The 72,089-nt window shown below is 35.6% G+C and overlaps 6 protein-coding genes and 4 pseudogenes across 8 annotated transcripts; 5 read left to right on the top strand and 5 right to left on the bottom strand.

Annotated features, from left to right (window-relative positions):
* Positions 1-11,058: 11,058 nt before the first annotated feature.
* Positions 11,059-11,870, top strand: LOC107618099 (auxin-binding protein ABP19b). Its single transcript, XM_016320033.3, has one exon. The coding sequence runs from the start codon at positions 11,104-11,106 to the stop codon at positions 11,764-11,766; it is 663 nt and encodes a 220-aa protein (XP_016175519.1). The 5' UTR covers positions 11,059-11,103; the 3' UTR covers positions 11,767-11,870.
* Positions 11,871-22,020: 10,150 nt separating this feature from the next.
* On the top strand, positions 22,021-23,934 carry LOC148543877 (uncharacterized). The gene has a single exon (XM_088498754.1). The coding sequence runs from the start codon at positions 22,021-22,023 to the stop codon at positions 23,932-23,934; it is 1,914 nt and encodes a 637-aa protein (XP_088354880.1).
* A 3,410-nt stretch (positions 23,935-27,344) lies between these two features.
* Positions 27,345-27,887, bottom strand: LOC148543876 (uncharacterized). Its single transcript, XM_088498335.1, has one exon. It carries the CDS (start codon positions 27,885-27,887, stop codon positions 27,438-27,440), a length of 450 nt encoding a protein of 149 aa, XP_088354461.1. The 3' UTR covers positions 27,345-27,437.
* A 4,773-nt stretch (positions 27,888-32,660) lies between these two features.
* LOC148543875 (uncharacterized) lies at positions 32,661-39,205 on the top strand (annotated as a pseudogene). Its single transcript, XR_015899578.1, has 9 exons — positions 32,661-32,954; positions 33,535-33,603; positions 33,755-37,297; positions 37,416-37,528; positions 37,630-37,779; positions 37,923-37,948; positions 38,063-38,302; positions 38,461-38,566; positions 39,125-39,205. The product of XR_015899578.1 is annotated as an uncharacterized LOC148543875 (transcript).
* A 3,934-nt stretch (positions 39,206-43,139) lies between these two features.
* LOC107615106 (uncharacterized) lies at positions 43,140-45,771 on the top strand (annotated as a pseudogene). Its single transcript, XR_015899577.1, has 3 exons — positions 43,140-43,287; positions 43,584-44,955; positions 44,992-45,771. The product of XR_015899577.1 is annotated as an uncharacterized LOC107615106 (transcript).
* Positions 45,772-49,590: 3,819 nt separating this feature from the next.
* On the bottom strand, positions 49,591-50,292 carry LOC107615107 (uncharacterized). The gene has a single exon (XM_016317221.1). It carries the CDS (start codon positions 50,290-50,292, stop codon positions 49,591-49,593), a length of 702 nt encoding a protein of 233 aa, XP_016172707.1.
* A 514-nt stretch (positions 50,293-50,806) lies between these two features.
* Positions 50,807-52,176, bottom strand: LOC148543874 (uncharacterized; annotated as a pseudogene).
* Positions 52,177-55,326: 3,150 nt separating this feature from the next.
* LOC148543873 (uncharacterized) lies at positions 55,327-56,640 on the bottom strand. Its single transcript, XM_088498753.1, has one exon. It carries the CDS (start codon positions 56,638-56,640, stop codon positions 55,327-55,329), a length of 1,314 nt encoding a protein of 437 aa, XP_088354879.1.
* A 3,957-nt stretch (positions 56,641-60,597) lies between these two features.
* On the top strand, positions 60,598-65,031 carry LOC107615108 (protein FAR1-RELATED SEQUENCE 5-like; annotated as a pseudogene).
* A 1,566-nt stretch (positions 65,032-66,597) lies between these two features.
* On the bottom strand, positions 66,598-67,769 carry LOC110267215 (uncharacterized). The gene is made up of 6 exons (XM_021112390.2): positions 67,689-67,769; positions 67,431-67,604; positions 67,210-67,347; positions 66,964-67,088; positions 66,808-66,883; positions 66,598-66,726 (listed from the first exon to the last, which is right to left on the bottom strand). Exons 1-6 carry the CDS (start codon positions 67,767-67,769, stop codon positions 66,598-66,600), a joined length of 723 nt encoding a protein of 240 aa, XP_020968049.1.
* Positions 67,770-72,089: the final 4,320 nt, after the last annotated feature.

The following is a 72,089-nucleotide window of genomic DNA, read 5'->3' as shown; positions in this document are numbered from 1 at the left end:
TTAGAAGCTTTCCTCGTGGCTCAAGATGAGATGGAAGAACAACTCACCGAAAAAGAATCACCTATCGTCCAAGCTAATTACACTCAGACGCAATCTGTCATGTTGTCTTCTACATCACCCAATTCTTAAACATCTTTTGCACCTTCTTGTTATTTTGGGCGCGGCACTGGTGGCCGTCGTGGTCATAGCGGACATTATTTTTGTGGAGGATGCAGTTCTTGGCAATCTTCCAATAGGATTCAGTGTCAAATATGTAACCGTCTCGGTCATGGCGTATGGCAATGCTATTTTTGCTTTGATCAGAACTTCAACAATCCCACTTTTTCATCCCAATGAACTACACTACCTCCACCATCTACTTCTTTTCATAACCCTCAGGATCTCATCGCCACCCCATCTTCTATCCAAGACACTGCTTGGTATCCCGACTCTGCCGCTTCTAATCATCTCACACACGATAAACAAAATCTTCTCTCAAGCATAGAGTATTGTGGCACTGATCAACTCTCTATTAGTGATGGCACATGTATTAGGATCCATCACATTGGTAACTCAACTCTAACTTCATCTTCCTTTAACATTCAACTTGCTCTTAACTTATTACATGTGCCTAATATTGCTAAAAATCTCGTTAGTATTGAAAAATTTGCTGAGGATAACGGTGTCTATTTCGAGTTTCATGCTCACCGCTGCTGTGTTTGATCTTCACACGATAATCTTATTCTTTTATATGGAACTGAAACTAATGGCATTTATAAATTTCAACACGTATCTATTCCTGGCTTACCTTCTATGCAAAATCCTCAAGCTCTTTACACCAAAATGGTCTCCTCTGATCTTTGGCATAAGTGCCTTGGACATGCATCGTCCAAGACCATTGCCCTATTTCTCAATCATGCATTTATACCTATTAACTCTTTTCCCTCTGCACCCTCTCTTTGTGATGCTTGTTGTATAGCTAAGAGTCATCAACTCCCTCATCCATCCTCTCCCAACACTTATCCTCACCTTTCTCTTGTAGATGCTTATTCTGGTTTCACATCCATCTTTTTACTCATAAACAAATCTCAACCCATCACTGCCTTTAAGCAATACAATGTCTTTGTTGAAAATCTTATGGGACATTCTATTAAATGTCTTCAAACTAACAATGGAGGCGAATTTGCCTCTTGTTTTCAAAGATTTGCTCCTCACTTCTGGCATCACTCACAGATTGACTTGTCTTTATTCTCATCCCCAAAATAGCAAGGTCGAATGAAAACATCGACATATCACTGGACTCGGATTAGCTATGCTTGCCAATGCCTCTCTTCTTTTAAAATTCTGGCCAGATGCGTTCACTAATGCCACTTATCTCATAAATCACTTACCAACTCCAACCTTAAATAATAAATCTCCTTTTGAGCTTCTTTATCACCAAGTTCTTGATTACACCTTTTTATGAGTCTTTGGTTGTTTGTGTTATCTCTATCTCTGCTGCTACAATCGTTATAAGCTTGACTATTGTTCTAAGCCTTGTGTTTTGATGAGCGGATAATTTATACGCTTTTTGGCATTATTTTTAGTATGTTTTTAGTAGAATCTAGTTACTTTTAGGGATGTTTTTAATAGATTTTGTGTTAAATTCACATTTCTGGACTTTACTATGAGTTTGTGTGTTTTTCTGTGATTTCAGGTATTTTCTGGCTGAAATTGAGGGACTTGAGCAGAAATCAGATTCAGAGGTTGAAAAAGGACTGCTGATGCTGTTGGATTCTGACCTCCCTGCACTCAAAGTGGATTTTCTGGAGCTACAGAACTCGAAATGGCGCGCTTCCAATTGCGTTGGAAAGTAGACATCCAGGGCTTTCCAGAAATATATAATAGTCCATACTTTGGCCAAGAATTGACGACGTAAACTGGCATTCAACGCCAGCTTTCTACCCAAATCTGGCGTCCAGCGCCAGAAAAGGATCCAAAACCAGAGTTGAACGCCCAAACTGGCACAAAAACTGGCGTACAACTCCACAAATGGCCTCTGCACGTGCAACACTTAAGCTCAGCCCAAACACACACCAAGTGGGCCCCGGAAGTGGATTTATACATCAAATGCTTACTCATGTAAACCCTAGTAGCTAGTTTATTATAAATAGGACCTCTTACTATTGTATTAGGCATCCTGGATTGTATTTTGATCCTGTGATCACGCTTTGGGGGCTGGCCATCTCGGCCATGCCTGGACCTTTCACTTATGTATTTTCAACGGTAGAGTTTCTACACTCCATAGATTAAGGTGTGGAGCTCTGCTGTTCCTCAAAGATTAATGCAAAGTACTACTGTTTTCTATTCAATTCTTCTTATTTCGCTTCTAAGATATCCATTCGCACCCAAGAACGTGATGAAGGTGATGATTATGTGTGACGCTCATCACCATCTCCCCTATGAACACGTGCCTGACAAACACTTCCGTTCTACATGAAATAAGCTAGAATGAATATCTCTTAGATCTCCTAACCGGAATCTTCGTGGCGTAAGCTAGAATGATGGCGGCATTCAAGAGAATCCGGAAAGTCTAAACCTTGTCTGTGGTATTCCGAGTAGGATTCAATGATTGAATGACTGTGACGAGCTTCAAACTCGCGATTGTTGGGCGTTAGTGACAGACGCAAAAGGAGGGTGAATCCTATTCCAGCATGATCGAGAACCGACAGATGAATAGCCGTGCCGTGACAGGGTGCGTGAGCATATTATTCACTGAGAGGAGGGGATGTAGCCACTGACAACGGTGATGCCCTTGCATAAAGCCAGCCATGGAAAGGAGTAAGACTGATTGGATGAAGATAGCAGGAAAGCAGAGGTTCAGAGGAACGAAAGCATCTCCATTCGCTTATCTGAAATTCCTACCAATGAATTACATAAGTATTTCTATCCCTATTTTATTATATTAAATTCGAAAACACCATTATCCATTTATATCTGCCTGACTGAGATTTACAAGGTGACCATAGCTTGCTTCATACCAACAATCTCCGTGGGATTCGACCCTTACTCACGTAAAGTATTACTTGGACGACCCAGTGCACTTGCTGGTTAGTTGTATCGAAGTTGTGACAATTATGAATTAAGATCAGAGCACCAAGCTCTGGAGCCATTACCAGGATTTGTTCGAGCCTGGAGATCACAATTTCGTGCACCAAGTTTTTGGCGCCGTTGCCGGGGATTGTTCGAGTTTGGACAACTGACGGTTCATCTTGTTGCTCAGATTAGGTAATTTTTTTTTCTTGTTTTCAAAAAAAAATTTTTCAAAAATCTTTCAAAAATTCTTCCTTTGTTTTCGAAAAAAAAAAATTTTTAAAATAAAAATGTTTTCAAAAATATATTTTCCTTTCAGAATTTTTAAGAATGAATTCTAGTGTTTCATGGAGCATGTTGAAGCCTGGCTGGCTGTAAAGCCATGTCTCAATTCTTATACTCAAGAAAAGAGCTTCTTTATCTTTCTTAGCCAATTGGCTGTTGAATGTAAGGAATGTCAGGCGTGTCATGTCTGAGTTACATACTAAAGCTTGGCTGGCTATTAAGCCATGCCTGACCCTTTGATTGGAGCTTTAGAGCATAAGATTCCTGGAATTCATATTAAAAATTTTGGAATCCTTATTTTCTTTTTCAAAATTATTTTTCGAAAAACATAAAATAAAAATCCAAAAAAAAATTTTAGAAAATCATAAAAATCAAAAATATTTTTTTGTTTCTTGTTTGAGTCTTGAGTCATATCATAAGTTTGGTGTCACTTGCATATGCATCTTGCATTTTTTCGAAAATATCATGCATTCATAGTGTTCTTCATGATCTTCAAGTTGTTCTTGGTAAGTCTTCTTGTTTGATCTTGATGATTTTTTGTTTTGTTTCTTTTCATGTTCATCATATGCATTCTTGAATTCTTAGTGTCTAAGCATTAAAGAATTCTAAGTTTGGTGTCTTGCATGTTTTCTTTGCATTAAAAATTTTTCAAAAATATGTTCTTGATATTCATCATGACATTCATAGTATTCTTGGTGTTCATCTTGACATTCATAGCATTCTTGCATGCATTCATTGTTTTGATCTAAAAATTTCATGCATTGCATCATTTTTCTTGTTTTTCTCTCTCATCATAAAAATTTCAAAAATCAAAAAAATATCTTTCCCTTTTTCTCTCATCAAATTCAAAAATTTGAGTTGACTTTTTCAAAAAATTTTAAAATCAAGTTGTTCCTTATGAGTCAAATCAAATTTTCAATTTGAAAATCTTATCTTTTTTAAAATCTTTTTCAAAAATCAAATCTTTTTCAAAATTCTTAGTTATTTTCGAAAATTAAAAAAAAAATATTTTTCAAAAATCTTTTTCTTATTTTTATATCAAATTTTCGAAAATAATATAATCAATTAATGTTTTGATTCAAAAATTTAAAGTTTGTTACTTGCTTGTTAAGAAAGATTCAAACTTTAAGTTCTAGAATCATATCTTGTGATTTCTTATGAATCAAGTCATTAATTGTGATTTTAAAAATCAAATCTTTTTCAAAACTAATTTCTATCATATCTTTTCAAAAAAATATCTTCTTATCTTATCTTTTTCAAAATTTGATTTCAAAATATCTTCTCTAACTTCCCAACTTCTTATCTTTTCAAATTTGTTTCAACTAACTAACTAACTTTTTGTTTGTTTCTTAACTTTTTCAAAACTACCTAACTAACTCTCTCTCTCTAATTTTCGAAAATATCTTCCCTCTTTTTCAAAAATTTCTTTTTTATTAACTAATTATTTTTATCTTTTATTTAAAAAAAAATTTTCGAAAAAAAAAATACTAACCTTTTTCAAAAACTATTTTCAAAAATCACTAACTCTTTTTCAAAAATTGTTTTAGAGAAACAAAAGATTTGGTATCAATATATAATTTTGTTTTTTATCACTGCACACTAGTTTTATACACACTTCTCTCTCAATAGTAAATCATGAATTTTTATAAAGTTTTATGCAACTTTGTATAAAGGTGATGTACTGGATGCCTCCGGAAGCAGAGCTCCTGAACTATTTGGGCTGACTTTTCTTCCAGATTTTCGGGATGTCGAAATTTTGTGACGATAGTAGCCTCTTCTTTGTTATGGATGGTGCTTGCAATCTTTCTGTGGAGTATGGCTTCTTGGTGTTCAGGGGTATGGTTCTGCGTTCTGGAGTCGTCTTGATGACTGACGGAATGTTCTTCGAATTCGTCTGCCATTCCGACTCAACCGGCATAGTGTCCCCACAGACGGCGCCAATGTACTGGATACTTCCGGTACGTGTTGAGAGATGGATCGGGAACTTACGGATCGAGGCGGATGCCAGATTATTTGACTGGAAGAATGGGGGGAGGTACCTGCAAATAGGGGTGGCAAAGCGGGCTGGCCCGTCCCAACCCGCCCCGCCCCGCCTAGGCCCGCCATATAAACGGGGCGGACCGGCCCGTCCCACCAACTAAAATGGGTTCAAAATGCTAGCCCGCCCCGTTTTATGGCGGATTGGCGGGTTGGCGGGCTAGCCCGCTTGACTCTTTTTTTTTTGAAAAATAAAATTCATTAAAATTAACCAAAAATAATAATTAAAAAATCAAATACAAATAAAAAATAGTCAAATTATAATATAATTTTTTTACTATTTTTTTTTTAATTTTTAACTTCAATAAAATTGTTCAAAATAATATTTGTCAATAGAATCATCTTTATTTTAGAAAATAAGTCACATAATTTGAGCATATATACAAAATTGTAAAATAAAATAAATAAAGTTAATAACTCAAAAGAGAATAAAAACAAAAAAAGAAAAAAAAGTGTTTAAAAATTCTATAATTATTAATTTTATAATAGTAATCACTCTTTTATTTAATTGAAAAAAAGAAAATAAAAATCTTCGGCCCGGCGGACCGGCCCGCCCCGCCCCGCCAAAACCCGCCAATTTGGCGGTGCGGGTTTGGCGGGTTTTTTTAATTTGGCGGGCTTCAATTCCTAGCCCGACCTGCCTTTTTTAGCGGGTTTAGCGGATCGACCCGACGGGTTCGACCCGTTTTGCCACCCCTACCTGCAAAGACACTCCGACGCTCAAGTCAGAATGGATCTAAGAGGTATAAGGTGTGTGGAATGAATGAATACCTGGAGGGACTTGGGTCCTCTATTTATAGGGGATCGTGGCTATCTTATCTTATCTTGTTTGGCTAAGATAAGGAAGATGTTCGAATTCGAAAGTCGGTTGGGAGTTCTAGAGGGCCAGTTTTGGGCCTTCTAGAAGAGTGAGGTGGGGCGGACCCGGGAAGCCGGGTTCGGGTTCGATCTCGGGTCTGGGATCCGTGGGCCGGATCCGTAACAGTTGCCCCGCAGTGGGAGAGCGAGTAAGGTCGGTCTGTCCCTGGGAGATGTGGTTTTGACCGTGAGCCAGGTCGGTTTGTTGCTGGAAGATGTAACTTCGATCGCGAGTTAGGTCGGTTTGATTCTCTTGAGGGGAGGTCGTCGTGTCGGCCCGATTTTTAAGGTCGTGGCGAAGTTTTGCATGGCCGTTTTACGCGACTCTTCTGTATCCAATGTGCCTGTTACGTTTTTCGAAGCGTACTTTTTTTGTTTCTTTTTCCAAGGGGCATTTAATGTGAGGGGACGTTTTGGGTGTCTTTCCGGAATTACCCCTGTGCGTCATTTCACCGCTCGGGGCTATTTGCGTCTTTCTAATGTACTGGATGCCTCCGGTACGTGTTGAGAGATGGATCAGAAACTTACGGGTCGAGGCAGATGCCGGATTATTTGACTGGAAGAATGGGGGAGGTACCTGCAAAGACACTCTGACGCTCAAGTCAGAATGGATCTAAGAGGTATAAGGTGTGTGGAATGAATGAATACCTGGAGGGACTTGGGTCCTCTATTTATAGGGGATGGTGGCTATCTTATCTTATCTTGTTTGGCTAAGATAAGGAAGACATTCGAATTCGAAAGTCGGTTGGGAGTTCTAGAGAGCCTGTTTTGGGCCTTCTAGAAGAGTGAGGTGGGGCGGACCCGGGAAGCCGGGTTCGGATTCGATCTCGGGTCTGGGATTCGTAGGCCGGATCCGTAACAGGTGAAAACTCAAGTACAGTCAACTTCATATAAAGTTGATAGTTGAGAGTCGTTAAATAATTTGACTGATTTGACTAAAGTTTTATCTAACGATTCCCAACTATCAACTTTATATGAAGTTCGCTGCACCTAAGTTTTCACCTTGGATAAATTATGAGCCTTTCTCGAGTTTCATCCAATGCTTTGATAAATCGTGAGAGTTTTTTGTGGGTCATACGTATATCACTCAAAACTTACACAAATTCCATGATTTACTAACACAGAGCACATACTATTTTTACCATATAAATAATAGTAGGTTTTTCTATAGTTTTATATGTTTATTTGTAAGACTTTTAAAATATTTGTGATCTATATTAAAAATTAAAAGATAAAATTATAGTAATTTTACTTTTAGAATAATTTAATAGTTTTGGTATTAATATGATTTATATAAGTAAATTACTTTTAAAAATATCGTGTAATAAACTCATGTTAAAACTTTTTAGCCACGAAGTTTGATATATTTACTAGTCTTTTTCTTGTCTAATAGATAGAATTCATGTAAAAATTGACATTCAATTACAGAGGTTTTATGAGTTAAAAAAAGATAGAACTAAGGATGGCAACGAGTTTTTTTGGGGGCGGGGACATGTCTCCCGTCCCCCATTTCCAAAAAACACTCCTCGTCTCCACGACGGGTAACAGGGACCTGGTACCCGTCGGATATTCGGATATTCGCGAATATCCACAGATTTCAAGAAAAACAAGCAGAACAAATAAAAATTTCAAAAACATGTCAAAATAATCTCAATATATGTCTCAATTTTACAAATTTAAATCCTAAATCAAATTTTACAGTAATAAAATCTAATTTTGAACTTAAATTCATTAACTAACAGGATCAAAACCATAATCCTAAACCCATAAATCAAACCATAAACTCAATTTCTTCAAAGAACAATCAAAATAAACTTAGTATATGTCCCAATTTTACAAATCTAAACCCTAAATTAAATTTTACAACAATAGAATCTAACTATGAATTCAAATTTATCAATTAGCAGAATCAAAATCATAATCCTAAACCCGTAAATCAAACTCTAAACCCAATTTCATCAATAAAAAATTAAAATATTTATTAAAACAAATTTCATCAATCAGCAGAAATCAGCTGTGGAACAGAGTTGTCATCGTCTTCGCTGAGCAGAGGTGACGTTAGAGAATAGTTGTAGTTGACATCGCAAATTTGAGGCGTCGTCACGGAGCAGAGGGCCAGAGGCATCATGGAGTATAGGCATCGTATTGAAGAGGCGTTGTTGGAGCAGAGTTGTTGCTGAGGCGTCGCACAGAGCACAGGTAGAGGTAGCGATGAAACTTTGAGCAGCAGCGACGCAATGAGAGGAAGAAAGTGAGCGGCGGCGGCGACGAAGGAAAGTAAGGGACGATAACGTGAGGGGCTGAGAGGAAGAAGCCGGCGATGCGTGAGAAGGAAGAAGGACTAAAGAAGTTGGTGACTGGTAAGATTGTGAGTGAGAGAGTAGAGAGGCTCTTCTAAGAGAGCGTGAGAGAACGACAAAGAAAAGAAAGACAAATGAGTGAGGAGTGATGGTGTGAAATTAGGGTTTTAATTAATATATATATATATGATTATTTTTGTAATTTTATATATATAGATATTAAACGAATACCCCCGAGACAGGTATTTCTATCTCCGTCCCGTTCTGTTTATTACATGGGTATCCATACCCATTATCTGTAAAAAAAATGTTCTTCAAATCTACTTCTTAACGAATAAATTTTTGCATATACTCGCCCCACTAAAAAGAATTGCCATCCTAGGTAGAACGTAGAATATTATTTTTCAGACTCCAAGACACGCTAAAGAAATGAAAGCAATAGTGCGAAATTCATGTGCACATTTTTTTGGACTTTGGATGGTTTTTGTTGGTGATGGTTTCAGATTATTGGATCAATTATTAGAGACTTGATTACTAAAAAAACACTTACTGTCGTAGCACTATAGAAATATGTATTATTAACCACAAACATTTTTTAATCTTTTCCTTGGGAATGTCAAAAACAAGTTTCAAGAACTCCAACTTTAAAATGAGCAAGCTTCGAAACACCTAAAAATAAATAGTGAGAAAGGTGACGAAACACTGGTTCTGTCAATAAAAGGTGAAGTTATCAGAAGTGATATTTAAGGGCTATGCTTATTAATAAAATTGTGTTGATTCCAGAATATACGAATATGTGCTTGCTATCTTTGTCCCATAAACCCTACTAATTAGTATTAGGTATGAGTTAAGGTGGATACTACAATGAATATTCTATAATTGTCTTCGTGCATATTTGGGCGCCATTATTTTGTTAAAAAAAGATCTTTTTTCATTGAAAAAAGATCTTTTTTTATTTTTTGACGTGTTTGGTAAATTTTTAGTAGTAAAAGTAAAAGCACTAGTAAAATCAAAAAAAGATCTTTTTTGAGAAGCTGTAATTTACATCTTTTTTTAAAGGGAAAGTATGAGGAGTCAATGGAATATTTATACAATGTGTACAATGGAAGTTTAGAGAGTATTAGAGATATAATCATTAGTGTTACCTTTCCCATCAGCTGAAACTTTTGGGATGAATGGTATCATGCATGGTATTAGAGCGCTAGATCCGAAAGGTCAAGAGTTCGAGTCTTGGTGAACACCAAAATTAGTTTAAGTTTTTGAGAAGATGTTTATTATCGCTAGTACTCGGATGGTTATTCTAGATAGTATGGGAGATGTTCATTTTGTAATTCAATAGCCCATTGTACACATTGTACAAATAGTTCATTGTCTTTCTAGCGGAATCCTTTTTTAAAAGATCTTTTTTCCTTAAAAAAAAGATGTTTTTCATGTAATAAATAAACAAAAAAGTACTTTTATATTGTTATACCCAAACGTAATTGATTGATAAAAAGACCTTTTTACATGAGATATCCAAACATAAAATTACTTTTACTTTTCTATAAGATCTTTTAAAAAAAGATAACTCGAAAAAAGATATTTTTTAAAAAGCTCACCCAAACAAGCCCTTCATGTGAATATATTTCTTTTTGACCTGATAGATTGTATGGTTAGATTTTGATATTTATAAAAGTGTTGTTTTTGTTTAAAGTGTGGCTAAATAAATAAACCACACTTTTAACCAAAGCATCTTCATGAGAAGATATTTTTACCATCTTCATTGTAGTATCCACTATGAGTTAATGGTAAGAGATAAGCAAAAAATCAAACCCTGCTCACTGCAGAATTTATAATGATTTAAAATAATGGCTCATCTCATCAAGTTGATTCATAACAATATATTTGTCAAATCAAATAATATACCATCATATCAAAAATTAATCATTAATTTTAATAATTAATATAAAATATATATTAAAAATAAATTAAATTATATATATATTTATAAATAAATATATAATGATTAATTTAGTTGTTAATTTTTTATAAAGAGCTAACATTTTTAAACGAAAAATATTTAAAAAGTTATTAAAATTTATTATTTTTTATTATTAATTAATTATTAATATTTAAAATAAAAATAAAATATATTATTAAATTATTAAATTAAATAAATTAGGAAAAATTTAGGAGGCCAGCAATTTTGTTAAATTCTGGCCAGCATGTAACCAACAAAGAAAAGTGAGTCATTGAATGCTCACACCAATCTCATACCATTAAAACCATCATTAATGGCTATTTGATGGTTACAAATCACAAAAATTGTTAGTCCCTAACATTCCTCAATAAATTAAACTAATAATTAAATAATAATAAAAAATAATAAATTTTGATAATGAATAATATTTTCATTCTTTCAAATAACATATAATATAAGATAAATGGCCACGCTGAACACGAGATTTCCTAAATTAAACAAGTAGTGGGCTTAAAGGGACATCCATTATCCATTATTGTTGTCTATAAATAGCTATGCAATCTCACGTTCCCTTAACATCAAAACACATTCATTGTTTCATTATTCATCTCCATGAAGAGCATGAGGATTCACGTTCTTTTCCTATTCTCATTGCTCTCAACCATTCCCCATTATTCCTATGCTTCTGTGAATGATTTCTGTGTAGCAGACCTGAAGGGACCAGATTCTCCTTCAGGCTATAACTGCAAGCCCGTTAGTGCAGTAACCGCGGATGACTTTGTGTATTCCGGCCTAGTTGCCGGAGACACCAACAACACCTTCAAAGCTGCATTAACCTCCGCATTTGTCACCGATTTTCCGGCCGTTAACGGGCTCGGAGTATCGGCGGCAAGGTTAGACATCGCGAAAGGAGGATCGATACCAATGCATACTCATCCCGGCGCCACGGAGTTACTAATCATGGTGGAAGGGGAGATAACTGCCGGGTTCATGACACCATTCGCACTCTATTCGAAAACCTTGAAACCCGGAGATGTTTTTGTTTTCCCACAAGGGCAGTTGCACTTTCAGGTGAATTCTGGTAAGAAAAAAGCCACTGCTTTTCTTGCTTTCAGTAGTGCAAACCCTGGTGCTCAGCTTCTTGATCTTCTTCTGTTTGGGAATGCCTTATCTTCTGACATTGTGGCACAAACTACCTTCCTCGATATTGACCAAGTGAAGAAGCTCAAGGCTCGTTTTGGTGGAAAAAACTTGAATAACCATATGTCTATGTAGATATATGACTCCACTACTTTCTACTCCTAGTCTTTGTACCAATAATCTTGGATCTTGTTAACGATGAATAAATATTGAAGTTCCCATGCTGTTTACTAATGCAATTTTGCATGCCAATAATGTATTAAATTACTATTTGTTTTATAATTAATTAATTTCGAGATAATTGATTAACTGCATTTGACTTTTACGCGCTCTCAGAAGAATTAATCCAAATATTCGGAAAAAGGGATAAAATAATCAAAACATATACTCACTCCTAGGATTCATACCAGTGATTATGACACATGCAAAGTAGTGAATAAAAAATTACAGGTAAAATACTATTTTAGTCTTAATTTTTAGGTTTTTTGGTTTTAATTTTTGAAATGTTTTATTTTTATTTTAAATATTTTATTTTATTTAATTTTAGTTTTTTTTGTTAAAATTAAACTTTTTTTTAAATATTTTTTTATTATGATTTTCTTTTTAAAGAGTGATAACAATTGTAATTATAGTGGTTACGTTGTAGTAATTTGAAAATAATAATAATAATAATAATAATAATAATAATATATTTAAAAAACATAATTTTGATTAAAAATTAAAATAAGACGAAATAAAATATTTGGATTAAAAATAGAATATTCCAAACATTAAAAAAATTTAGAACTTAGTCTAAATTTTAAGAAATAAATCCATACTTTACTCAAAAATTAATAACTAAAGATTTGCGGACGGCTCATCCATTGATTTTGAAAAAAATATATATCTTGAATAGCTGAAAAAAAAAATTACAAGAAAAAACAATATTTGTAACAAAAAAAAATTGTTATAAAAAATCAGAATTTTAAAACAAAAAAAATTTATAATATGTATTATATATGGGAGTTGAACCAAGGATCTTAAATATGTGCAAAACCTTCTTAACCACTAAACCAAATTTATAAATTTGTAAACTTTACTCATTTATTTTTATAAAAAATATTTCTCATTTAATGAGATATAAATACAATTTTTAACAAATTAGTAGCCTTCATTTTTGTCAATCCGCGGATAGAGTTAGGGTTGGGTATTTCTCAATCCACAGGTAGAGTAAGGTTTAGTGTTGGTTAAAAACTCAACCCGCGGGTAGGGTTAGGGTTGGGTTCAAACCCTACCCTACCCTACCCATTGCCACCCCTAGTCTCATTACAAAAAGTTTTTATAACAAAAAATGAAACTATTACGATTTAAAGTAATATTTTGTAACAAATTTTTTTGATACAAAAACCAAAATTCGTTACAAATGTGATAACAAATTTTGATCTTCAAAATATTTTTGGTAACAAAATATTTTTTTCTATCATAAAATTTTCTTACAAAATATAACTTTATTTTGTAACATTTTTTTTTCTCTAGTTACAAAAGCACAATATTTGTTTTGTAATAATTTTTTATTTTTTAATACAAATTGCATGTATAATTTACTAAATTATTTTTTTTAATTAACTGACATATTAACTACTTTACTGAACAAATCAACATTTATATAATATGTAAAAATATAGATAATTCAAACATGCTTCATTTAACTAAAATTGTTTTAAAATAAAATAATATTAGTGTCTACATTGATTAGTTCTACAAGTTATATTTCTTACACTAGTTCAACCAAAAGTTAAAAGTGTAACATAGATTAGTATCTCTATGAATCAAAATATTCTTAAATCCTTTAGGTATCAAGTTGTCACCATTTTAGCATTCCTGTAAATGAAAAAAAACCGAAACAAAAAATTAGAAACAAGATATAACACCAATTACAACTTTTTTCCATTAACTTTTATCCAAAATTTTTATAAAAATTTTGGCAAAACCTCCCCTAAAACTTGGATATTTTCACCGTCTACGGTTCCATCAAAAACAGCCAATTCATTACTTATTTCTCAGCCAATACACAATATAGTAATTTCAAGGCACAAGTTACTAGAATTGTGAATTTGGGAACAAAACAAAGACCGCGTAGATGAAATTGAACATATGATATCTCACTAGTACCTGGATATAGACATGAAAAAACAAGTAACCATAAAGGTTTTAACTGTTCTTATTTTAGATACAAAGGCTAATTCAACAAGCTTTCTAAATCTAGAATAGACTGAGCAAGCAGCATTTTTCATTTCACAATATAGCCTACTAACAATCAAATAATATGAATTCCAACTGGCAGCTTTATTTTTCATTTGCATACATCCTGCAAAGGTTGTAAGCCACATTTCATAATCATCAACAAATATGCATGATTACTTATTACCTCTTAATCAAACATATATAATCAAAATATTTTCAAAATATTCACTAATTCACTATGCATATATCAACATTCAGAAGAACTTACAAAGAAGTTACATAATTTAAAAGTTATGTAAAAATAAGTCAAAATTTGTTTTAGAAACCAACTAACTTAGTATCTTTCAATTTGTATAACTTTTACTACAAAACTTCAAATAGACTATAAGGCTAAAGTTTGGTTTATAGACTCCTAACTTATCTAGCAACAAGTGTGTCTTGGTTACAACCCGATTGCTATTCAATTCTAAGAGTTACAAGCATTGGAAGTTGTTGCATAACTTACTGAAAACTGATTCTCTCCAACTTTAACCATTAAAATTAAAAAATTTACAACTCCCAATTCTTAACTCCTAAAATTCTGAAGTTTTATGACAATGAACCAAGTTAATCAAAGTTTACAACAAAATTAGTTTCGCCTCAAAACTCAGTTCATAGGAATCGCAGCAAGACAAAAAATTTGCTGTCCTGTTTGAACTTTTCTGCTGCAGGACAGATTTATCGACCTAACTTTAAAAATTCGCCATAAATTTTGTATTTAACAAAAATATCTCAAATTTTTCAGTCCAACTCTATACATTCCCAGGTTTAATCCAGACTTGGTCCCGCGTAATTCCAATCATTACAAAATTAGTTATATCTTTTCAAAGTTTCTGAGTTCGTTTAAAAGTAATGCAGAAAATCTGATGTTACAATACAACTTTGAAAAATCATAACTAATTCTGTAGTTAATACGAATTTACAAAACCTTGAAAATTGAATATTAATAACTATACTTGTTGTAGTTCGCTTAGCTTTTAGTCGCATATCATTCCAATCACTATTAAGATGCCAGTTCACTTTCAAAGTTGCCGCTTCATTCCAAAACTTTAGATTTTTAACAAGTAGTTTAGTATTTCAAAATCAATTCTAAATCAACTACCAACCAAATTCATCACCATCACAATACATCAATAACCAGCTCAACGATAACAATCCAATATAATCATCAAAATTCAGAAATTCTCAACAATTGGTCATCAAACAATTTCCAATCCACATAATCAATCAATATCACTAATCAACAATTCAAATCACAATCTCAACCATTCCAATCACAATCTTATCCACAATTCAACATTCATATAATCAATCAATCACTCACGACTATTATACCTATTTGCAGTTATCCAATAAACTTTATGAGTATTCTTAAATTAAAATCGTTTAAGTTAAACCCCCTACCTCGATTAGCTGAACCCGCAGGAATTAACCATGATAAATTCGCTTACTTTGAATCCACAACAACAGCGACAACTCCAACATGACCAAGACAGCGGCAGCAGCACCAATTTTAATCCCACTCACAGCAACCACAATTTCGACGATTCCAGCAGAATACAGTGATACTAAAATGAAGATATCAACTATTGAAATTAAGATAAAAATATAGCAGAGAAATAGGGTGTTAAACAAAGCATGAATGGAAGCATTACGAACAGGAGGTTTGGTGTCGGAACAAAAAGGATGGCGCGGCAGCTTGTCTTCTCCGGTGACAAGCTTCAACTGTGATAATTCCAACAAACACAACAGAGCCAGGAATATCAGAGGCAAACAGAGGGTTGTTATAGAGTAAATAAGGTTCACAGGTGGTGATTATGTTAGCTATGCACAATTAACTCAGCAGGAACGACGGCGGCAACTAAGAATTTCGGTGACGACGACAACCCCCTTCTCCTCTCCCTCGGTCATGTTCTGTCTCATCGCTCTCCTTCCTCTCGCGTGGAGTAGCACCAGCGACGGCCAGGGTTCCACGGTGGTCACTCCCTCAACGACGGCGGCTATGGAAGCTTGGCGACGGTGATAGGACGCGGCATCGGTGGCAGAACAACTCCGTCAAAGCCTCTGTCTCCCTCACGCGCAACTTTCTCTCTTCCTCGCGTTAGGTTCTCTCTCTTGGTCACTCCTCCACCTCCACTCTGCGACAACGGCGACGATGGTCTTCCCGGAGCCTTCTCCTCCATCCCCTCCCTCTCTTTTCCTTCTTCTTCTTCCCCGTTTTTCCCCTCTCTGTTTCTCCATCTCTCTTTTTCTCTTCTGTACGTGTGTAATAGGGTTAGGGATTGTGGGAATTAAGGTTTAAATTAGGGGTTTTTAGGATTAGGGTAAAATATACATGAGTAATATAACAATTTTTATAAAATATTTGAGATAAAATAACAATTCAGAAATCAAATATAATACTATAAAGATTATTTTCAAGACGCATAAGATTTTAATTATCAATATATCAATAAGATCAAATAATTATTTTTAATTTGAATTATAAAGTAAACATACTAATCACATTTTATAAAATATGGTTTAAATCCAAAAATATCAATTATTCAAATTATATGATATAATTTTTTTATTATTTTCTATTGTCAAAACTTTAATTCCAATTTATATAAAATAACTAATTATAGTAAAGATTGTACATAAACCTTAATTAACTTAAACCCAAAGTATTTATAAAAATCAATTTAATCATTCATAATAAATTAATCTATTCAAACTAATAAAATAAACCATAATTTAGTCATAGTAGAAATTAAGTTATATGTTGCTTACATTACTAAAATTTAATTTCAAATTATATGAAATAGCAATTATAAAATTACATAAGAATATTAATTAACTTAACTCCAAATATTCATAAAATTAATTTAATTACTCTTAATGAATTAGTTTATAAAAATAAGGAGTTCAAAATAAAATAAATCGTAGCTTATTCATAATAGAAGTCACTTAAATTAAACTATACAATTCTTTCTTATTTTTAAATTACTAAAATTATACAAAATATTACTTTATAATAAAATTACTTAAGAATATTAATTGATTCAAAATAAAATTATCTCCAAATCTATTTAATTATTTCTAACAGAATAATTTCTAAAATATAGTTTAAACTTAATAAGATAAAATCACAATTTATTTATATTTAGATTTTCAAAAATGCGGGATGTTACAGAAGGCAGAATGGCGACGGCAAGACACAAATAGCGGCAACTCTGGGCAACAACCACTCCTTCGTGAGTCCTCCCTCTCTACGCGAGCTCTCTTCTCGACAGCACAGCAGCAACTCTCTCTTCTCTGGGCTCGACAGTTCAGTGGCAGCGGAACGGGCTGAGCGTGGTGCAGCTCCGTTCAGAGTGTGTGGGTGTGTGATAGAAGGAGTGTGAGCTGAGTGGGTGTGGTGTTCTAAGTGTGTGCCGCGATGAGGGTGAGGCAGAGGGGTAAGGGGTGCAGCTGAGTATAGTGAAGGGGATTAGAGTTTCATTTTAGGAAATTAAGATTTTCGATTTTCAATTTGGGAATTAGGGTTAGAAATTAGGGATTTTATAAAGGAATAAAAATAAATATGAATAGATATTTTGATGAAATTGGAGAATAGAGTAATTTTAAAATCAAATATACTCTATATATATAAAAAATATTTAAGAACATTATTTATCAACATATTGTTAAGTTTAATTAATTTTTTAAAAGAATATAAAATAATATTTATGATTTTTAAAAATTAATGAAAAAAATATAATGCAAAAAATTTAATTTTTGAAACAAAATAAAATTATTTTAAAAAAATTATATACATAATTTTTTTTTATTCTTAAAGTATTTATAACATTTTGAAAAAAAAAATTGTTATAAAATATACTTATATTTTGTGACAAATAATTAACTTGTTACAAACAATATTAAATTTTGTGACAAATTAATTTTTTGTTACAAAACAATTGGAGTTTTTGAAAAAAAAAATTGTTACAAAATATTTTGAATTTTTGTAACTTCTTTTTTTTTTGTTATAAAATATTACAAAACACCATCTCATTACAAAAACTAACATAATTTGTAGGACAAAAACCAGAAATAAGCCAAGGAAGAAAATAATTTACGTGAATCAACCAAAACGAAAACTGCTTCATGAATTCACCAATGCACGTTTATATGTAGTTCGAACCAGCTTGGTTCGAACTCCATTTCTACATAATTTGAACCAACTTGATTCGAATTACACACAAACACAGACACACACTAATTCGAACCAGCTTGGTTCGAATTACACACACAGTAATTCATGGTACAATTCGAATTATGCTGTTAAAAAATTAATAATTTATTAAAAAAAATTTATTAAAAAATTTATTAAAAAAATTAATAATTTAAAAATTAAAAAATATATATTTTATTTATTTTTGTGGTATAATTTAAATAAATTTATTAAAAAATATCTATGAGCTATCAAGAATGGGCAGAAGAGTATTGTATAGAATTCGAATTGCTCACCATATAATTTGAATCAGAGTGATTCAAACTTCCCTGTGCGTAATTCGAATCATGTAATATCTCACCATATAATTTAAATAATTTTATTAAAAAATTATCATGAATATTTTTTAATAAATTTATTTAAATTATACCACAAAAAAATATTTTATTTTATGTAAAATAATTTAAAAAATGGCTTAAAAGATGTTAGAAGTACTATAAAAATTTGTAATGTCCTAATGACTTAGGACATTAAAGAAATACTCCACATAGTCACTAATAATTTAGAAATTAAAGAAAAAATATTTTTATCATGTATTTACCTAAATCACTAGAATATTACAAACTTTTATAGTACTCATAACATCTTTTAAGCCATTTTTTAAAATTATTTTGTATAGAATAAAATATATTTTTTAATTATTTTGTATGGAATAAAATATTTTCTTTCACTTCTAAATTATTATTGACTATGTAGAGTATTTTATTTAAAATTTGAATACATGCATGTATTTACCTAAGTTATTATAACATTATAAATTTGTATAGTACTCTTAACATTTTTAAGCCATTTTTTTTAAATTATTTTGCATAGGATAAAATATTTTTTGTAGTATAATTTAAAAAAATTTATTAAAAAAATTTATTAAAAAATATTCATGAGCTATTAAAAATGGACAGAAAAGTATTGTATGGAATTCGAATTGATAGCTCATTAATATTTTAAAGAAGTCTCGTAATTAAATATTTTGTTAGCTTTTTTTAACGTATGAAATAAAATATATATTTTTTTAATTTTTAAATTATTAATTTTTTAGTAAATTTTTTAATAAAATTTTTTTAATAAATTATTAATTTTTTAACAGCATAATTCGAATTATACCATGAATTACTGTATGTGTAATTCGAACCAAGTTGGTTCGAATTAGTGTGTGCTTGTGTTTGTGTGTAATTTGAACCAAGCTGGTTCGAATTAGTGTGTGTGTTTGTGTATAATTCGAACCAAGCTGGTTCGAATTATGTAGAAATGGAGTTCGAACCAAGCTGGTTCGAACTACATATAAACGTGCATTGGTGGATTCATGAAGCAGTTTTTATTTTGGCTGATTCACGTAAATTATTTTCTCCCTTGGCTTATTTCTGTTTTTTGCCCTAATTTGTAACAAAATAAAACAGGTTATTATAAAATATTATCATATTTTGTAATAATTTATAATGTTGTTACAAAACATTATTCTTTTGTAATAATCACTAATTATTATTACAAAAAACTATTTTTTTGTAACAATTTTAAATTTGATACAAATTTTTTGTTATAAATATTTCATTTTCTTGTAGTGACGAATGATAATAAAACCCTTATAGTTAGGAATAACAAAGAAAATCTGTAAATATTGATACTGGAGAAGCTATTTGAAGATAAAGATGAAATATTCCATTTTGCAAATCGTGCTTAAATTTGTTGATACAAAAAAATGAACTTAGAAAATTTATCCAAGTTTTTAAACCAGTGAGCAGTGCAGTAAAAGATAAAAGTTGTAATTTGATTTTGTGACTTAAGTTTAGATTTGAAGAAAATGTTTTCTGAGGTGTTAAAAAAAAAAAAAAGATAAATATCAAAATCAAAAGATGAGAATTCAAAAGCTATCACACGATAAGGTATATTGGTTCAGTCAATACTTGTCTATCACACCAAATGTTAAATATCAATGAATTTTATATTTTTATTTATATTTTGATTATAAATATAAATATTTAATTATTTTATATTGTAATATGTATTATAAGAGCGTTATGGATTGAATAAAATTGACTTTGCTTTAGTTTAGATTTGATCTTAAATATTGACTTGATCTATTTTAAAAATTCTTACTTAAATATAATGAAACTTTATTCGGGAAACGATAAAATTGTGCATGCTTAGACAAAACTTAAATAAAAAAGATAGAATATGTTAAGTTTGTATGCTAATAGAGAAAAAACTAAAGGAAAATAGATTAAAAAAAAATTTAATTTAATATATTGACGGTGTAAAATATTTTACATAGTTATGTAATCACAACTATTATTTTTATGATTATTTACTCAATCAATATTAAAAGTAATTGTTTTTGCTAATATAGCATTATGTGATTGAATGCATGCGTAAAATAATTTTACATTGACAGTAGTGTATCAAAATTAAATTTATTAAAAGAATATAAAAAAATGCATTGAAATTGTTTAATATTAGTTCATCACATTTAATGAACCAAAAATACCTATTAAAAATTTACATTGTCAAAAAATAATACATTAAATATCATAATCAAAATAAATAAATATATACTAAATCAATTTTTTGTTCAACCACAGCACAGGATCGGATAATTCAAACTTTAATCTTAACCGGATTGAATGGTTTAATCGAGTAAAATTATTTAATTTTAAATTCGACCGAATTCGAATAAAATCGAAGCCAATTTATCTCAAATCGACCGCATCTGACTGGGTTTTCAAACCGGAGAGAACCATAAAGACTCCTACTATATTACATTGACGACCGATAATTTTATGTTCATGTAGGATAGTTGACTCAAACATCTCGCTATCAGAGTGCTGCACTATCTCTGTGGCTTACCTAACCTTCATAAAGTTGCATGATACTTTATTAATTTCTCCTTTTCTCGTTACAATATTTTTATTTATCTGGGACAGTTTTTTTTTTTTATTTATAGAGATTTATAATCTTCACCAAATAATTTGTAGAGATTTTTAAAATCTCTAAAATTTGAGGTGCTACGAGATTTTTTGTGAAAATTTTTAAAAATCTCCATAATCTATTCAGTGGGATTTTTGCATTGTGTGTGTTTAGTGAGGATTTTATATTAAACTTTCGTAACGATTTTAAATTATTTTGTGAGATTTTTAAACCTCCACAAATTCTATAATTATTTATTTATTTTTAATTTCAAATCATTTATTAATCTCATCTCATTTACATATTCTCAAATTAATTTATAACTAAATCTTTTATAACACAATTTCTCAATATAAGACATAACTCTTAAATGCCAATTTCTATCACAAAACAAAGCTAACCTCTTTATTTGAATCTGACGTGTACCCCGATAAGCTCGGATTTCTTATCAACATCAGTAACCGACCATAAATCACAGAAACAGATAATCAAAACAGAAACGAGCTACTTGACTAAAACACACGTGCAAGTCAGAGACTATCCACTGACCGTTACCAACTACAACGAAACTCACTCCCTCAAACCACTAATATCGGAACAACTAAAGCAACGGACACCACCTCACCCTTCTATAAAACCAATCCCAAATAACCTAGAAAGACAGGTGACAGAATCCATTCTAATTTATTATTCTCATCTCTCATACTTTGTATACTTACTTGAGCGTCGGAGTGCTTTTTGCAGGTGCTCCCGCCGCCGTGTTTCATCGCGCCGAGGTCATTTTTGGAAACTACCTCTCAGACAACGTATAACTCTACCAGGAGCTAAGCAACCTCGTCGGAGACACATACCTCGGTTGACTCGAACGGAACATCTGGCGCCCACCGTGGGGCCCGAAAGTTAATCTAACCCCACTGCTTTCTACCATACTCCATTTTCTTTCTTTTTTACACAGGGTTTCTCAACCTTCTAGCATGGCCGATAATGGAGTCCCTCAGCTCACTCAGGCCGAGCTCTTGGCACAAATGGCTGAATTACAAGCTGAAGTAAGGAGACTCACCGAACTATCCACTCAAAACAGCGTTAACAAGTGTGAGGAGAACGGTTCCAAAGGAAAGAGCAACGCAGACCTACTAAGTGTCAACCCACCAAAAGAGAAGCTGACCTTGGACAACCCTTTCTCCGAAGAGATTACTAATTACCAGATGCCTAAACACTTCACACTGCCTTCCTCACTTGAGCCATACAAGGGGATTGGTGACCCCCGGGCTCATATTAAGAAATTTCAATCTATGATGTTCTTTAATGGTCCTAATAACGAACCTGTTCTTTGCAGAGCTTTCCCTACCTATCTCGACGGCGCAACCCTACTTTGGTTTTCAAAATTACCTGCAGGATCAATCTCTTCTTTCGAGGAGTTGGCGAAATCCTTCATAGACTACTTCGCAGCAGCACGGATATACGTGCATGGATCAGACTACCTCGGCACCATCCGCCAAGGTCCCCAAGAAAGCCTGAAGGACTACCTAACCAGGTTCGCAGAAGCAACAATGGAAATACCCGACCTAGATCCCGCCGTCCACCTGCACGCCATAAAGGCAGGACTCCGACCTGGAAAATTCACGGAAACAATTGCGGTAACAAAGCCAAAGACATTGGAAGAATTCCGAGAAAGGGCGGCAGGACAGATGGAGATTGAAGAGCTCTGTGAAACCGAAAAAACGAAGAAGAGACAACCTAAGAGAGATGATGAGAAGGCCACAAAATCGGCAAATGTCAAGGACCTCAAAAGGCCCTTCAGGCTAACCCCGAAATTTGACAATTACACCAAGTTTAACACAAGGAGGGAAAGGATAATCAAAGAGATACTTAACGCCAAAATTATAAAACCGCCAGCAAGAGCTGGGAGTTATCAAGACCAGAGATTCGTCGATAAGAGCAAGCACTGTGCCTTTCACCAAAAATACGGCCACACAACCGACGAATGCGTAATAGCCAAAGACCTACTAGAAAGATTGGCTCGGCAAGGCCTCCTAGACAAATACATTGAAGGAAGGAAGCATAAAGAGGGTGATAGAGAAGAGCGCCAACAGACCTCGGGAAGCAAAGAAACCAACAAATGGTCAACTAACACGCCACCCAAGGGGATCATAAACACCATATCGGGAGGATTCGCCGGGGGTGGAGAAACAATTTCGGCAAGAAAGCGTAGCTACCGCGCAATGCTCACAATAGAAGGAACAACACCACATAGCAACAAGGACGCTTCAGACCTAGAAATCGTTTTCAATCAGAAGGACATATGCTCGGCCGCGCCACACACAGACGACCCAGTGGTAATTTCTATCCAAACAGGCGAGTTATTGGTAAGAAAAGTCCTCCTGGACCCAAGTAGTAATGCTGATGTTTTGTTTTACACCACCTTTCTAAAAATGAAAATATCTGAAAAACTTATACAACCTTCATCCGGAGAATTGGTCGGATTCTCTGGAGAAAGAGTACCAATAAAGGGCTACATATGGTTGAAGACAATGATGGAAAACCACCCATTGTCACGAACCGTCGACATACAATACCTTATACTTGACTGCCCTAGCCCTTATAATATCATTCTCGGAAGACCTGCTCTGAACATGTTCAGGGCAGTAGTTTCAACCTTTCATCTATGTGTAAAATTCCAGACACATGACGGAAAGATAGCGACACTACATTCAGACCGACAACAAGCTCGGAAATGTTACAACGCAAGCCTAAGAAGGTCGGCTCCAAGGCTAGAATTCCAGCAAGAAGTCAAAGCAATCCATAACGCAACTGAGATACTGTCCTTGGCAGAGCTTGATCCCCGGGAGGACACCCAAGAAAGACTGCAACCAGCAGACGAGCTTTAGAAAATCCCACTAACAGAGAAGCCAGAACAGTTCACATACATCGGCCAGGCACTGCAAGAAAAGGAAAGGTCAGAACTCGTAAAAGTATTACAAGACAACGCCGACCTATTTGCCTGGACTCCGGCGGACATGCCAGGAATAAATCCGAACATCATCTGTCATAAGCTCGAGACAAACAAAGCAAGCCGACCTATAGCTCAGAAAAAGAGGAATCTCGGAGCAGATAAATCAAAGGCAGCACTGGAAGAAACCGAAAAGCTCCTCAAAGCCAACTTCATTAAAGAAATTAGATTCACTACATGGCTCTCGAACGTGGTAATGGTAAGGAAAAACTCAGGTAAATGGCGCATGTGCGTCGATTTCACAGATTTAAATAAAGCATGCCCTAAGGATGTTTATCCTCTACCATGCATCGATAAACTCGTAGACAGTGCATCAGGTTTCAAAAGTTTGAGCTTCATGGATGCATACTCTGGTTACAACCAGATACTCATGCATCCAGAAGACCAAAGTAAAACCGCATTTATAACCGAACACGGAAATTTTTGTTATAGAGTAATGCCATTTGGCCTAAAGAATGCAGGTGCGACATACCAGAGACTAATGGACAATGTGTTCCATCATCAGATAGGTCGGAACATGGAAATCTATGTGGATGATATGGTCGCCAAGACCACTCATGAGAAATCACATTGCGATGATCTTAAAGAGATATTTGAGCAAGTCCGAGCATACAGAATGAGGCTCAACCCAGAAAAATGTGCTTTTGGGGTACGAGGAGGCAATTCCTCGGATTCATGCTAACATCGCGAGGAATAGAGGCAAACCCGGAAAAATGTGAGGCCATACTCAACATGGCGAGCCCCAAAACAGTAAAAGAAGTACAACAGCTAGCAGGAAAAGTAGCAGCACTATCTCGGTTCCTACCATCAGCATCAAGCCGATCATATCATTTCTTCCAGACAATAACAAAGAACAAGAAGTTTCTATGGACGGAAGAATGTGAAAAAGCATTCACTGAGCTCAAAGTTATTTTATCATCACCTCCAGTACTGCAAAGACATGAAATCGGCAAGCCCTTATACTTATACCTATCTGTTTCCAAGCACTCTATAAGCTCGGCTTTAGTGATCGAATCAGGAAAAGCACAACAACTAGTATACTTCGTCAGTAGAGTCATGCAGCCAACAGAACAAAGGTACCCAAAAATAGAACAGCTAGCTTTAGCGCTTGTAACGACGGCGAGAAGACTTAGACATTACTTTCAAAGCCACACAATAATAGTACGAACAAACCAACCATTACGACAAATACTAACAAAGCCGGAATTAGCTGGACGACTGACCAAATGGTCCATAGAGCTCTCAGAATTCGATATCCAGTTTCAACCAAGATCGGCACTAAAAGCACAAATCCTAGCCGACTTCTTATCAGAACTAACCTCGGCTGAACACAGCAAGTACTGGGAGTTACATGTAGATGGAGCATCCAGCCGAGGAGGAAGCGGAGCCGGAGTAATTCTGAAAGAAGGAGAAAACGTAGTGGCCGAGCAGTCGCTACAGTTCCACTTCCCAGCAAGCAACAACCAGGCCGAATATGAAGCCCTCATAGCCGGACTCAAGCTCGCCCTCAACCTCCAGATACAAAGCCTGACAGCACATTGTGATTCCCTCTTGGTAGTACAACAAATCCGAGGGGAATATCAGGTAAAAGATCCCTTGCTAAAGCGATACTGGCTGATAGCAAAGGATCTTATTTCGAAGTTTAGTTCATTCACCATTTTACATGTGCATAGGGAAAAGAACATTAGAGCCGACGTATTATCTAAACTTGTTGCCACTAGGGCAGACACACAAACATCAGCACTAACACAGCTGACACTTAAAAAACCCAGCATTGAACTTATATCTATAACAAACATTAACCATCTCCATGAATGGAGAACACCTTTTCTTGAGTACATCAATACAGGTACCGTGCCTAAAAACGAGCTTAATCCACAACACTTCAGACGAAGAGCAAGTCTATATACAAGTGTGGCGGGGGAACTGTACAAGCGCGGCATCTCACAACCATTGCTAAAATGCCTGAACACCGAGGAGGCGAGAGAGGTAATGGACGAAGTACATGAGGGCGTATGTGGAAACCACATCGGAGGAAGAGCCCTAGCCGCAAAAATCATCCGAACAGGATACTTTTGGCCGACCATGAAAAGAGATTGCATAGCAAAAGTCAAGACATGCGACAGATGCCAAAAGCATGAAGCCATTTCTACAAAGCCAGCCGAACTATTGCACAGCATGGAGGTAAGCTGGCCTTTTCAAAGATGGGGACTTGATATCCTCGGCCCATTTCTAGTAGCACCAGGTCAGGTAAAATTTCTTTTAGTGTCAATTGACTACTTCTCAAAATGGATAGAAGCACAACCTTTAGCAAAGATAACAGCCGAAAAAGTAAGATCTTTTATATGGAAAAACATAATATGCCGATTTGAAATACCAAAGGAAATAATATCAGATAATGGTAGGCAATTTACCGATAATAAACTCGGCTCATTTTTGAACAATTTTAATATACAGCACTATTTTAGCTCGGTCGAACACCCGCAAACCAATGGGCAGGCCGAAGCTGCTAACCGAGTTATATTGCAGGCAATAAAGAGAAAACTTGACAATGTGAAGGGTGAATGGGCCGAGCTAATCCCAGAGGTATTATGGAGCTACAATACAACAATACAAACAACCACAGGCGAAACACCTTTCAAGCTGGTATACGGGTCAGAGGCACTAATTCCAGTAGAGGTCGGAACACCCACAATCAGATCCGAACTATATGACGAACAAAACAACACTCTTATAAGAAGCGCCGAGCTTGACCTCGTCGAAGAAGACAGGGATATCGCAGCAATCAAACAAAGAGCCATGAAACAATTGGCCGCAAGAAGACACAATAGCAAAGTCGTCCCGAGAACTTTCTCAGAAGACGACCTTGTCCTCAAGCGAACTGAAGATGCAAGACGACCTCCTTCACATGGCAAGCTCGCCGCAAACTGGGAGGGACCTTTCCGAATAGCAAAAGTACTCGAAATGGGGGCTTATCAACTCCAGACACTACAGGGCAACCTAGTGTCAGGGAACTGGAATGTTTTCTCGTTGAAAATGTATAGGTCATAAATTGTACAATTAGCGGATGAAGGCACTCTTTTTCCCCCTTAGAGCTTTTCTCCCAAAACAAAAAGGGTTTTGCCTAAGGAAGGGTTTTAACGAGGCCGGACGCCCAATATATCCAAATTATCGAAATTGTTTCTATCAAGTGAATCTAAGCCTAACGAACAAAATACAAAAGGGAATTACGTATACAAAATCACAAGAAAGTGATAACATTAACTTGGCCTAACCTCGGCCAGAGCAAAACAAGTTCAAAATAGCAAACGAAACAAGAAGACCAAACCTCGGTCAAACAAAAGAAAACAGTCAATGATACATATCCAAAACATAAACAAACTAAGAGGGAGGAGCGTTTTCATCATGCTCCTCCACAGTACCATCTACAACCAACTTCCCACCAACTACTATCTTAGTCATATCAAGCTGATCACTGTCAAAATCTGGTGCCAATACAGCGATCTGACTTACAGCTCGTTCAAATCCATAAGAAAACATCTCCATACCATTCTCCTCCAGCTCATGGACACGGGAAGTAAGACGACCTTTAGCCACATCACCCTCCTTAACTTTGGTTTGCAGAAGACGAATCTGATCTCTTAAGCGAGTAACCTCCTCCTCAAACTCCTTTGCCTTGGCCACAGCACTTATAACAACATCTTCCTTTTCCTTAGCGGCCCTCTCCAAATTAGCAATCTTCATGGTGTACGACTTCTCCAGATCAGCAACCTTGTTCACAGCCGCCTGCTGCTCAGCGCCGATGAATTCGGTGGTACGACCAACACACATTAGGCGAGAAGCAACAATCTAGGCAAATTTGAAATAAAAAATAAAAATCAAAAGACAAACCAAAAAGCTATAAAAAAGTTCGGACCATAGCAAACATTACCTGAACAAATTTACCAAGAGATTCCACACTAATACGACGAGTCATCAACATGTCACCAGGATATTGAGACACTTTATCAGAAAGATCAGCAAAGTCAAATTGGTCACTCCACAGAGAATGCGAACCAGAACCAGGGATGAAACTATGAAGTTTCTTTTGCCGATCAAAAGCAACCCTACCACCTCCAGCAACCTCCCTGGTCTCCTCCGAGATCACCTCCACAGAGTTTTCAGCATCATCCCTTTTCCTTTTGATAGAAGACGCCGCTTGAGCCGCAGATTGAGCAGCATCGCCACCCACTTCATTCACGGCCGCAGAGGCATCAGTAAGCTTCTCCTTCTTCTTCTTCAGAAAAGACTGAAGACGTGACGGATCAAGAAGAGGAACTCGCCCACCTGCACAGAAACAAAAAGATCAGAATAAATGAAACATACGAAAAACAAACACAGAACATTCAAGAAAGTACCTAAATACGTTCTCAAACCCTCCATATCACCAGAGTCATGATAGTGAAGAAGATCAGGAATAGACAGACACTCCCCACCAGCAAAACTCTCTACCAAAAAGTCCAACAAACGCTCTTCTTCCTCACTTCGCTCCACAGCCTCAAGTATCTGACAGGGTTCCGAGCACCAGTACAGGGGGAACCTCTCTATCAATTCATCATCAAGATAAAAAGGATATTCGGACTCTGCTGTTCTCACTTTAACAAACAAGGATTTGAAGTTTTTGAAGGAAGACTTATAAAGAAGAAAGAGAGAACGACCAGGGTAACTACTCAAACATACCCACAACCCCTTTCTTACCCCTTTCGCTTGAAACAAAGAAAAAAATACAGCAAGAGAGCAGGGAACAGAGAGAAAGCTCATTAAACACTGGAAGGCACGCAGGAAAGCCCACGAATTGGGATGCAACTGTGAAGGCGCGCAATTTAACTGGGTCAATACGTCGCATTCAAATGCCAAAAATGGAAACTTTACATGAAGTTCAACAAGGCAAAGAGTATAAAAGTAAAAATATTGCCAATCTCCCCTCCTTTCACAAACCCTATCCTCACTAGAGCATGGGAGGAACTCAACAACAACATTCGACCCTCTCTTCACGACATTCAAACCCCGAATCTCACCCATAGAGTCAGAATTAACAAATGAGGAGGAACGGGTCCTCACGTCATCATGCACCCAATAATACGGATTGGCCTTGTCATCTTCCACAACCTTCTCTTTATCTCTCGCCATTTCAGAAGAAAGAACAGTGAAAGAAAAAGAAATTACAGAGAAAAGGACAAACCTTTGGAAGTCATAGCAAGAGTCAGCTACTAGGAAGAATTTGAAACAGCAGTTCCCGAAACAATGAAAAATTATTGCAAGCCCACTAACTTAGTGGGTAACTTAAATCTCATCCACTAAAAGACATGGAAAACCCAAACGGCAAGGGAACGCATTAAAAGCGGGCACGTTTTGCAAGAGAAGAAACGATGGTCTTCAAAGGTCACCCAAAATTCTTCTAAATATCATTTGGATAAAAAACCACGAACGAAAAGACAAAATAAGCTCGCCTACCATTTGCACACAATGCCAGCCGACCTTGGGGGTTATGACGTGTACCCCGATAAGCTCGGATTTCTTATCAACATCAGTAACCGACCATAAATCACGGAAACAGATAATCAAAACAGAAACGAGCTACTTGACTAAAACACACGTGCAAGTCAGAGACTATCCATTGACCGTTACCAACTACAACGAAACTCACTCCCTCAAACCACTAATATCGGAACAACTAAAGCAACGGACACCACCTCACCCTTCTATAAAACCAATCCCAAATAACCCAGAAAGACAGGTGACAGAATCCATTCTAATTTATTATTCTCATCTCTCATACTTTATATACTTACTTGAGCGTCGGAGTGCTTTTTGCAGGTGCTCCCGCCGCCGTGTTTCATCGCGCCGAGGTCATTTTTGGAAACTACCTCTTAGACAACATATAACTCTACCAGGAGCTAAGCAACCTCGTCGGAGACACATACCTCGGTTGACTCGAACGGAATAGAATCAATAATAATTAGTGAAAAAAGTACAAAATTCAAATATGATATATTACACAATGATCACCACAGTTAGGCATTATTATGTATAACATATTATGAGTCTACATTCTAAAGCAACTCAAATCAGAAACAACAAAGATATAATAGTGATACAAACAACAGCTATGGTGGCAACAATTGAACCTTGATCAAGTGATTTCTGTAAACTTGTTTTTGAAAAATGCTGGTAAGCCAAATACACTGCAATCAATAATGAAATGATAGCACCTCTTTTTGTGTCCCTGACATAGACAATAACATTGAATCGTTTTATGAAAAAGAGACCTCATAAGTCATAAGGGAAAAGGATGACTAAGAGAAGTGCTAGAAATGGTTATCCAAAATAATAGATGTGATTATTATATGGTTATGTAAACCGTTTTACACTGTTAGTGCATCAAAATTAAACTCCTAATTATTAGTAAGATTTTATTAGAATAATTAAATATTTTCACAATAGTATAATCGATTTTCAATTAACACTAAAAATTAATTATCACTGTATTTTTATATTTTTATTTATACTTTAAATATAAATGTTTAATCATATTCATATTTTAATAATAAGTTTAATTATTCCGCCAGTTCTTATTGTTTTATCAAATTTTAATTATATTTCTATATTTTTTTTAATTGGATATCTATACCTTATCAAATTGTATAATTAAGTTCCTAATGTGACAAAAATTTAGAATTAACAAAATATTACGTTAAATAAAATAGAATATTCAGTCAAGTGTTAGGCATATTTGTTTTGTTTAACAGATTATTTTGTTAATTCTAGTAGAGATTTAATTATAAAATCTGATTTGTTATAGAAACTCAATTGAAAAAAAATATAAGAATTTAATTAAAAATTTCGCAAAACTATAGAAATCGATAAAATAATTAAATCTTAATAATATATAATAATATATAATAGCAAAACATAAATTTTGGTATCTAATTTTATTTTTCAATATTGTCCTTAATAAAAAGTATTATTATCATTTTCAAAACACTGATGGTTGCCTTGCCCTCTCTCCATATATATTCTACCGTTACTCCAATTTTAAAACTTATGCTTTAATGATTTTATGCTCTGAAAAGTTTAAGTTTAAGTTAGAATTAACGTCATCAAATTAATAATTCTATATTTAATTTCACAAATTAAATGATAATTTAATTGATATAGTATTTTAATTTTTTTTTAATTATATATTATATAAATATAGTTGGTCATTATATATTGTATAACTATATGTTATTTCTGGCTCTTATATTATTTTAAAGAATTATATTTTATATTAATTTTTTAAACATTAAAAATTCTGATAATGATTTTTTAGATATTAATGTGTCAAATGATGATTTTTAAAATGCTCTATTTTACATTCATAAGTTTATTTGAATTCAAATAGGAATATTTTATTATTGACATTTATGTTAAAGCCTGAACTCATGTGCTCTTATTGCATTCCAACAAGGTATGCCATCAGGCTCTTGTGTTCTTTTGCTATTTTATGTGCTAATTATTATATATATTATATACATACACAACTGAATTATTTTATATTTATTTAATTTAATTTTAGTTTTATACTCATTTTTAATTTATAATTCTTTAGAATTTATACCATTATTAAAATAAGTATTAAATATTTTAATATTTACATTTACATATTAACATGTTAGTAAAGATATTTATTTTAAACTTTTTTAGAGTATTGAGTTAAGTAGTAGGTCTTCGAAAATTTCGACTTAGGACTAATAGGGATATATAAACATCACTATTAAATTTCACATAATAAATTAATAGAGGGATATAACGTGTCCACCGTTTTACTATCGTGCATGGAGAACTAAATTGGTACTTTATTTTTCAAGAGCTAATTAATCTGAAGTCAAAAACTTTAAAGACCTAATTGTCACTTTACTCATTTTTTACTATTTTTTATTTTTTATTTACGTAGGACCGGTTCTATCGGTTCAACCAGTAATTTATCAATTAAACCAATAAATCAATGAATCAGTAACTTGATCGGTTAGATCACCGATTTGATTCTGACAACTATGATCGAATCAACTAGATTCAATTTACATGTATATGTTGCAAAAGTAATAAATCGAATCAAATTTATTTAATTTACATTAACGTAAATCAAATTTAGTTGATTTAACTTACATAGATTTATTTTACGACTATGCATATAAGTTAATTCACTTTAAAATATTGGTATAATTTTGATCCTCAAGTGAATTGATGGTGTGAATTACCCTATTTTTTAAGATTGTTGATATCAAATACTAATAATTTTACCCAAAATTTTGGATGCATTACGTCTTAAATTTTTCCTTAAAACAATAAAAAATGACTTACCAAGCATACGTAAAAATAATATAACTAATGATCATAATTAATTACGTAGTCGGATAAAGAGAAAATAAAACACTACAAAAAAAAGGGATTAAAATGGCATTTATATTATGGCGGTTTTAAAGAACCGCCATAACATTTGAATATTCTAACATTTTTCATTGATGCCATAATTTATTTTTGGATTTGTGGCGATTTTTATAATTAGCGCGGTTTTGAACTGCCATTATCACCTAAGTATAAAACAAGAATTATCAATCCCTAATTTCAGAAACCCTTACTTCGTTGAAACACTACGCCGTGACGCTGTTCTCCTGGATGGCCTCTGCGACGATCTCCGATCCTCTTGCATTCTCCGACGATCTTCTCCGGTGACATCTCCTCCGGCATCGATCTCCATCGACGAAATCTCCTACAGTGGCGATTTCCTCTGATGACGTCTCCTCCATCTTCCTCTCCTTGTCGTCCTCTGTGTCTTCTCTGCCAAAATCATCAACGCCTTCCTCTACGACGATCCAGGTCAGCTTCCTTTCCTCTCCTTTCCTTCCTTTTTGACGAGTCTCTCCTTTCCTTCCTTTCCATTCAGATCCGCCGTTAGGGATTGCATTCCGCAGAAAAGGAATTCCTTTGTCAACTTCCAAACCAAAACCGGTGTAGAGGTTCATTCCTCCTCTTACGGTATCGCAATACATATTTTGGACATTTTGTCCGATTTCAACTTTTAGGGTTCGGAAGAAACTTTTGAAAGTGACGAGCAGCAATTCTATTGAGAAAATAGTTAAATGAAAATAATGCTCCTAAACTGTAGATGGTTACTGAATATCAAATGCTTTGAAGTGGTAAAACTGTAGATTCATCCTTATCTGAAGTTGGATATTTAATATTTTGGGTGATTGTATGGTATCAATTATCAAATGATACTGATAAGTTCTCCTCTTTTTAAACTATTTTTGGTTAATATTGAGTTATTGTTTGCATGCTCTATATAATTGGTTGGAAATGATAATGTTATTATTTTCAATGTTTCATTAGTTGTTTGATTGATAGAGCTTAATTAAGTGCAATAAGGCTAAGTAAAACTTGTATTTTGGGTTGACAGAAGACTTGATGGCCTGAATTTAGGTGGAGAGCTTGGTAGGAATTTGAATTTTCCATCCATCTTAGAAATGTAAGTGTTGTTTCAATTTCATTATTGTGTTTACTGATGAGTGACATGTTAAACATTGTTCTGTTTGATTAATCGAGAGAGTTTAGTACCTCTTAAGCACCAATTGTGTAATTATTTGAACTAAAAATTAAACTTTCTGTTTCTTGTGCAGTGATCTTAGCAACAACCACATTGGAGGGCCCATTCCATTCATTGTGTAATAAACATTGTGAATATACTGCTTAAAAAATAAATTATAAACATTGTGAATATACTGCTTTTGTGCTGTGTGCAGTTTGCCATTGTGAATTCACAGACCCTTGAAGAAGTTGCAAGACTTAAAAAGGTTCTTGCTTTTCTAGATCTGATGTTCACTTGTTCAACTTTGATTTTTGCTCTCTGCTGTTTACTTCTTAGGTGACCCTTTCTTCTGATTGCTCATTTTTATAAAGAGAATCTGTTGTCCTTTGTATTCCTCTTTTGCTGTCTAATTTTCTCTTTAATCCCAAAACAAAAAAATTATTGAGATTATCATGAACATCAGACCGTGATTTCAAAGTTAATAATAAAATGAGATCTCAAATAACCTGTTATTTTAACCATTTGCTAGCCTTAAAAGTTTTTAGACAGGATCTTTGTTTGTAAAAAGAAGAAAAACTATTTAGTTCTTGCTACCAAGGTAAGCTCAATAGCTCCCTTAAACCTGAGTATATGTGTTTAGGTGAAGCAGAATGCTTTCTAGAAAATGAAAGAAAACTATTTTAGATTCTTACTACAAGGGTAATCAAAATTGATAGTTCCCCTAAACTGGGAAGCCTTGTTATGATATTTCCTTTGGCTGTTATATCTTCGCTGAGGATTTCTTTTCATCTAACTTTAATTTTTTATCTTTGGTTAAAAATTGATGCTAATGCAACACATTTGATTTGGTGATATGGTTAAAAATTGATTTTGTTGTTTGCATATTGGAGAAAATTCTTAATCTAGGAGAAATTCAATGAATCTGTAAGTGATATACTGTTTTAGGTGGCACTGGTGTTGCTGCTGGCATTGAGCAATGAAGTAAGAGTTAATGGTTATGGTGGTTCTGAGCAATGTGAATATAGTCCAGAACTAGCTCCAAGACCACCAGTCTTAGTCTTATTAATTATATATATTCATCAGTTCAAATCTTTATAGTTCTGTGGCAGTCATTGTGTGTGAACTCAAACCCTTGTTACATCATTGTGTGTGAACTCAAACCCTGCCTTTTTTTCTTCTTTTTATTTTTAAAGAATACAAGAATTATAGATGTGCCTAAATCAATTCCCTCCTCCTTTCTTCTCTAATTGTTATTTTTGAGTTTTATGGAAAAAATAAATTAATATTGCCCTTTGTTTTTGAATTTTATGGAACAAGAATCAATACAGAACAACGCTGCCGGATTTGATGACTTTGGAATGAATTGTTGTTAAGATTTAAGCTGCGCGTTTCAAATTATGAATAACATTGTTGTTAATTAGTAATGGAATATAGACACTAGTTACACTCAGATACATGCAAATTTTCTAAATCAATTGTTAGGATATATATTTTGTATTGCTTTTCAATTGTAACTTTTTGAATTTTCTAAAATTTTTCTAATTATTCTTCAGTCTATATATTCCTTGTTTAATGCATAAGTAGTTTTATTCCTCAATTATAAGAAAGCAAAGAATTCCAAGCACGCAACTTTTTCCAAGGAATCTAAAGTCGTCTCAGCATCAATTTGAGCATTAGAATCAGACCCCAATTCCTCATTTTCCATCTTTCGGTTTTCACACTTTAGCCAAATTGGTTGTTTTAAGTTTATTTTAATTTCAGTTATTAAGTAGGATGCGACTATAATCTTTATTCATTTATTTTCCTTCTATATTTTGTAGAAAAAATTAATTTGCATATACACAACTACTTGAAAAAAAAAATTCACAAAACTATTATGACTGTCACAGAATTATCATTTGAAAGAGGTAATTATAATTTTCTTATATTTTCTTTTAGAATACTATTTAAGAAAGTAAGTTTTTAATATCTAATTTGCGCATACAAGAATAATTTTCTTGCACATATATATATATATATATAGAGAGAGAGAGATTTAATGAATAGATTTTTTATAATTCCTATTTGTAGTCTCTCTTAGTCATGTCAATCGATAAGTCATGGATTGAAAAACCACAAAATACGCATGAGTTTAAAGATGGTCTAAACAAGTTTTTGGATTTTTCTTTTGAGCATCGATCTCTCGGGGGTCGTCAGATTAAATGCTCTTGTCCGGTGTGTGGTTTTGGCAAGTGGAAAACAAGAGAAAAAGTTTTTGAACATTTAGTAGTCAAGCCATTTCCAGAAAATTACAAAGTTTGGTATTGGCATGGTGAAGAAGCAGTTGGAGTTGGATGGGTCACAAGCTCATCAAACTAGTCATATTGTACAAGATGATTCGACATCTCAACATCCAATGGTAACAATCCTCAATGACGCGTTTGGAGTTGTTGGACCTGACTTGAATGAAGATGGAGATGGAGATGGAGACAATGCAGAAAATGAAGAGCATAATGGAGAAAATTAGAATTTTACTAGTTGTTGGAAGATGGTAATGAACAATTGTATGAAGGGTGCACAACGTATTCAAAACTATCTTTCTTGATTAGTCTGTATCATATAAAGTGTTTATACAGAATAAGCGACAAAACCATGACCGAAATCCTCAAGTTAATAAAAGATGCTTTTGAAAATGCAAAGATTTCAAATACATTCTATGAGGCCAAGAAAATCATAAACAAACTAGGGCTTAATTATACCAAGATACCTGCTTGCCCTAATGACTGCATGTTATATTGGGGGGAGGATGAAGATTTGCAAGAATGCAAAAGATGCAAGACATCTAAATGGAGCGATGCTAAAGAGAATAAACCGGCAAAGATCTTGCGATATTTTCCACTAAAACTGAGACTTCAACGATTATTCATGTGTTCTAAGACTGTTCAATCAATGCGATGGCATGCTTCGGCAGAAAAGAAAGATTCGAAGATGAGGCATCCGCGGGATTCTGAAGCTTGGAAGACATTCGATTTACTTCATGATAGGTTTGCCGAAGATCCTCGAAATATACGTCTTGGTCTTGCAGCTGATGGATTCAACCCCTTTGGAGCTATGTGTACAAACTATAGCGTTTGGCCAATGGTGCTTATTCCATACAATCGACCTCCATGGGAGTGCATGAAGCCAACATCACTTATCTTGTCAATGATTATTCTCGGAGAGAAAATGCCGGAGAACAACATAGACGTATACTTACAACTTTTTATCAAAGAGTTAAAAGAGTTATAGCATGATGGTGTTCAAACATTAGATAGGTTCAAGAATGAAATATTTACATTGCGAGTAGCATTAATATGGATAATTAGTGATTTTTCAGGCCTTGGTAACTTATCTGGGTGGAACGTACACAGTAAATATGCTTGTCCCACATGTAACTTTAACACTGATTCATATAGATTAAAGCATGGTGGAAAATGGTGTTTTTTGGGGCATCGCCGTTTCTTAGAAAGGGGTCATAAGTTTAGGCTAAGTCGTGCAAAATTTAATAGAAAAGTTGAGTTGAGGGATTCTCCAGCAGCACTAACAGAGTCAGAAATATTGGAACAACTTGAAGGCATCAATGTTTCATTTGGGAAGGAACTACATGCAAATAAAGGTAAGAGGACTCGACGAAAAGTTGTTGAAGAAGATGATGAATCGGGGATATGGAGGAAGAAAAGCATATTTTTTTTATCTTCCTTATTAAGGGTCTAACTTATTGTGCTACAATCTAGATGTTATGCATATTGAAAAGAATGTTTGCGACAATGTGTTATACACTTTGCTCAATGAGACTGGAAGGTCAAAGGATATAATCTCAAAGCTCGTAAGAATCTTAAAGAAATGGGTATAAGGAAAGATTTATAGCCAGATGAAAATGGGAGATATCATCCCTTTTTGTTCACAATGTCAAATTTTATGAAAGATATATTCTTGCGTACTATAAAGAATATTAGAGTACCAGATGGTCTCTCGAGTAATATTTCACGGTGTGTTGACCTGAAGCAAAGAAAGCTCTCTGGATTGAAGAGCCATGATTGCTACGTCCTTATGCAGCAACTATTACCCATTTCCATACGTAATGTGCTACCAGATAAAGTTACTGCAGTTGTGCTCTAAAAGCTTAAGTCTTACAGAACTTGAGAAGCTCCAACCTTGAATAATCCTTACCCTTTGTCATTTAGAAATGTTGTTCCCTCATTCTTTCTTTACAATCATGGTTCATTTAACCTGTCATCTAGTTGATGAAGCAAAATTTGGAGGATCAGTACACTATAGGTGGATGTATCCTATTGAAAGATAAATATCTCTTTTCAAACATTGTTCATTTAACCTGTCACTTAGTTATATCTTGCTTACTAAAGCCAATTATACAAACTAGGTATTTTGGACATTTGAAGTTCTATGTACGAAACAAAGCTAAATCAGAAGGTTCTATAGCTGAGGGATATGTAGCTGAAGAAGCTCTTACATTTTGCTCTCGATACTTAGAAAGGATTGAGACAAGATTTAATAGGCCACCACGTGTTGATGATTGTCCAGATGGTAATTACAGTACACATGTGGATTCGCTTTTTTCACAAATGGGTAACTCTAAGGGAACTTTCACAGCATTTGAGTTGTCACTTATGAAAAAAAAAACAAGCACATCGTTATGTGATTCTAAATTGTCCATATGTTAAACTGTTCATTGAGTAAGTGCTTACGGATTTGTGTACATATTTTTTTATTTACTTGAAAATAGTTGTTTAGTTAGAGTTAAACTTTCATATTTGACAGTGACTTCAAAGATTTTGTACGAAGACGATCTAAAGGTAGAAAGCCTTCAAATGTAAAGATAGAAAAAAGAGTCAATAAAGATTTTGTAACTTGGTTTCCTACGCAGGTAACTAGAAAAGTGATAATTTTTTTGCTAATATTGAGCTAGTATTTGTGGATATAATAACTAATATCTTGTTCTATCATAATAGTTTATGAACTCAGATATTATGATTACTGTGCATGGATTTGAGATACTTAGCCAAAAATCATATAGTGTCCAAAAATCATGCAAACCATCAACCTCTAAAACCTTTTTTATTAATTTTGATTATAGATTTTCTTATCGTTCCTCTATTTCTTAGTTCTTGCTATTGATCAGATAATGTTGTAGTACACTAGTACAATAATGAAATATTGTGCTGAGCGCTTTCATATTAGCTCAATTAATTCATAAATAATTGAAGAAAGAAGGAAATGGAATGGAACTTTTCAGTTTGTGGCTGTGAGAAATCCTTTGATAGATTAGTTCTGTTTTTAATAAGGAAAATTTCAATAGCATTAGTGATAGGTGGAAGGGTAGAGAACTTTATAGGAAAAAATAAAATTCTATATTAAAATATATATCAATATATGTCTTTTTCTTGTATTTTTTGTACTCATAATAATTATATTTTTGTTGTAGGGATTGGATCAAGAGAGTGAGATTCCATCTCCAAAAGAGTTAGGAAGTAGGTCTTCTGGAGCAAACAACAAGGAAGCATGACATGCTTGCATGATAAAGAATTTATGTATTAAGGATTATATGTTAAGACGTATTATTGAAAAATCTTTGATACTTTGTTTTTGGATTATACCATTTTAATTATGACTTGGATTATGACTTTTGGATCATGTATGAATTAAAAATTATCTTATGATGTTTGATTTATGGCTATGCCTTTTGGTTATTACGAGATTTTTAAGTGAGTTTCGAAAATATCACTTTAAATTGGTGGTTTCAATCTTATTTTAAAAAGCATAAAATTGTCATCATAATTAGGTACAAACGGCGGTTAGAAACCCCCCTTTTAAATGAAAATGATGGCATTATACACTGGTAGAAACGGCAGTTAAAAACTGTCATTTTAAACGAAAATGATGCCATTATATTTTGGTAAAACCGGCGGTTAGAAACTGCCATTTTAAACACAAAAGATGTCATTATATCCTGGTAAAAATGGTAAAAATGGCGGTTATAATAGTAAAAACGGCGGTTAGAAACCGCCATTTTAAACAAAAATGATGCCACTACATAGGGGTGGCAAGCGGGGAAGCCAGCCTCGCTCCGCCCTACCAGAAGCCCGCCCTTTGGCAGGCTGACCTGCCCCGCCCCGTCTAGTGAGGCGGTCCCAGAATTTCAGCCCGCCCCGCCTAATGGCGGATTGGCGGGCCGGCGGGTTAAACCCACCAAATATCCTATTTTTTATTTTATTTTTAACTATTAAATAATATATATATAAAGGCATAAAAAATTTTCTTCTATTTTTTACTTTTAACTATTATAATTTCTAAAAGTATAAATAAATTATAATTTTTATATTCACAAACATTAAAGTCTTTGTAATTATAAATATTCTCAAAACAAAATAAACATAATCCAAAACATAATTATAAATATAGTCTCTAAAACAAAATAAACATAGTCCAAAATATTCAATTTTCATCTTCATTCTCTTGTAAGTTGGGTTGGGAGAAGTTAGATTTTGGCAAAAAAATTGTAAAAATACCCCTTGCCAAAGAAATACTAAGCCCGGCGGGGAAGCCCGCCCCGCCCTGCCAAAATCCGCAGTTTCAGCAGTGCTGGTTAGGCGGACTTTTGCTATTTGGCGGTCCCAATTTTCCAGCTCAGCCCGCCTTTTTTGGCGGGTTACGCGAGCCGACCCGATGGATTTAGGCCCGTTTGCCACCCCTACCACTACATCATGGTAAGAATGGTGGTTATAGCTGCCATTTTAAACAATTCAAAAAATCACTGTATTATCTATAGGTAATTGTGGCGGTTTTCTGAAAACCGCCGTAATAATCAGCATCGCGTCTAGAATATCGACGTTTCTTGGAGACACTGTTTTTGGTAATAATGGCGGTTGGAACCGCCGTAATTTCTAAAAAAACTGCCATTTTAACCTTTTTTGTAGTGGAAGTAGAATAAAAAAGAAGGAAGATTAAGAGAATAATGCAATATAATAATAGTAGCGATGAGATAATAATTGATTTATATACATAAAATAGTTAGAGAAGAGAATAACATAATACCAAAAAAGGATATAATGAAAATAAAAATAATAATTCTAAAAGTATAGTAAAATTAAAAATAATTTAAGATAATATAAAATTTAAAAAATACAATTTTTTTATCTATTAAAATTATAATAAAAAATACTTTAAATATAAATTTTTATATATATTCTAAATTAAATAAAGTTAAAAAAAACAAATATATTTAACAACATTTATAAATAACTACTTCATAAATAATATGTATAAATCTTCATTTTGATTTTATATTTTTGTTACATATTTTTAAGAACGTAACAGTTTTTTTTTTGTCATATCTTATTTAATTTAAGTTTATTTATTCCATACATTCTAAATGTTAAATAATTTATAGCTTTTTAAATTTAATATTTATTTTTTAATTAATAATTTAAAATTTAAAATTTTAAAAAATATATAATTTAATTTAAAAAAAAAGTGTTTGAACTTGCCTCCGTTAGTATGTATTATACCCAAAGTTTTAAAAATCGAACCGGTCATCGAACTGATTATCAAATCATTTTAATTACTAATTCATTAATTCGTTGATTCAACCGATTTAATCATAATTCAATCGAAACAACTGTTTTATAATAAATTAATATTTAAAATATAAATAAATACACTAAAATATAATTATAGTATAATATAAACTTTAAAATGTCATTTAAATTATAGGACTATTTAACTTAATTCATATATTTTCCAAAATCATACCACTACTATAACTAACCCAAGTACAAATTAATTGATAAACATTCATCCCTAATAATAAATTTTTTCCAGTACTACTATTTTTTTTTACATACTTATGATATTCATTTATCCATCAAAATCTAAAAAATTCAAAAAGAAAATACAAATACTAAAGTCAAATAATTAATTCATTACATTCATTGAAAGATTTTTCTAATTTCTTTTAGGCATTTGATCAAACACCATGTGTATGAGTGCTACAACGGCAGAATCTTAATAAGACAGCATCAGCAACAAGATTTTTCACAGCATCAAACACTAATGGAACTTTTGTTATTTTCAATGTTGAAATAAAAAATATAAGTTCGAATTTTGCAGGTAAAAAGAAATTAATAAAACAACATCATTAACGAGAGTTTTCACACCATCAGTAACAACAATGGCAATTTTAAAAATAGCAGTGAAAAACTAGCAAAACTAGATAAGAAACAAAAGCAAAACAACAACGTAATAAACAAGGGTTTAAAATGTAAGATACAAAACAAAAAACAACAAATGTTAAATTAAACTTTAAACGGTAGCAAGAAAAACAACGTAATAAAGAAGAAACCAGTACCAACAAGAACAATGAATAAAAATTACCTTTTACAGTTGAGGAAGATGGAGCACAAACTCGAACAGATGAGAGAAAGAGAGCACAAACGAGGACTGGAACTCAAACATGCGAGGAAGAGAGAGCACAGATGAGGAACTCGAAGTGGAAGACAAGGGCTGGAGCGCGGCAGAACAGAGGATGAATATCGATGGAAACGCGATGGAACAGAGGTTGAAAAGCAGCGGAAACGCGGCAAAAAGAGGTGGAATAGACGCATTGATGTGACGCTAGAGCAGCGCGAGCGGCGGCGGAGCAGACACAATAGCGCCGGTGGCTGGACAACTTGAAGAAGGGCGAGGAGATGGAGGCCTAGGGCTGCCTCTTTTTTGCATTTGAAGATCCAAGTTGTGACGGCGGCGAGAGTAGACCGGTGGCTCGACAGAAGTGAGGGAGTGAGCTCGAAGGTGATTGGAAGGAGTGCTACGCGTTGTGGAGTTATGGTTAGGTTGGTAATAGTTAGGGCTCTTAATGGCGCCATTTTTGCAAAAATTTAAAACATTGGCCGAGTTTCGGTTCGACGGTTCAACGTCAATTTTTTAAATTTTTGGTTTTAGAACTGTTATTTCCATCAGTTTGCAGTTATCCAGTCAATTTGAACTGATTTCAGAACCTTGATTATACCAATGAACAAATTATTTTATGTTAGATATATAGCATAGTGGACTCAAATCCCTCGCTAAGAGTTCTCTCAGTGGCTTACCTAACCATCATACTTCATAAATTTGGATGACCCTTTTTTTTTTATTATACTATGTTTATACTAAAATCAACCATCAAAATTTGTTACTAATATAAAATACATGTTAGAATATAAATACACTTTGAAAATAAATTGAACTACACATGTATTTATACACAAATATATTAGTAGTTGATTTTACTGGTTAATTTTGGGGTACAAATAGTATTTTTGTTTTTTTGTTTTTTTTTTATTTGGTTGGATGATACTTTAATTTCTCCTTTCCATTATTTTATAAATTAATATTTTTTCTATTGACGCTATTCTTCGTTCGAGGGAAGTCACCATATTTTTTTTTATTATTCACCAGCATTCTGTTCTAAACAAGTGATGATAATGCCATATATGTAGTTATTGTCGGGACAATTTCTTAACTCTACCATTGATGTGAATTTCTTACAGTACAGGCATTTCATTGTTTTGAACTTCGAACCGCCACTTTCTGCAGAAGTTCTAGTCACAGGTTTGTGGCATCATTGCTTCAAATGTCATTCTCTAATTGCATACTTAAGTTAATCCTAAGCAGCATATATATGTGAATGTCATTTCCCCAACATAAGCAAGCATCACATTGGAGATAAAACTAAATTTTCAGATATCAAGAAAATGAATAAGTAGAAGCTTTATTCATTATATTCTTCTCCGCCAAGGATTTTCAGGTCTCACGAGAACGATGCTGCTATTCATTATATATGTCATTTCTCTAACAAGAAAATGAAGTAGAAGCATTATTCATTACTCTCCGCCAAACATTTTCAGGTTTCAATGCTGCTTTTTTCAGCTACCTGGCAGGAAAACTGGGACAAATGGAAGATCCGCATTATGGTTCTCTGGAGCCTCACATTGCAAACCATCCTCATCTTTCTTGGAAGCAAGAGAAAGCGCAGCAGAAACATCTTGCTCCGATTCATACTTTGGATATCCTACATGTATGCAGATTGGCTTGCAACAATCTCACTCGGCGTCATTTCAAGCAAAGTAACAGAACAGAACAGTGATTCTGTTGCGCCAAAGCAAGTCGTTATGGCTCTCTGGGCCCCACTTCTTCTCCTTCACCTCGGCGGCCCGGACACCATAACGGCTTATTCAATGGAAGACAATCAGCTGTGGCCAAGGAAATTGATAACCTTTGGTTTTCAAGTCATGGTTGCCATTTATATCCTTATCAGAGCATGGACGCCGAACACCGACTTGAATGTTTTGGCAATACCAATATTAATAGCTGGTATTGTCAAAATTGGGGAGAGAATTTGGGGTTTAAGATCAGCAAGCAACCAACGTTTCAAGGAATCCTTGTTTCCGGAGCCGGATCCAGGGCCTAATTATGCGAGATACATGGAGTCCTACATGGCTGCATCTCGAGAAGGTTTCTCTGTTAACGTAGAAAGCCTAATTGAATCTCCCTATGTCGGTGATCAAACTCATGCTGCCGCTGAAGGGAACATTATTCCGTTACCGGAAACCGACACTTTCGGTGGAACTCAAGTTGTGACCACTGCTGACAAGTTCTTGAAGACTTTCAAGCGACTTTTCGCTGATCTCATTCTCACCGTCCACGATGTCTTGGAAAGCAGACTGTCTTTACAAAATGCGAAAAGCGAGCAAGTTTTCGAGGTGATGGAGGTTGAGCTTGGTTTCATGTATGATCTGTTCTACACAAAGGCGAAACTGGTTTATTCCTCTATTGGTGTTTTTTTCCGCTTCTTAACGCTATCGTGCAGTGTCAGTGTGCTGTGTGCGTTCTATGTCATGGAGAAGAGTCCGTATCCGAAAGCCGAATTGATCATCACATATGTGTTGCTGTATGGATCTGTCTTCCTAGAATTGTATTCAATATTTTCTTTATTCTTCTCAGATTGGACAAAACTATTGCTGAGTAAGCACAAGAACAGAGTGGCTTCTCTTTTGATTTCGGCCGTTTCGAAACTCCAATTCGGAGAAAACAACAAGTGGTCAGGGAGAATTGGCCAGTTTAACCTCATAAGCTTTTGCTTGAAAGCCAAGAGGGAAAGATGCGGCGTCCTTTACAAGATTTCAAGACATAAATTCTGCCTCAAGTGTAGAAATGCTTTCAAAAATGGTGTGGCCAAGTGTTGTGTTGCTCAAATGATTCAAGGTGTTTATCAAGACTAACAGAAATTCACGCATGACGATTTTGAGATTGTAGATGATGACCTCAAGAATATCATCTTTCAGCACTTGAGAACAAAAATCGAACTCGTCGCGAAAGAGATTAAGGATGAGATGAAGGTGGCAAACGAGATAAAGAAATTTTGCAACCACAGAGGCGGCCAAGTGCTTCAAACTTTAGATGATGATGATGTAAGGTGGAGTGTTGAGAAAGAATTTGACAAGAGCGTTCTTCTTTGGCACATAGCAACTGAATTATGCTACATTTCAGACACCGGTGATTTAACCGGGAAACCGAATTACAAAAAAGCAAGCAAATTATTATCAGATTATATGCTGCATCTTTTGGTTATGAGTCCGTTCATGCTGCCGAATGGAATTGGGGAGATCAGGTTCCAAGACACGTGCGCGGAGGCGATTGAATTTTTCAAGGAGAGAAGATCCATACAGAACATGAACAAAGCTTGCAAGAAGCTACTCAAGATTTGCAAGGAGAGTAAGAAGGTTCCTCCTTCACAGGTAAAAGGAGATAAAAGCAAGTCACTGTTTTTCGAAGGGTGCATGCTGGCAACACTAATCAGAGAGTTGAAGGAAAAGAAAGATTGGAGGGAAAACCAGATGTGGAAGGTAATTAGTGAAGTGTGGGTTGAAATGCTGGCTTATGCTGCTTGCCACTGTAATGGGATTCATCATGCTCAGCAGCTAAGGCGTGGTGGAGAGCTTCTTACACATGTTTGGCTTCTTATGGCACATCTTGGTATGACGGATCAGTTTCAAATCTGAGGGGCATGGAAGGAAAAAGTTGATACGCAAGTGAATCGAGTTTAAGGGAAAGATCCAGTAACAAAACTGCTATCAACATTAGAAATCAACAATCAAATTAGCTGTAGTTGATTAGATAAGTGATTTTTTATGTACACCTACTATAACTGATCTAGTAATTCAAGCAATAATTCATTGACATTGTAATGTTCATAAGAACATATGTACTCAAATTATGTTCTTTAAATTTAAGTTAAATCTACATTGTGCTCTCTCAAGATCAATTGATATTAGGTTTAATTTTAAGGTTATGTAATAGTTGAGTTAAATTTATAAATAGATCTCTATTTTAAAATTTTGAAGTCTTTCACCTTAACAAAAGTTTATAACTAAGTCTTTATCGTTAGAAAAATAGATTTTAATTTTGATTCAAGTGTATATAAATATATATATATATTTTTTTGATGAACAGGGAGTCGAGAACCCAAAACTAACTACAACCCCTTACAAAAGGAATACCCGAACAATCATGCGCCAACATATGGAGGATGTCAGGAGGAGCAGCATCAAAGAGGTGGACACCAAAAGGCAACTTATGTCCTTTTTTTGGCAAGATGATCCGCTACAAAATTTGCTTCACGAAGAGTATGGGACCATTGAATATTAGGAATACGACCCGCTAACATGCAGATATCAGCAACCAGAGGAGCACAAGGATGGGAATCAGAACACCCTTTTTTAATGAAGTTTAAAGCCGAGATAGAATCTGACTCCACAATGATGTTCGTGATATTATTAGCCGTCGCAACTTGTAAGCCATGAATAATACCCCAGAGCTCTGCTTGCATTATAGAGCAGCTCCCCAAATTGCAAGTGAACCCCTTCAAAAAGTGACCAAGATGGTTTCTAATAGCACCACCACAAGCAGCACCATTTGAGTGAGAAACAAACGAACCGTCCACATTGAGCTTGAGACAACCCTCTATAGGAGGAAACCAGCGAACCAATCTACTTTCTGTCGGAGCATTATATTGTGAATGTTGAAAATTATTGATAAGTTTATTGAACTCACTATGACATACCCTCACTTGAACCAGCCGCACAGAGGCTGGGGTATTATCATTGTCAAAAACAAACTTATTACGAAAATACCATAGGGAGGAGATAGTAACTCCAAAGAGACAAGGCCAATCTCCTTTCCAGGTAAGATTTAGTATCAACCAGTCGTAAAGGTTCAGATTGAAGAAATTCACAAGACCAACGTTACATAACAGGGGAACCCAGATTCTCCTAGCAAACTGACAATCGCGGAGGACATGAATGATGGATTCGTCACAAGTGTTGCAACACGGACAGATTGCAATATTGGAAAGGTGACGTTGGGTTCTTTCCAAATTTGTCAAGATAGCACCGTGAGAGGTCAGCCACATAAAAGACTGGATCCTTTCAGGTCCTTTCCAAGACCAGATCGGGCTGAACAACCTATCATTCTGACTAGAAGAGTCTCCATTGAGCTTCTGGTATGTCTTCTTCAGGTTGAAGGCTCCATTTGAGGAAAGGTTCCAAGCAATATGATCACTTTGTTTCCAAGGTGAGGGGGTGCAATAGCCACTATCTTTTTAATAACATCCTCGGCCAGCCAAGCCTTTAGCTTCCCCACGTCCCAGTTCCCTGTGACCAAAAGAAAGTCTGTAAGAAAACTAAACTCATCAATATTACAACTAACCTTATTAGCATGTGGCACCAACGGCCCTAACTCAGGGACCCAGTTATGGTTCCAAAAATTAATTTTGGATCCATCTCCAATTCTCCAGATGTGGTTTTGTTGAACTTCCGGCCAAACTCTGCAAATGCCTTTCCAAAAATTTGATTCTTGTCTCTTCCTTTCCACTCTTGGAATAATGTCATTCCCTCCGTTGTATTTTGAGCGAACCACCTTCGCCCAAAGAGAATCCCTCCTTTCTACTAGGCCCCAACCCGCTTTCACCATGAACGCGTGGTTCATAGTGCTGGCGTGGCGAATACCTAACCCTCCTGACTTTTTAGGCTTGCAAACTTTATCCTAGCTTAGAAGGTGAATCCTTCTGGAGCTGTTAGTTTCACCCCAAAGAAAACTCCTGCATTTACAATCAATAACATTACAAGTAGAGACAGGTAACAAAGCAGTTTGCATAGTATAAGTAGGTAAAGAAGAAAGAACAGATTTCACCAAAGTCGCTCTGCCAGCTAAGGATAAGGATGAGGCCTTCCAAGAATTTAATCTCGCATTCAACTTGTTAATGATATCGTTGAAAGTATGCTTCAAAACTTTGGAATGTAAGAGAGGAACCCCCAAGTATTTACCGAGATCATCCGTCCTGGAGAAGTGCAAAGCACTACTGATTTCGATGCGCACATTGCTACCCACATTCTTGGAGAAGAACACTCTAGTTTTTTTCTAACTAACTCTCTAACCAGAACTATCACAAAAGGCTGCCAAGCACTTGTTAATAATCTCAGCTTGTTCAAGTCTAGCTTCTGAGAAAAGAATGAGATCATCTGCAAAACACAAATGAGATAAGGCAGGCCCATCCCTTTTAAGGTGAATAGGTTTCCAGAAGCCATGATCAACTGTCGCATTAATGAGCTGAGAGAGCCTTTCTATACAGAGGACAAAAATATAAGGGGAGATAGGGTTTCCTTGATGAATGCCTCTAAAAGGAGTAAATTCATCAAGTTCTTCACCGTTCCATAATACTCTCATTCTGGCTGTAGAAATGCAATGAAGAATAAGATTAACCATCTGAGAAAGGAAACCAATATCCTTGAGCGTGTCTTCAACAAAACCCCACTTGAGCCTATCATAAGCCTTCTCCAAATCAATTTTGATAGCCATCCACCCTCTCGAACCATTTTTATTTCTCATTGAATGAATCACCTCCTGAGCAATAATAATATTATCAGAGCTTTGTCTTCCTGGATCAAAACTACATTGGGTGGGCTAGACAATATTGTTCATGAGCTTCCGCAGTCGATTAGCAATAATCTTGGTAACCACTTTATAAGTAACATTACAAAGACTGATGGGGCACATTTGCCTGAGGCTGGTAACCGGGTTAGATTTAGGAATAAGGGTGATAAGTGTTTCATTAATTTCCCTAACTTTCTCTGGCTCCACAAAAATTTGTTGCACCAAGGAGCACAGGTCAGTTCCAACACGATCCCACTGACTTTGATAAAAAACAGCTTGGAGGCCATTTCTTTCCGGTGCTTTAAAACTTCCCATATTAAAAATAACTTCCTTAATCTCCATATTAGAAACCATGCTGCCGATCTGACTGAGCTCTTCACTACTAACGTTAGGAAAGGAATTATTGAGAACAAAGGGAACCTCAGGCAAGGAGTCCTTATAAAGATCCACAAAAAAATTCTTAGCTAAGTCTTCTAATAACTTTGGCTCAGTGATCAAATTACCGAAATCATCAATGAGGGAAGTTACTTTATTCCTTCTTCTCCTAACCATAGTTGAGCTATGGAAAAATTTTGTGTTTCGGTCACCAAATTCAATCTATTTACATCTTGATTTTTGAAACCAAAATAATTCTTCATGAGTCAGAACCTCCTCATATTCTTCCCAAAGCTGATTCTGAAGGTTCTCCAGAAAATAATTATGATTAACACTAGTAGCCAAACTGGAGGCAATACCTTGAAGCCTTCTCAAGAGAGTTCTTTTTCTCTTGAAAATATCCCCAAAAATTTTTGTATTCCAATATTTTAAATAATTTTTAAAGCTGACAACTCCACTGTTCCAAGAAGAAGAGACATCCCAGGAATTAGAAACCAAATTTGAAAAGTCCGGATGCGCCAGCCAAGCCGCAACAAACCGAAAAGGCCTCTAATTCCTATTTTGAAAGGAAGCAACGTGTGGTTGCAGACAAATAGGAGAGTGATCAAAATTAAAATTGGGCAAATGCCTCAGGGTTCCCTCAGGGAACGCTAATTGCCACTCCAAATTGCTCAACCCTCTATCCAATCTCTCAACAATGTTACCTCTTCTCCAAGTAAATGGCCAACCCACAAAACCCAGATCAATAAGCCCACAGTCTGAGATACAACTCTGGAAATCAGGACAAGCACTATGAACAACATTAGTAGAGCCTCCCCTTCGTTCATAATCGTGGAGCTTAGCATTGAAATCACCTAGAAGACACCAAGGAATGGTAATATTACCCGCCAGGGATCGCAACTTACTCCAAAGGATTCTTGTGTTAACGCGATGGGGGCTACCATACACCGCAGATAGGAGCCAGGGGGTCGAGTTGCCACCAACAACCTTGAGATGCACCATCTGGCTATTATGATCCAGGACATCAATCTTCCAAGTACCAGAATCCCAGAGGCACCAGATCCCACCAGATCTGCCATTAAAAGAGCTATCAAACCCTATATTATTCCTAATCCAAAAGCCACGTGACCCACTTATCTGAGGCTCTAACAGAATAATGAAATTAACACTGTATTCTTTTCTGAGGTCTCTAATAAGAGAGTGGAAAAATTTACTACCGGCACCCCGACAATTCCAACAGATAACATTCATTATAACAAGCAAAAAAGGATAGGAGAGTCACCAGTGACAACGTTACACCTGGGTATGAGACCCTGACTTGCCATTCTGCTTACCAAGGGATAAATCCCTCTCTTTGATTTTCTTACCACCAGAATCAATCATACTCTCATCTGGGGGCCTATCAAGATCTTTCCCTGGACTCCGCACAGCCTCTATTTTCATATGAGATTCAGAGGAGCTTGCATTCATCAGTAGAGGATTATTCCTCACCACAAAACCTTCACGACCTGTGGCAACTTGCTTCATAGCAACAAAAGCCTCATTCTGCTCTCTTTGAAGTTTTCGCATATACTCTATCACTACCCCTTCCATCTCATTAGTTTCAGGAGACTTTTTCATAGGAGACACGGTGACAAAGCTCTTGGAAGCTTCAAGAGAGGAGGAAGGATTCTTGATGATCATTTTAGGATTAGGCTTTAACCCTTTTTCAGATCCTTGTGGCCCAACTTTATTAAAGGGGCCCATTTTACCACTTTGTGGATTTTTACCTGCACCAGCCCGTAAGACTTTTTTTTAATGATTTTTTATTCACTATCAAGGCCTTTGAGGCCTCGGGCCCACTTGAAGCTATAATGGCTTCCTCTTGCATGGAATTCTTAGCCGAAGAATTTATTCCTTCCTCATTCAAAGTAATAAAACGTGAGCCATTGGCATTGGTGGGCATATCTTCCTCATATTCTCTTTCCTGATTATTAGGTAGATCTTGACCAATCATGCCTCCAATCTTTCCTTGATTATTCATGCCCTTTTTCTGCCTAAAGTTACGTTTAACTAACATCCATGGCCCAAAATCAGGGGAAATTTGATTCTCTTGATTACCACCGCTAGAATCTTGATTCTTTCCATTTTGGTTCTCAGTCTCGACGGATGGTGGATCTTCGGAAACCATAGTGTTCCCTTCCGCGCCAGCTTCCTGGCTCGCCGTCTTTCCCACTGGCTCATCAGTGCACAAATCAGACCTGTGACCATACTTGCCGCAGGAGAAGCAAATTTGGTGCAGTCCTTCATATTCAATATAGAGTTCTGATCCAAGAACCGAGATCCTAGGGACAAGTTTTTTGGCAAGGTCAATTTCGACACAAATCCTAGCAAAGCGTCCTCTAGAATGGATTGAGGTTGACCGATCAATTTTGAGCATGTGACCAATAGTAGACCCAACTCTCCATAGAAATTTCTGGTTATAGAGCTCAATAGGGAGGTTTGGTATCCGAATTCAGGCAGCAATTTTCCTCACTGCTTTCTCAGATTCCAAGAAAAAGGTCGTCATCTTTGCACAATGAGATAGTGTCCGGCAATCATCCAAGGTCCTTTCATTAAAGCATGAGAGTAGTCTTCCGCATCTGCAAAGTGAACCAAAAAATAATCACGATCCATATCAATAACATTAATAGAGCCTTTCTTACCCCAGTCTCTCTTTAAACGTTGTTCCATAAATCCTAAGCCAACTCTTTTGCCCAAAAGCTTGACATAGAATGCGGATCTCCATGGTTTACACTACTCGTCGAACTCTTCCTTCGAAATAGGAATGGTGGGACAAGGATTGAACGGTTCCTCTTCATGGGTGTCTTTATCCGCATCTTGGTACCATCTATTCTCTGGATCCGGTATGTCTTCATTAACCTCTTCCATGTCAACATGCTCATCCTCAATGATAGAGCCCGCCACGGTGAGGAGCGTATCCTTATACGAGATTTTGGAAGCTCCCGACTTATTTCCATCACCAGGACCAGTAACTTCCATGTCCTCGCTTGGTTGATTAAGATCAACGCTGGCACGCGTTTTCACCTTTTTGGTGCTACGCTGCACCAAGTCTTCTTCTTGTTTAGAAACCCTAGCAAAGCCTTCATTAGTCATAATCTTAGATTTTATAAAAAAAGACTCACAAGTGTATATAAATAGACAGCTTCATACGCAAAAGAAAGTAGCAGAAGTAGTTAAAAGTTGTTAAGTTGTACTTGAAAAGAAGATTTTTGAATATTATTCTTGAATTGTTTCACCTAAAGTGTGATTACATACAGAATATAAAGATTATTTACAACCTAATTTAAGGAAAGAAAATAACAAGTAATAAAAGCTATTCAAAACAAATCTGCACAAAATCTATCCTAATATAAACAAATCTGTACTAATTATAGAATAATTACAACACTCCCCCTCAAGCTGGTGAATGTATATCTATCATTCCCAGCTTGCAAGTAAGGTCTTTTAAGTGCTCTGTGGGAAGTCCCTTAGTGAACATATCTGCCAATTGGAGTCTTGAAGGAATGTACTTGGTGGCTATAAGACCATTGTCCAATTTCTCCTTAATGGAATGTCGGTCTATTTCTACATGCTTTGTTCGGTCATGTTGAACCGGATTGTGTGCAATACTAATGGCAGACTTATTATCACAAACCAATTCCATAGGAGCTTCATACTTTACTTTGAGGTCATCGAGTATGATCTTCATCCATAATAATTCGCAAATTCCTTGGGCCATGACTCTAAATTCCGCCTCTGCACTTGATCTTGCAACTACATTTTGCTTCTTGCTCTTCCATGTTACCAAGTTTCCACCCAAGAACATGCAATATCCTGAGGTGGATCTCCTATCAATAATTGATCCAGCGTAGTCAGCATCAGTATATACTTTCATGGATAGAATCCCTTCCTTTTTTAATAGCAGTCCTTTCCCTGGAGAGGCTTTCAAGTACTGAATAATCCTGTTTACAGCCTGCAAATGTCTCTCTCTTGGATCATGCATGAATTGACTAACCACACTAACTGCATAGGCTATGTCAGGCCTAGTGTGTGATAAGTAGATGAGTTTTTTTCACAAGCCTCTGGTACTGTGCCTTCTCCACCTTTGGGCTTTCCTCATCATTTTCAATTCTATGATTTTGCTCTATGGGCACTCCAGTGATCTTACAATCCAACTTACCAATCTATTTGAGGAGATCTAGGATATATTTTCTTTGGGAAATAAAGATGCCTTGTCTAGAGTAAGCAACCTCTATCCTAAAGAAGTACTTTAGCTTGCCAAGATCCTTCATCTCAAACTGAGTGGCTAACTTTTCTTTCAAAGTCTGTTTTTCTAACTCATCATCACCTGCAATAATCATATCATTTACATAGACCAAGAGTAGAGTGAGTTTGCCTTCCTGTGAATGTTTTATAAACAGAGTATGATCACCTTGACTTTGTCGATACCCTAAAGATATCATAGCTTAAGTAAATCTTCCAAACTAGGCACGAGGTGACTGTTTAAGACCATACAAAGCCTTTTTTAGTCTGCACACCTTATTTTCTTCACTAGTGATACCATATCTTGGTGGAATCTCCATGTACACTTCTTCTTCCAGAATTCTATGCAAGAAGGCATTTTTAACATCAGATTAATACATCTCACAACCAAAGTGTGCTGCTAAGGAGAGGATAATCCTGACGGTATTCATTTTTGTCACCGGAGCAAATGTCTCCTCGTAATCGATTCCATAGGTTTGGGTATATCCTTTTACAATCAACCTTGCTTTATACATGTCCAGTGTGCCATTAGATTGATATTTAACTGTGTATATCCACCTACAACCCACTGCTTTCTTGTCCGTTGGTCTTTCTACAATCTCCCAAGTCTCGTTCCTTTCTAATGCACCCATTTCTTCATTCATAGCTCGAACCCAGTTCTCATCGTTTAAGGCCTCTTGTAGTGATGTAGGGATTCTGACAGAATCAATAGCTGAAAGGAAATTCTTGTACTGTACAGAAATATTTTTAGTGGACACAAATTTGGAAATAGGATATTTGGCACAGGATCTTTTTTTCTTTTCTCATGGCAATAGGTAATTCATCTAGGTTAGTTGCACAAGTGGTATTTAAGGTGTCAAGAATCTCAAGAGTATGAGGTCTTACCTCCGGTTCAGACGAATGAAGTTGCTGGTTGACCAGGACGGGTTCTTGCTGCCTTCGCTAATATTGTTTTCCAAAAAACATGTCCTCATTATTCTCCTCATTATTCTTTTCTAGTAGTGATGCTAATTCAGGGTCTTTATTATCCTCTGGAGAAGTGAAATTCTACAACAAGGGAAAAGGTGACGACTCAAGGAACTCAGCTTCTGGAATACTTTCCCCCTGAAGCTGAGAACTAGGAAAGAAGGACTCGGACTCATGAAATGTGAAATCCTTGGAGATATAGAATCTACGACTTTGAGGATGATAGCATTTGTATCCCTTTTTGTTTGAAGCATAACCTATAAAGACACATTTGATTGCCCGAGGATCCAACTTACCCCAATGAGAACTATGAATATGAACAAAAATAGGACAGCCAAAGATACGACTTTGAAGACTACTCATAATAGGGATAGAGGGGTAAATTTTGGTCAGAAATTAAACAGGGCTAACACCGTCTAGGACCCGAGATGGTAATCTATTAATCAAATAAGTGGCCGTAAGGACAACTTCTCCCCAGTAAGACTTAGGAACAGACGTTTGGAAGAGTAATGCTCGAGTAACCTCAAGAAGATGACGATTTTTCCTTTCTGCCACCCCATTCTGTTGAGGGGTGTCTACACAGGTCAATTCACGAATAACTCCATTATCCTTAAGGAACTTGAAAAACTTTTGGTTCACATATTCTCTGCCATTATCAGAACGTAATCGCTTAATCAGGCTTCCAAATTGTATTCGAACCATTTGGTAAAAATTTTTAAACAAGTGAAAAACTTCAGATTTATCTTTCATGAGAAAGATCCAGGTAACTCGAGTACAATTATCAATAAAAGAAACAAACCGCTTTGCACCAGAAATATTACTAATAGCTGAAGGTCCTCACACATCAGAATGAACAAGATCAAAAGGTTTAGAATTTTTATTATTACTGGGAGAAAAAGTAGCTCGATGGTGTTTAGCTAATTGACATACATCACATTGAAAAGACTCGACAGACACTTTTGTAAATAAAAAAGGAAATAAAGACTTTAGGGTACTAAATGGAAGATGACCAAGACGTTTATGCTGAAGCCATATTTAAGAGTTTGCCCAGGACGGTATGTTTGTCTGATGATTTGAATTAAGTGTCTTTTGTGTGGTACTCTTTTCATGCGGTAAGTAGTATAACCCGTCCTGTTCTTTAGCAATTCCAATCGTCCTTTTCGTGGCAAGATCCTGAAATACATAATGAGTATGAAAAAAAGTTGCAGCACAATTTAAGTCTTTGGTAACCTTATGAATAGACAAGAGGTTAGTAGATAATTTTGGAACATGAAGCACATTTTTTAAATGGATAGAAGGTTGAAGGTGGATGTTACCATATCCAGTAATAGGAATATGGGAACCGTTAGCAATAGTGATTTGTTTGTGACCAGATGAATTAGTGTAAGATGAAAAAGAAAGGGAATGAGGTGTCATATGATTTGTAGCACTAGAGTCTACAATCCAGGTACTCTCAGTGCTAGGAGAATTAAAGGATAAGAAGCTAGAACCCTTACCAGTCATGGTTAAAGCACAAGGGCTAGATGTCTTACTAAGTGAGTCCATAAGACCACGTAAACGGTCTAATTCTTCTTTGCTAAGGGCTGGGGCCTCCTTTGCAGCTTGTGAGATAGTTGGGTCTTCCACACTTTCAGAGTGTGTGGTTAGCACGTCTTTGTATGGCACATTTGAATCCTCCAATACGTTCGAGGACCTTCTCCTTTTCATGAAGTCTAAAACATGTGTCCTTAGTATGACACGTTTTCCTACAATAACTGCACCAGCGATCATCACGGTGAGTCTTTGAGGGAGGCTTTCCATACAAAAGGGACCTTTTAAAGGACCTTTGCCGGTGGCTAGAGCTAAACCATCAAAAGAATTTCCTCCTTCCAACATGACTGACCTCCGAGTTTCTTCCCCTCGTACAATATGAAAAACTTTTGAGAGAGAACAAAATTTTTCTTTATCCAAAATTTGAACCCAAATTGCATCAAATTTAGAGTGCAAGTCAGACAAAAATTTAAATATATGTATCCTTTCAATAAATTGTGTCAATGTAGTAGAATCAGGTGTGCACTGCATAGTCAAATTTTGATACTGATTTAACTCAATCCACAAATGATTCAGTGTCCCATAGTAGTCAGTTACGGAGAGGTTCCCTTGCTTGGTATTGAAGATCTTGTTTTCTATTTCATAACATGTTGTAGTATCCTTCTTCATTGAGTATGCCTGACTTAGATTATTCCAAATCTCCTTAGTAGTGGGGAAGAACATATAATTACGGCTGATTTTTGGTGTCATAGAATGGCATAACCAGGTCATGATAAGAGCATCCTCATCATCATAGGCTTCATATTTGGGGTCTGTCATGACTGAAGAGTTCCCTTCTAGATGATTTAATTTCTTTCGCCCCTTGAGAGTAGTGCGAACCAGTTAAGACCATTGGAGGTAGTTGCGCCCATCAAAACGATACGACCCTTGTAACACCAGTAGATCATTGGGGCTGACGAGAGGCGCAGTCTTATCATCCGTCATTGGTAAGAATCGGTAGCAAAAGGAAGACAGAAGAAGAAAAAAACCGACGATCGTGTCTAGGCAAGCAGTGTCGCAATCAAAGAGATCGCATGCTGAGTGGCCGATGGCAACGAAATCTCCTGGGCTTTGTAGATCGACAAATCCCGCTTCTGATGGTAGTGGTCTCGTTCAGAAACTCGCCGAAAAAATTCCGGTGGCGGCGTGTGGCAGCGGCAGGGCACCGAAACAGATATAGTTGCAGCAATGAAGGCTGCCTGGAAAAATGCTGGAAAAATGCGGAAGCAGAGCTTTTAGAATTGGGAGCTCTGATACCAACTTGAAAAGAAGATTTTTGAATATTATTCTTGAATTGTTTCACCTAAAGTGTGATTACATACAGAATATAAAGATTATTTACAACCTAATTTAAGGAAAGAAAATAACAGGTAATAAAAGCTATTCAAAACAAATCTGCACCAAATCTGTCATAATATAAACAAATCTGTACTAATTATAGAATAATTACAATAGTTGTTAATGATAGCTCAGCAATTAGTTACACTCATCTTTAGTTAGTTACTCCCAGTCTCAACAATATGTAATCACACTCTATAAATGTATGCACTATACCTCTTTTCATCTCAGTTTTTTGAAATCAGAAAAGAATAATAGTATTCTCCTCTTCCACACTCTTCTTTCCTTTTCTCTCCTCTTCTCTCTCTAAACTTTCTAAACTCTTATCTCTTCCTCTTCTCTCTCAAGATTCTGATACCTGACACTGTTATCTAATTATATAACGCAATATTAGTTAAAATAATTACCTTTTATATTGACTATATGAATGATCATCTAAAAGAACAGATGTGATTGCACAATTGTATAAAACACTTTACACATTTAGTATATCAAAATTAAACTTAAAAAATTATTAAAAAAAGATAATATTCTCAAGTGCATATTTGTAGGAAAATAATTACAAACGTGTATCATTAATTATTACAAAAAATGCTATACAGCCAATAACATTTATGATTTTGGCTAATATTTAACCAATTTTAAGTTCTAACTACTAAATTCTAAATCTTAAATTCTAAATCTTAATAGTATAATAAAAAAATATAGAAAATCAGCTTTTAATTAGCCAACATTAACCAATTTTTTTAATTCTAAAAATTCTTATTTTTTTAGAAAATTTAGTATTTAAAACCTATATTTTAGAGTTTATGATTTAGGGTATAAAGTTTAAGATAAATAAAATAATTAAAAAAACTTAGCTGATATTAACTAAAAACATTAGCTCCCTAATATTATTTATAGTATAAAAATAAAGTATTAGTTCAAAATATTTGCTAATGTTAATAAAAAAATATTAGTACCTAATATTTCTCAATTATTATTATGACAGCCTAATGATTACTTGATATTGTACTTAAATGTGTGAGTAACACTAAATTAAATTTAAATTTTTTTTATGATATCTTTTAATCAGGCAGTTAAAGATTCATCTGTCATAAATTTAAATTTTATTTAAATAATTTTGTTAGTAAATAAGTTAGTTGTTGTATATATAAGCCAGAATTTTAACATTTTCTATTTATTTACGTAAACAACTTAATATTTTTAATGTCATGTAAGATAGCTACTAAAGCATGAGAATAATTTATGTATATACATATTCATTCTATTAATTAAATTAGTAAAAAAAATCAATTTAATTCTGTTGGTCGAATATTTTGATTGATTAGATTGATAAAGAAGTCGAGTCAAGAGGAAGGAAGTCAAAGGTTTCGATTTATTAAAATCTGTTGAAGAATAAAGTTAACAAATCGACATATCAAGATTGAAGGCAAGCTGTGCGAAAATGGCAGTTTCTTAGGTCTACATTTGGCGGAAATTGTTACTTTGTGATTGTTTAGAGATGACATTTGGCAGTATAAGATTGATCGAACTAGTCTATAAATAAGCAAGGTTTGAAAGGAATAAGGGTTAGATTTCGATTTCAGAAAACACTCTCGCACGCTCATATTCCAGTGACTTTTTAAATCTGTCAAGAATTTTTTTTTTTTGTAAAATTCTTTTCATATATTTATTTTTCATTTAAATTCTCTCTAATTTTTCTTTTCAACAAGTTATTTCCCTTTTGCAATATATTCTTTTTCTTTCTTTTAAATTTTAGAATAATCATTTTAATTTTAAAGTATTTTGATTTCGTGGAAGTTTATAGTTTATTTCTTTTGTTCTCAAGTTCTTTACTTATGTGCCTTTGGCCTTTTTTTTTTTTAATTCAAGCATTTAAATTTCAGTTTACTTTTTTTTTTTTTGGTCTTGTTCAAAAATAAAATCTTTAATGTATATTTAAAAATTGATACTCACAAAAATAAATAGGTTTCGCTCCTATATAGTAAATATTAAACCAACCAATGATCTACTAAAAATCTGTATAATAAATTCATAATTATATAATACAAAAACCAAATAGATATAAAAAAAAATTAAAACACAAAATTAAGTCTTATTTTCTAAAATATTATGCCTATCTCTTCACTAGGTACTAGAATATAATAGAATTTAAAATTCCCATTAGTAGCAGTTAAGCTCGTTGACTTTGGTATTATTTTTTTTATTAAGACTCGCCATTTTACTGTTTTAATTATCAGGAGGATCGGAGTCTGTGTCAAGCTCGTTGATCTACTACTAATTGATTTAAGGATTTAATTAATTTGTGTTTTATTATTATATTTTAAAAATATAATAATAATAAATTTTTAATATTTTTGATGTATTTAATATATTGAAAATATAAAAGTTAATTTTTATAAAAAAATTTATAATATGTTTAATTTATGTTTTTAGGATATAAATTAAAAAAAATTATTTAAGAAAAATTTGTAGGGATTAATAATTTTTATTATTTTTTATTATTATTTGATCATCATAAATACTAAATATTAAAGTAATGATAAATAATTGAGAGTTAATAGTTAATAAATAAATATTTATAAAATTAGTTAATAATATTTTTATAAATAGTTTGACTTTTTTTTTTTTTATCAAAGATAAGAGACTCGAATTCGCAACTTCTTAAATAAATATGGGGAGACTATGCCATTTGAGTTATAACTTATTGGCATAAATAATTTGACTCTTATATTATGTAAAAATAATAATTTTAATATATATTTTTTATTTTTTGTTTTATCTCTATTTTTTGTAATTAAATTATCTTTAACAAATAAATTTTATTAATTTATGTACATAAATTCTAAAAAATATAAATAAAAATTATATTAATTTATATATATAAATTTTAAAAAATATAAATATAAATTATATATTTTTATATATAAAATTTTTATAAATATAAATATAAATTATTATTAATTAATTATTAACTAAAAATAATAAAATTTATTAATTATGTAGCATTACTCTTGATTTAATTTAGATGGACAATATTGAATCATGGGAGGGCGAAGACCTCGAAATCTACCAAGTCTCCGTTTTCTTCTTATTTTATTATTTTTAAAATTTTCCCCCCGAAGACCTCGAACTCTACCAAGTACCAAGTGACCAAGTCTACCTTTTTTTCCCTATTTTATTCTTTATTTTAAATTTTAATTTAACCCCGAAGACCTCGAACTCTACCAAGCCTACGTTTTCTTCTTATTTTATTAGTTATTTTAAAGTTGAGCTAATATATAGTTATGGAAAGTTTTCAAGTGGTCCAGACCACTTTTCTGGATCTCTGATGATCCATGTACGGCCGGTAACGTTTTTTGAGTTTGTCCTGTAGCGGTTTGTGAAATTACGTTAATGTCCCTGAAGAAAGGCAAAAATGACGACAGGAGGAGTGCTCAGCTCAAAGGAAAAGTGAAGCCGAGTAGCCCCTCAGCAAGCTGGCGTAAGAGGTAGAGTGCTTGGGCTGTAATACGCTGTCGTTTTGGAAAACCCCATATGCCCTAATCTGATAGTGTGGTCTCACCCATGGAGGCTTCGAGGCCGTCTTCATCCGTCATCGTTTGTGTTGTTTGTGTATGTAGTTAAAGTGACGGTGGCCTTCGACTTGTGGATCGGTGATAACGGCGGAGGTTGGAATGTAAGTAAATGGCTATCGCAACGGAGGCGTTGTTTATCTCACCCGCCCGATCGCACGAGTTCTCACCATAGATCGCGGGTCGTGTTAATTAAAGGCGGTGGAGATCGCGCAATTTTGTTCGTCGACGCGTGGGTCCGATCGCCCTGTGTAAGTCCGTCGATGCGTGGAACTCATTCTGCCATTTTCCGTTTTGTTTTCAATTTAATTTTTCCATTGTGACATTGTTGCTGAAAGTTTAACATGTCTCTGAAATAATGGAGTTTTTACTACCCTAATTTGATGTTGTTGTTGTTCTTGATAATTATGAAAAGATATCGTATGAGGTTGTTGAAAATTTGTGTGATGTGTTAATGTTGTTTTAACCCCATTCTTGATCTAATGAGATGATTGAGCAAAAATTGTCGTCTGAAAAAAGTTGAGGTAATTGATTTTGTTGCTTAATCCGGTTACAAACCCTTGAATTTGGTGCTCCAAAGAATGCGTTATTGTACTCTGTTTTTTTAAGAAAAAGCCGTCGGCATTTATTTTTTTACAAATTGCTTTGTACCTACCTGTATTGTTAGTAATGTTAGGAGTTAACGGTGAACGTGTTTGCTTCTTTGTGTCGTAGTTGTAATGCATGTTGTGTTTTTGGAAGTTTGTGTATGTAGTAGGGAAGTGGAGGCTGTGAGGATGTTGGAAGCATGTTGGATAGTAGATGTGGTGGTAAAGTAAGGGTTTTTGATGTATGTAAGTGTCATAATTTTTCATTGATAGGCTGAGTCAGTTTTGATTCGGGCAAGTTGATTATAGTAACTGTGGCAAAGAAGTTTGTGCAATCCCTAGTTTATTGTTTGTTATAGTTTGACATGTTTGGCTTTCAGATAATAATGGCATCAAGTAGCAAGTTTTGCAAGGATGCGTGTATGTGGAATGAGCCTCTTGTGGACAACTGGATGGAGGGCAATGCTGGTGTGTCGAATCCACAGGTACGACGGGTATACGTGCCAATCTGTATAGTGTGTGAGTGGATTCGAATTGGATGGGAACGGTCTGTTACACCAGCTGGGTGGTATTGTTCATGGAGTTGGTTTTACTCTTAGTAGGGGTGAGGGTTATGCTGTGAGAAGTTATATTCTATGTGGTGACTATGATGTGACGAGTCTGATGCGTATAAGATTGCATCTGCAAAATATACATTGAGACTAATTTAAAATGCAAGGCTTTGATGTTATTTAGTGTTAATATGCATGGATATGCAATATTTAAACAGAATGCATTCCACATAATGGCAGCTGGTAGCATAATGTTTGTCTTCTTATTTCAGGACACAATGTATGATACCAGAGTGGAGGAAGATGCTGAGTCATCCGATTGGGAAGGTAGGGGGGCTTCAATGTTGCCCGTTTTTTTGGGTTTGGATGGGTTGCGAGCTGAAGATGTTCTTGAAATGGAGTTCTCTTCACCTCAGGAGGCTAGCGGCTTCTATAACAATTACAGCCGACTAAAGGGCTTTGCATCAAGGCGAGGCAAGACGGTTAGAAACACTGCCGGAGAGATAGTGCGGTACACGTTTGTTTGTAATAGGCAAGGATTTCGAGAGAAGAAATGGTTGGAAAAGGTTGATCGCAAAAGGGAGCATAAGGCTGTAACCCGATGTGGATGTTTGGCGGAGATGAGGATAAAGAGGAAAGAGGGTAGTGGGAGGTGGTATGTGTCGCGTTTTGTCGAGGAGCATAACCACGAACTTGCGTATGGGAAGCTTGTTGATTATCTGCGGTCACACAGGAAGATATCTGAGGTAGAAGTTGCTCAGCTAACAAGCATGAGAGAGATTGGGATTAGCATACCTAAGATTTATGAGTCCTTCGCAGCACAACTAGGGGGTTTTAACCTGGTAACATTCACAAAGCAAGATATGTATAATGAGATACGGAAACAGAGAGGTCTGCAAGGCGGAGACGTAAGTGCAGCTGTTGGGTACTTGGAAGGTCTGGCACGCATGGATGGGAAAATGTTTTGGCGCTACAAGTTGGGATCAGGGCAACACCTATGCAACTTGTTTTAGAGCGATGGTCGTTGTCAGGAAGATTATGCGATATTCGGCGATGTGCTAGCATTCGACGCTACCTATGGCCGCAACAAGTACAACCTACCTGTTGTAGTATTTTCTGGAGTAAACCACCACAACCAGACATGCGTATTCGGAACAGCAATGGTGTCATGCGAATCGCAGGAGTCATATATTTGGGTTCTTCGCCAGTTTCTGGAATGCATGCAAGGTAAGGCACCGCAATCAGTCATCACGGATGGCGACCCGGCCATGCGTATAGCAATCCGCACCGTTTTTCCTGACGCACATCATCGGTTGTGTGCCTGGCATCTGCTGAGGAACTCGACTGCTAACATAAGCGACCCGAGATTCACACAAATGTTTAGACACTGCATGCTGGCAGATATGGAAATCGAAGAGTTCGAAGCGTATTGGGAGTCAATGGTCAATGAGTGCGGTGTCAGGGAGGTTGAGTGGGTTAAGGACTTGTACACCAAAAAGCACGCTTGGGCAACCGCATACATTTGTGGTAGATTTTTTGCTGGAGTACGGACAACCTCTAGGTGCGAGTCACTACACGCCAAACTAGGGAGGTTTGTTGAGAGCAGGTACGGGGTGTTAGAATTTGTCAGAAATTTTCAAAGGTGTGTGGATTTTCTGCGTGACACCGAGGATGAGCTAGACTTTCGTTCATGGTATGGAACACCTGTGCTACAAACGGAGTTCGTTGAGCTGGAAAAGTCTGGATGGACTATGTTCACCCGCGAAATGTTTCTCAGATACCGGGATAGCCTGAAACGGTGTGTTTGTGTTAGAATATGTGAATTTGATGACAGTGACAACCCTCATGCATATACTCTTCAGAAGTATCGGAGGCCTGAGATGAATTGGAAGGTTTATAGGGACCATATCTCGAACAGATTTACTTGCAGCTGCATGCGCATGGAGTCGTTTGGCATTCCTTGTGTGCATATCCTTTCCGTTTGTGTAAGGCTAGACTTGGTGGAAATCCCTGAAAGCCTGGTGCTGCGTAGGTGGTCTAAGGCAGCCAAATTAGAGATACATAACCAATGTGGTGAGCAACACACTGCTGAACCAAGTGTGACCTATAGGACACGATTGGGTGCTTTCTCCCAGCTGTGCAAGCGTTTAGGGCGCGTTGCTTGCATGAGCGATGAAGACTTCAAGGTTTACTCAAACAAGCTTATGAGCGATGCTCTGTTCCTTGAAATAAAGTACGGCTTAGACCATTAACGGATAATATGACAACAGCAAATGACTGCGGGGTGAAGGACCCCATTCGTGTCAGGACAAAAGGCACGGCTCGGATGAGTCAAGCAGGCGGTTCTGCGCCGAAAACGAAAAGAAAGTGCAGCACATGCGGGAAGCTCGGGCACCGGAGGACTAGATGCCCCAACGGAGGCGCGCAACCTTCAACGAGGAACAAAGAATCACTTGCTGGGAGAAATAAACGCAAGCGAACGAAGGTTACCACCTAACTTATTCCTGCATGGTCTATTTAGTATACGACGTTACCAATAAAACTAACTCTATGGAACGGTTTAATATTAATGCCATTTAAATCTCTGAACTCAACTAAACGGTGTTTTTGGAGCAGCAGTAGTTATTTCATTATTATGTTCCTGCACATATGTTTTCTAAAAATTTTAGAAAATTAGTGTGTGCGTAAATAAAATACAGTTAGTGATTAATGCACGCAGGCCATTCTCTATGTGTAAATTTTTTTATTCCCATTGAACTGTGTGTTAACATGTTACCTGTTTTGCCGGTATATACAATGCCCGACGATGGTATAGCGGCAGTCCTCGTTTTAATAAGATTAAACTCACAAGATACTACTGGGCTTTTATTAAGGCAGCGTCTTTACAAATCGTTCATGCTAATCATTGTGTGCATAAGTATGATTTAGCCACTACAATGTTCATGCTGCAAGGCGTTCCCTTATCATTGCCTAATTAGTGTCTTAACAGCTATGTGGTTTGACATGCTTGTTAATATGCAACAGGCACCCGTCGTTGTCCCAGATAATTGTCCGCCTGAAAATGCATGTCAAGCTGGATGCGACTTATGGGAACAATTTTCGCTTGCAGACCCCTGACGACGGTCGACTTAGTTGTGGGCTGTTATTCCAACTACGATGTTAAGGACGACATGTTAGCCTGAAACCGAATATTATCTGATTTCTTATGTTTGCATATAAGGATGTTGTTAATAATAAACTGGTAAATCTAATTTCTATGTTATTCGGTGGCTACAATGTTAGACTCTGCTCGTACTGACGTTTATTCATATGAACACTAGGTCAGTTGTGGTTTCTTATAATAAATTCCATAATGGACGGGATTATGCGGATTAGTTGTATTTTATGTGCTGTATTACCCATGATTTTGACGTTCTGCGTTGAGGATTCATGCATGAAGGTATTGATTTAGGTAATGTAAACCGTGATGTGTTCCCATATGGCCCCAAAAGTGACATAAATCGTGCATGAAGGTTTGCCCTTTCACCCATTTGGGTTTATTAATATTTATATATTCAACGTCATAACCGGTAAACCGTTTCAGATGGGGTTTGTCCAGTTACCCAATGATCGGTGTTTCATTGGTCCACGAGTACACCGATCCAAATTCAGTATTTTAACTATATGCATTCATACCCTAATAGTTAAAAAAAAAAAAATCATGTGAACAATTCATTAAATGCAGATATTCTAATATGGCCTATTTTTTGTTTTTGCAAACATATATAATCTAAAATTTTATATCTATAACATTCAAAAATAAAGAAGCTTTAGCCTAAAAGAGCTGATTGTTATTGTTAAATATCATAATAGGTTACAGTTTCAAAGCAATGAAATTGAAATGTAAGAATATTAAAACTTTAGAAGAATAAAAAACCTTTAATCTACCACAGCTTGCATTTACGGTAGTATTACTCTAAACAGATTAAGCTATGATTATTAATAGTGAACCAACATTTATTGTTTCCTAAATGTTATTCATATAATCAATAGTCGTATGGATGAACGAGTGTTGTGTCTTTTTAATTAGATCTAAAATTTATTCCAAAACTATTTTTATGATTATCATTTCATACCATACCGTAATATTGCTTCAGAGTGGATATAGCAACAATTAGATATCATCGTTAAACCTTTTCTTAATGAAGGGGAGTAAAATCGACTGTCAGATTTTGATCCCTTTTCTTGTTCGACTACCATGTAACAAATGCAAAATGACACAGGTCCTGCTATTACTTCTAAAATAGCTATAACTTCATTCATTAATAAACTCCATACGGTTCACATAGTTTTCCTAGCAAAAGCAGGCAGCAGCCATATATAACATCAATGGCAATGAAATTGCCATAACCTACGTACAAATATGTTTTGGCCATAGATCCCCATTCAATACCAGTAGGTGTACCTCGGGGGGTGTGGATGTTGTGCTCTAGTCTGTCGACAGGACCACTAGTATCCACACTCAAAAGTAGCCATCAAACACATATAGAACCAGACATACATGTACCACACAGTACGAAATAGAAGTTAGCCAAACAACTAATACGATTTCTACTTAGATCACAGTTTCCTGCTTGTAATCAAACGTTAATCTATAACAAAATGCAGTAGTCATTCGTGTTTCGACCAGATTTCGAAAGTTTTTCAGTCCTTCATGCGAATAACCTTCCTCCACACTGCATCTGCCTTGGAGGCCACTGTTGCCTTCACCTCGTTACAATCCAAAAGGACAATCTTTGTTGCAGTTTTCATCCTTAATTTCAACGGGTCCATCTGCTTGTAAGGAAAACATAGGGTCAAAATGCATGTACTCCTTCGTAGAGACACAACATGCTAACATAATGGAGGACGAACCTGCCAGGGAAGGTTTGAAACTTTGAATTTGCCTTCTGTTTGGATCCAGTTCAAAATCCACAGACATGAATCATCGCTGCAAATTCGGAACATGTCATTTCAATCACGAATTCCGTTGGCCATGTAGAGATGAGAGGTTATAAAAGAAATCATTACCATTCCTGGTAACTTGGGACTCCATCGGGATACTTAATTGGTCCCCAAGTGGTCGGATCAGCACTAACATGGGAAAAGCTCAGCATGTTAGATTCCAGCATGAAAAACTGGGCGAGCAACAATAGCTGCATTCAAGAAAAGCAGAGGGGGGTAAGATGGCACGGAATGATAACCGCATTCACGTCTATAAAAGTTATGGAAAATTTGCAGTGAGGTAGAATGTTGTGCAAATTCTATTAGACTAACAATGGTTCGCATGTTGCATCCCCTCCGCTCCTTGTGCTCTGGAGCTCTTGTCACATCTAGGTAGTAGACCCTCCCATGCTTAACGTCCACCACCATCAGGTACCAGGTGTATGTTTTTTCGCACACCGGGACCAAAACCTGTCAACACAGCAAAAATTAATGCTAGGCTATAAGTTGAATGAAAAATGGTAAAATTTGGAGTTAAAGGTTACGTTAACAACGTGTTCGAGACGACTAGTTGCCGGCATCCATCTGTTCATGTATTTTCTCCTAATGACCTCGAATGGCCTCATTGCTATGACGTCATCGGCAAACAGCGAAGGTGTGTACCAAACACGAGGTGGCAGAACGCAGCAGGCTCGCATGGAGGCGCTCATGAGGATTATGTTCATAATCTGTGCACAAAGGAAAACAACTGTGTCAGTCTTCTTATCTATCTCATCTTTCTAATATTTTCGGCACCGTCGGGTTGTACTCACGTCAACATTGGGCATATAAACCGGCGATAACGAATGGAATCCTGCTCTAGGAACTTCCAATGTTGAGAACTTGAACAGCATTTCCCTGGAATTTGGGGAACAACATTCAGTTCCATTACAACGTTATCTACAAAAAATATATTAGGTACATTATAAAGATTCTAATAACCACAGATTATCCCCACAAATATTGATCATTTTTTCCAAAAATGTAAGCGGCCATCTTGCATTCGTCAAGTGTCAGGTCCATGTGAACGGTTGGCCTAAAAACCATTTGGAATCCCTTAAGAAGAGGCAATATAATGTTAGTTAGCCACAGCATACGATGTTCTAATAAATTAAATGCGTAATTAGTAGTATACTGAGCATTCAACGGTGGGGATTCTTGCCAGTGGAATTAATAGAACGGGAGACTCCATTACGTTCATCATTCCATACGGTTTGAATGCACTCCCAACCCCTACAGAAGAGACATTAACATTCGCCTGGATATTTTGCTGAGTCGTTGCGGGCTTCCTACAGTCAGTCTGTTCTTCCCCAACGATATGGTTAGAATCGATTGGCTCCAGTTTTGGAATTTTCAGTGGAATGCCGCATGTTTCTGGGGGAGAGAACATCTCACATACTTTTGTTGTGCACTCAAGCTTAGACATGCTCGGTAGGTCCCTGTAAATCTGCACAGCCCCCGTTTGTTTTTTTAGTCGTTTGTTTATAAGACAAAGAAAGGCAGTTAGGTAAGCTAGCAAGTGTGTAACTAACTTTTTCACAGACTCCGTCAACTGAGTCGAGTGTAATGGTCGCAGAGTGGGTGGTCCTTTTAGGCACACCAGAGCACCAGTACTGCGCAAGTGGTCGCTTTGGCTTTCCTGAACTGTCAACGCCCTTAATAGCGCGAGGAGTTGAAAGTGCCTCGTCTATGATGACGTCGTCGTCAAAACCAGGAGAGTTTGGCACGATTATGTCTAGCGACGGAGTAACAGTTGACATGGCCAACCACTTTCCTTTCTCCAAGCTTTTCACTTGTTCTGCTGGTGATCCAATATCCTTAGTAACAGCTGTTAAACTTTGTCTTTGCCCTATTAGGTTGGGTTCAATCTCCGGGTAACGATCAGCTGCCATTGTGGTCTTATCTGTGGATGGTATAGCGGCTGCTGAAGTTGGACTCGCCCCTTGGGTGGTTAGTAGTGAATGGATCTCAGTAACGGACTTCCCCGTCTGGTACGTTGGTCGCTCCAGCGCCGACATGCGACCCTCCAAAGCAACTGTCCGCGCATCGATCTTCTGTGTACTCAGTCAAGAAAGCAAAAAACACAAACATCAAACAACATCGCATTTGAATACCATTTTCGACCTAACCACCATGTTAGAATGGGTCAAATGTGGTCTTGGTATGACATGGTCACGTGGGATATTTTTGTTGCTCGGGTCAAACAATAGACATTAAAATTATTTTGGACGATAAATGGATTACCACATGTTCATTAAAACAGGGCATGTCAAATATATGTTACGAAAGGTGGTGCCTTTGTTCCAAACCCAGGCACATTTCATAAATATGTCTTCGAACATAGTTGGACTAAAATTTCTTGGACGAAAAAAAAAAAACGGGTCACGTACCTCGAGCAGCTTCACTGCGAGGAGCAGTAGTCCATCATGTTGGGTCTTGGGATCTTCAGTTAGGTTTTCTCCCTGACCACCATTAGGGCTCTGTACCAAAAAAAAATGTTACACAAACATTATAACACACTCCGATTTCGTACAAAGGTAAGAGGGTAGACCAATGTCAGAAAGACGGTTCAGTCGTACCACGTTCATCGTTAGCTCTAGATTAAGGGTCGACGTTCCATCTGCGACCGAGGCCTTGGGAAGGGTTTCCATGTCTATCGCGGGAACAACGCTGGAAAACAACGTCAAAATTGTTAGTAAATTAAACAAAGTGCTTAACCGGAGAACAAACACACTATTTTGAGAAACCCTTTAGGCCGAAGAAGGTGTAAGCTTCTGAAGACCCACAGGGGAGAAGCAACATAGACGAAGCAACATTTAACTTACGCATCATTGGTCTCAGTCTCCTGGGACTCCTCCGGCAGATTCTCCCCGTCGTCCATTATCGCCATTTGTTCGTTTAGGGTAATGTCTGCCTTTGGTAATTGGCTGGAGTACCGTGGTTAGGCTTTCTTTTTGGTTGTGTGTTACACTCTTGCTTAAGCTAAGATTTGATTTTATACAGATCCCATGACTGAAGCGTTTGTGCCAACATTGATTGATGTGACCCTTTCAGGTTGACCCACCTATTTCTGTGCTACCCACCCCTTGACAATCTGTGTGGAAACACTCAATGTTCACAATATATTTCTTGATTCACTTGCAATTTTGTGTAGAGTTTGAACAGTCTTGCCTTCCACAGGTTGCCATTTCCAACGATAACATAACATAAGATCAAAAATATATAATTGTAAAACTAAATATTAAATAACAATTTTAACATTAAATTTTAATTCAGTAATTCTCATATATGCATAATGTCAAAGACATGTTTACTAAGCTAAACATTTAATAATTAAAATCTTAAGTAATGTGTTAATATAATAATATAATCAGCCATTGTTCGGTTTCGATTGGATTGGAATTTTTATGAATAGTCGATCCGAAATCCGCTCCAATTCAGCCGTATGTACAAAAATCCAATCAGATCAAATCTAAACTATTTCGGTTTAAATCGGTTCTGGTATGGGTGGAATTGTAATATCGGTTTCATTTGGATCGACTTTGATTTTAAGACCTTCGAGCAAAGCTTTTAACTGTAGTAATAAAAAAACTTTTTGCAGTTTCATTGTATTGAATTTCATCGGTTATTCACCAATTAATAAGAAAAAGATGATTTTGCTGGAAAGCTATTTGGGCCCAATTATTGAAATAAAGAGAATTTTTGACGCAATTCTGTTTAAATAAGTATTGGATAGATGTTAAACATGTTTTCCATGCAACGATAATATTAATTTATGGCTGAAGGTGCAGCACCTTCGTAGGCAAATAAATATTTTGAAATATATATTTACTTTTGGTTAAATACTTAACTTGTTCAAAAAAGGAATTAATTTTACCCAAAGTCACATTTTAACAAACACATCCCTATCATTTTATTGAATGTAGTAAATTCAATATAAGCGTGGATAAATACTACAATTTCATTCGGTTCGTATTGAACACTAACAAGCCTTAATATAATTAAATTTGCAAATACAAGTAAATCGTAATTGATATTTTCAATTTTATTGAACTTTTGTTAACCGAACAAAGTATATGCATTTCACAACAAATTAAACTCTGGACGTGTCTGTCATTCAACTATTCCCTCCGCCAACCTGGCTCTCACAGAGGATAGCAACAACTTGAGTGAGAAGTTAAGAACACTGCTAACAAGGAGTGCCTTAGTGGGCCAACCCATCCCAACCCATGCAGCCAGGCGAATACAATCTGGACAAACGGGGCGGACTGGCTATAAAATCAATTGTACATGGGGGTGGAAACAGGCCGGGCCAGCTCAGGGGTTACATCTTAACAGGCCAGGCCTGTATTAGAGTATATTGGCCATAGCCTGAGCTGTTGCCTGGTACAGGTTTTTTTATGAAGATTGTGCCTGGCCTGTTATTAAATCTGGCCTGGCCTGAAGCATGTCAATAGGCCTGTTTTTTTTTAAATCATAATTAAATTTAAAAAATATTTTAATGTTTAAAGTTACAGCACATAAAATAATAAATATATGGATAACATTGATGCAAAGTACACATATCTAATTAAAGAGACAAATGGCTTAGTGGACAAAGGTATTATTATAAGAAAGCAAACCCAAGATCAAATCTTTTTACTAGCATTTCAACTAGTACAATAAAAGTCTCTATATATATATTTGCTGGCACATGCCGGCCTGACAGGCCCAAGAGCCTATTTCAAATGACTTGGCATGGCCTTTTAAATAATATAGACTTTTTTAATAGCTTGAGCCTTAAACTATTTCCTATCAGGCCAGACTAGACCAGGCCAAACACATGCCAGGCTGCAGGTCCCTGGCAGGCCGCCTTGCCTATTTCCACCCCTAAGCACATCTTAAAATAATTCCGCATACATGTCATCGGTTTAGGGTTGTAGAGTTAATTAAAGATAATTTCATAAACGCAACGACATAAATGAAACAACATTTGTAATAACTGGACCGGATCGCCCTATTGGGCTAGAAAAGACCAAAGCACGTTTGGTGACCTCGGTTCGGTTGCCTCTGTTATTATAATAAATACTCAAACCGCTTAAACTTTGGCAGCAGTTGACTAACTCGATGAAACCTGCCGGCGCTATGTAGTTTCCAATTTCAAAAAATGAATGCTCGCATAGTTCAACGCGGCA

Source organism: Arachis ipaensis, chromosome B9, assembly GCF_059453495.1.
Source record: "Arachis ipaensis isolate K30076 ecotype BB chromosome B9, ASM5945349v1, whole genome shotgun sequence".
NCBI lineage: Eukaryota > Viridiplantae > Streptophyta > Magnoliopsida > Fabales > Fabaceae > Arachis > Arachis ipaensis.
The sequence above is the reverse complement of the archived record's forward strand: the minus strand, read 5'-3'. Positions and strand labels throughout refer to the sequence as shown.

What these genes read in the sequence shown, in the direction of transcription:
- LOC107618099 (XM_016320033.3), top strand. Translation starts at nt 11,104, where the DNA reads ATGAAGAGCATGAGGATTCACGTTCTTTTCCTATTCTCATTGCTCTCA.
- LOC148543877 (XM_088498754.1), top strand. Translation starts at nt 22,021, where the DNA reads ATGGCCGATAATGGAGTCCCTCAGCTCACTCAGGCCGAGCTCTTGGCA.
- LOC148543876 (XM_088498335.1), bottom strand. Translation starts at nt 27,887, where the DNA reads ATGTGTGTTGGTCGTACCACCGAATTCATCGGCGCTGAGCAGCAGGCG.
- LOC107615107 (XM_016317221.1), bottom strand. Translation starts at nt 50,292, where the DNA reads ATGAATGTTATCTGTTGGAATTGTCGGGGTGCCGGTAGTAAATTTTTC.
- LOC148543873 (XM_088498753.1), bottom strand. Translation starts at nt 56,640, where the DNA reads ATGACAGACCCCAAATATGAAGCCTATGATGATGAGGATGCTCTTATC.
- LOC110267215 (XM_021112390.2), bottom strand. Translation starts at nt 67,769, where the DNA reads ATGCTGTTCAAGTTCTCAACATTGGAAGTTCCTAGAGCAGGATTCCAT. An exon ending in GTCCCAAGTTACCAGGAATG is followed by an intron (nt 66,884 to 66,963) that starts GTAATGATTTCT and finishes CCGAATTTGCAG; the next exon opens with CGATGATTCATGTCTGTGGA. An exon ending in TTTCAAACCTTCCCTGGCAG is followed by an intron (nt 66,727 to 66,807) that starts GTTCGTCCTCCA and finishes CCTTACAAGCAG; the next exon opens with ATGGACCCGTTGAAATTAAG.